The sequence below is a fragment of the Hydractinia symbiolongicarpus genome, chromosome 4 (assembly GCF_029227915.1).
Source record: "Hydractinia symbiolongicarpus strain clone_291-10 chromosome 4, HSymV2.1, whole genome shotgun sequence".
Classification (NCBI taxonomy): domain Eukaryota; kingdom Metazoa; phylum Cnidaria; class Hydrozoa; order Anthoathecata; family Hydractiniidae; genus Hydractinia; species Hydractinia symbiolongicarpus.
In genome coordinates this window covers 4,538,926-4,608,294 of record NC_079878.1, presented here as the reverse complement: position 1 = coordinate 4,608,294, position 69,369 = coordinate 4,538,926, and the positions used below count along the sequence as shown (strand labels likewise).

Genomic DNA, 69,369 nt, shown 5'->3' with positions numbered 1-69,369 from the left:
TAGAATCTTCTATGTGTAAGTTTTCAGAAATAGTTATCAGTGGTTTAAACGCCATTAAAACGTTTGACAATGTACATACCACTTTGAAGTGGGCTTCCTCGAACACGTCAGTGCCTGTGATCACAAAGTGTGACAGCGTACCAAGGAATGGTGTGATGATAATAATGTGCGTCAAGAGAAGTATCCAACTGGTAGTTCCCATACACTTACGTCCTCGTGTTTCACGGTCATCTATCTGCACATGGATATCAAAAGACCGGTACGGATTTCGGAAGAACGTTCTCATTCGTCCAATGATGGTAGAGAAAACCTTGCTCTGAAAGCCCATATCTGTTCGCCACGACAAAAACTCCATAACGTTTACCACGACCACAAATATAACATGCACCACAACAACCGCGATAAGAAATTTTCTGCTCAACCAAGCTGCAAAAAACATAAGAAAGATACCGCGTGATGGCGGCAACCATGAGGTACTGAACAGATACGATAAAACAGCAAAAGTAGAAGTTGATATCCAAAGTAATATAACCAACCCAATCAATGTGGAACGCCGAAGTATCGATTCGTAGTGAAGTGAATACGTGATTACAATGTATCTGTTAATTGCAATGAGCGAACGGTTTGCCCATGACATCAAAGAAAGAAATACATACATGTTTGTAAATATTTTATCGCCCTTTGCGTCAGCAAACAAAAGTATTGTGCATAAAGAGAACAGAGCGTCAATAACAAAGGCATCATATAACAAAATCCCATCGCGTTCTCGCCAATATTGTCGGTTAACAAACCACGCAAGAAGTGTGAAGAGCAATAGCGATATACTAATCGATACGACAAAAGTTCCTTCGATAAGCATCCTTCAAAATATCTAAAGAAAAAAACTGTGTATAGTTATTGAAATATAATGTTATAAGAATACGAAATTAAATGTTAACTAAAATCATTATCAAGACACAAATATTATACTGTGTCTTGATAATGATGCAGTAATAAATTGAAATATTGACTTTGATAAAAGCGATTTTTCAGGAAAGGTGCCCCTAGAGGAGATGTTTTGTAAATAAAACAGACCAGGTTTAATATTTACTGGCTCCATCTAGGTGCAAGGTTAGCGTTTTAAGAAGTCTGCAAAGTGCAACATATGGAAATAAATAACGATGCGAGAAAAGCAAGGGAATACTTATTAGCACCCAGTGGTTTCCGGATAGGCTACACGATTTTTTATAAGGAACCTAGCAAGAGTGTGGTAGTACGTAGTAGCACAATTTTATTTTGTTTCAAGAAACAATAAAATCTATATTGTTATTTACTGAAACTGCTATATAAAAAAGTGTATATATGAAATAGACACAAACTAGGTTTTACGTCGCTTGCGACACCCTCTTGTTTATATATATCTGCGTGAATCTAATTGATCCTAATGCACAACAGGCCGTAGGAACACTTTTGCTTCGTGGGTGCTCCGATCCATTCCCCATCCTAGCTCACTATATTTCTTAACAATCAACTGTGAAAAAAAGTTTAAAGAAATAAATACAAATGCGAAAGTTATATCTAATCATAGACCTGAACAAAATTCTAACAAAAGAGCCGCATAATATAGCTAAAGACTCAACAAAATTGTATAACCGTGAAAATTGAATAAACATATAAGCCTGCCAAACATGTTTTTATAAGAAAAACATGCAGCATTAACAGGTGGTAGCATTAACAGTAGCCAGGGGTGGATTTGTGACTTTTGAAAATTTGTAAACCATTTCTCTAATATATTAAAGTTGTGACTTTCCTAAAGAAATTAGAGGCTTCAACATGGCAAACGAAAATATTTCTTTAATATACACTTGATTTATCTCGCAAAATATATGCATACTCCTTTGTATTGTATAAATGTAAAAAAAGGTAATCTTGCTTATTCTAAAAAGAATGTGATCCCATAGTGAATTAACAATATACTTATAAAGTTTTAGTAACGAAGTTTGCTACATGAAAGTTACTGGGAGGCGTAAAAAATCAACTCCTGTTCATCGCTGCCAAAACCAACAGCGATCCAAAACTTTAACATAAAAAGCATTTACAAAATAAATATTCATAAAAAGAACTTTTCTCAAAATGAAAAATCTTCTACAGATCTCAAATATGCCTAAAGAACTGTTTCCATAAATACAGGGCATTCCGAATGATTGGATGACATCAGACGTTTCTTTCGAAACTCCAGACACTCCCGTCTCAACTGAAGAATCTCTTCCCTATGTTCAGTAGTCATCATTCCGAACTCCGGACTAAACCCAAGAAGACTAGGATCTTGCAACTGTGACGTTACTTCAGTTAACTGAAAAGGCGCATCCACTTGTTGATTCTTTCTACAGCAAACGTCGATCAGCGAGTGTTTCAGCGCCTTAGAATCTTCTATGTGTAAGTTTTCAGAAATAGTTATCAGTGGTTTAAACGCCATTAAAACGTTTGACAATGTACATACCACTTTGAAGTGGGCTTCCTCGAACACGTCAGTGCCTGTGATCACAAAGTGTGACAGCGTACCAAGGAATGGTGTGATGATAATAATGTGCGTCAAGAGAAGTATCCAACTGGTAGTTCCCATACACTTACGTCCTCGTGTTTCACGGTCATCTATCTGCACATGGATATCAAAAGACCGGTACGGATTTCGGAAGAACGTTCTCATTCGTCCAATGATGGTAGAGAAAACCTTGCTCTGAAAGCCCATATCTGTTCGCCACGACAAAAACTCCATAACGTTTACCACGACCACAAATATAACATGCACCACAACAACCGCGATAAGAAATTTTCTGCTCAACCAAGCTGCAAAAAACATAAGAAAGATACCGCGTGATGGCGGCAACCATGAGGTACTGAACAGATACGATAAAACAGCAAAAGTAGAAGTTGATATCCAAAGTAATATAACCAACCCAATCAATGTGGAACGCCGAAGTATCGATTCGTAGTGAAGTGAATACGTGATTACAATGTATCTGTTAATTGCAATGAGCGAACGGTTTGCCCATGACATCAAAGAAAGAAATACATACATGTTTGTAAATATTTTATCGCCCTTTGCGTCAGCAAACAAAAGTATTGTGCATAAAGAGAACAGAGCGTCAATAACAAAGGCATCATATAACAAAATCCCATCGCGTTCTCGCCAATATTGTCGGTTAACAAACCACGCAAGAAGTGTGAAGAGCAATAGCGATATACTAATCGATACGACAAAAGTTCCTTCGATAAGCATCCTTCAAAATATCTAAAGAAAAAAACTGTGTATAGTTATTGAAATATAATGTTATAAGAATACGAAATTAAATGTTAACTAAAATCATTATCAAGACACAAATATTATACTGTGTCTTGATAATGATGCAGTAATAAATTGAAATATTGACTTTGATAAAAAGATTACATGTCATCTTCTCTTGACTTTAAGTTTAAGAAGACATGTATGTTCGGAATTGCATTTTATATATTTTGAATACATCGGCAGGAAAAGGATTAAAAGACTAACTAGTACGTTACTATTAGTTTTTGACATATTTTTACACCATTATGTATAAGAGGTACCAATCTCGTTCCAAAGGCTTTTTAAAAAAGACGAAAATCCTAAGTCAAAAACTTTTCATAAACAACAACAATAGAAAATCTTTTCAAAAACACAAATCTGGTACGATCGTGAACATCATAACTTTTTAAAACTATTTCACGAAATGGCTAAACTGTATCGCTTGGCGCTACAGCCGGTATGTTGCAAAAAGTATTACTTTGACAGTGGTGTAAGCCGATTATACATCGTCGAAGCGAATATTATTTTTCTAAATGGTTGGAAGTGACTTTGATGGTTTGAGAAAACTCACCCAAAAAGTCACCTATTTATTTTATAATATTTCTAAAGATTTTATATTTAGAAGTAATTAAATTTAAAAAAAATTATAAACAAATATGGCTGACCACCAAAATGCGTCGTCTTGTTTAAATGTAATGAAGAATCAATTGAAGGGCGCTTAAAATACAAAAGAACTCTTAGAATCCCTTGAAGAAATTCTCCATGTTATTTCAGGCGCAGTTAATGTAATAGAGCGTGATATAAAGTTCAAGATTCATACTGACTGTAACGTTGATGTGAAAGTAGAAAATTTTGTTAAATCGTACGTTGAGTACTAACACCAGGTCTATCCCAGTTAAAAAAATGAGTTTACGCCGAAAGAGCTTCCATGTCATATAGAATTGCTCTCCCAGGATTTGATATTCAAATCCTGAAAGATGGTGTGTAATAAACGGACCACTCACAGGTCAGGGTGCAAAAAATTATACACACTTTAGAACCACATAGACATCTAGAAAACTTGAATAAATAATTAATTTTTTTTCGATGAATTTGCTACTTTTTTACTTTTATGTAAAATAAGCTACGGTCTGTAAAAAATATTGAATATCAGTAAATAAGCTTGTTTGGACGAGAGATTAGAGACAACACAAAGAGCTGTATTTGTTAAAAAATGCTATGTTACTAGCTTTCGATGGATATAAAAGGTTTGAAGTTTATGTTATTAAATTTTTCAGTTAAAAGCAAGGTAGGTAATTATATCGTATAAATCATATCCAATATATGTATGGAACTTTTCTGTCATTTTCTGTTATATTTGGATGCCCAATATGATATTTAAGATGATTTAAGTTGTTGTGTTTATGATCATAAATAATTCTCTGCTATTATACTAAAGTCGAATCGCGCCAAAAGATCGGTCGTCAATTTCACGAAGCTGAAAACTAAAATTGACGAATTAAAAAAAAAAGGACCAAGAATTATACTAATGGGTTTTGTCCATTCGATGAAAAAGAAATCAATGCGTAGAAATGTTATATTACGTTAATATTATGCTCAAAATCAAAAATTACAGGAATAAGAAAAATGAACGAAAGTCCACAGTTAAAAGTTTATCACGGGTTAACTATGTTTCTGAGATTATAACCATTACTGCAACTCCGATTTAGCGGAAAAAAATTCCCAGGTATTCCGAACCCTTAAATGAGTTACTTTGAACCATCAAGGTTACTTCCAACAGTTCAAAGTTTATCTCCCACTTAAAAAAAGTAATCGAAAATCAACTCAAAATAGTAGCTAGGGAAGAAGCTTCGTGCAAGTCGCCATCTAGCGTCCTGAATGTAAATAAATTCCTTCGCGGGAGGGCTTGTGATGATATAATACTTTTGCTGACTTAGCCACGGGCTACGATTTTGTATATACAAAGTGTTTTTTATATACCAAGTGATTGTTGACCGTACGACTCGGCAATTGTTTTTGATTCAGAAGGTCAGTAAAAAATTTCTTCTTTGGCTAGATTATCGGCATCACGACCACGTGAACTACACACAAAGCTAAAACAGCTGGTCGAAGTTATAGAATGCGCTGAGCGCCACTGGACCCTAAAATTCAGGCAACCTTTCCCAGGAGCTAATGACATTCTTTGATACGAGGATGAAACGCGTACATGGCACGAAAAACAAAAAAAAACGTGAAGTAAGAACACAAAGAATGAAAGAAATAAGAAACAACAACAAGTGCGCATTTTATCCTCGATATCAAAAGAACGCTGTGATCGAGGTTAAACTTCACGCAAACTCCCAGAGGTTCAGCAGGAAATACGGCACAGAGAAAAATAGAAGCCCGCAAATTCCTGCATCGTACCAGTATACACGTTTTTCTTATATAAGAATATTAGGCTGGGGTTTAAAGTTAAAAACAATAAATCTATTGTTTAAAACTATGGAGAATAATAACCAAATAAGAAATAGGAATAATGACTAGCCTGGTTAAAATTTTTCTATTCTTATATAAGGAGTGTGTGCATACACAAGTGAACGTTGACAATTAAAAAATTTTTTTGCACCTTTTACGTTTTTTTGTTAAGCATAGTTCATTTAGCAAGCTGCATTGAATAAAGAACAGCAAACTAATTTCAAAAGCATATAATTAGTTTTAATGTACCTTTTATTTTTCGTACAACTTTATGAACGACGGAAACTTTAACTTCTTGTTTACCACAATGTATTTTGATTCACATTAAAGAATACAAAAGCATCTTCTGCACAAGTTCTGGTGATCTTTTTCTCTAAAAATAAAATTGAATACATTTTCATAAATATTAGATGCACCAGCAGGAATGATTAATTCAGAGCTTCATTTGCAAAACTCAAACCGGCATGTGACGTTTTTAACATCAGACAACCTCGTTCCAAGGAATTATGAGTTTTTTCATAGTTTCGGACAAAACAACAGCGACTATTAGAAGGACGAGGTTGGTTATCAGCATAAAACAAAGTCGAAGTTTAAGTTCATGCAAAGGAAAGTTATCATTAAAAAAAGTACAAAAATCTCCTGCAGTCCTGATCGAAAAAAACCAGCCACTTCAACTACATGTTTTTATAACATGGTTTAAATTTTAACTGAGCCTTAACGTGCTTTTTTTTTACACCTTAAATGTTTAGCTGCGTCATTTTTGGAAGCTACTGGAAGGTACTTGCACCCTGTTTTGTGAAGAATATCTCAGAGGCTTGCGACAAATAACTACTATTAGCCATGACATTCTGCATAAATTTTCTTACCACCGGAAAATCAGAATAGTTTAAGCATAGTCACAAGAAAAAAAGATAGTCTAGTTGCGTGGACCGTCGGCATTGTTTACGCGAACTATCCTCAATCAGCCGGGGACGGCCCGCTCATCCTGCACAGAAGTTCAAAATGGCGGCGCATGCAGGAGGAGACTACCTTGCAGGCGAAGATCTTGAGAATTTATTTGAGTTACTTGAAGGCGGTTTTCTTGATGAAGATGTGGATTTTAATGTGGAATTAGATGCTGTGATAACGGAAGTGGAAGCTTACGAAGAAGTTGGGTATCCTTGTCAGGATTGTGATAAAATTTGTAAATCACAACGTGGCCTGACTAGACATCGCAATGTCAAACACACTACTGAAGTTACTCCTGAAATATCGACGAATGCTGGTCCTTCATTACCAAAACTTACTAAAGAAGAACAAATTTTGAAAAAGCTACACCCTTTGAAGTTGAAAGTACTTATCACGAAGAGTGCTGAGATATGCCTTGGTGATCAATGTTTACCCAAATCAACCAGGGAAGTGTTTCGTGATTTCAAAGTTTCTAATGATGATGCGGTCAAACTTTGGGAAAAACTGAAGCCAATCATTGGAAAGTATAACGGTGATGCAGAAGATTTTTATGCAAACTTTTATGGTCTATTGAAAGATAACTTGCTTCCATCAAAATTTGAGGACACTACTTTGAGCAATATTATTCTAACAGAACTTGCAAATCATGTTTTAATTCATCTTTCGGGTAATGATAAAGTTGTCGATTCTGTAACTGAAGCTGTAACACCTATCTCGGAGAATGAACAAAAAAGCCTGCAATATGTGGCTGGATTTATCGTTCACAAGCTTTATACAAAATTCCGTTTTTCGAAAAAGTCTCAACAAAGTGAATTCAACAAACAGGCTGTATCAATCCTACAAGCATGCAAAGTTGACTGTGATGATTCACAGACATTGATCAATATACGCGACCGTGGTGGCTTGTGGAGAGTGAACAAACAAATACAAGAACTTTTTCGAGAATGTGAAAAAATGTTTCGGTTGAAAACTTCAAATTTCAGCACAACACTAAATTGTCAAGACCTTGTTAAAAATATGCTCAAAAACTGTTCTGTATTTTCCAATTTCAAAAGTGTCTGTTATACCATTGATCCACAAGACAGAAAAGAAGTCAGTATGAATCTTCTGGAACACATGCTTACTATGTTTACAAGAGTTCGCAGCTTTTCCTATGCTAGAGACATACGTGAAAAACATAAGGCTGCTAAAAAACTTGCAAAGAAAAGATCATTGAGAACTGAAATTAAAAAAGCCAGTAGCAGCAAAGACATGGGTCACTGATTCATCTAGTTCCGGGCATGAACTATAAAATCTGCCACAATGGCTATTTTTATAGCCACACATGTGATAAAAAAACATTACACATGGCTAAAAATCACAATAAAAATTCATTCCTTTTTTTTTTTTTTTCTGGTTGAACTTCAGACAAAAATCAGGATCCCTCACAGTACGATTTAAAGGTGCCGTGTGAGAAATCCTGTTACTTCATTTACGGTCAATTTAAGATATCAGGATTCCTCTGATTTTCCTGTAAATATATGCGTGAGTAATTCTGACGCGTTTTGAAAAAGTGACAACATTGCAATTTTTCCATAGCTAATAGCTTTCACAAAATAATAGATAGATGGGACATAAACATACATACTCATCCAATAACCATCTCCTAAAGTGATCCAATGATAGAACAAAGCATCTCCAGTCCCACAATATAAAGAGAACTAGATAAAATTGCCAATTAATAACATTTTTTCAAATGTGTGGCTATAAAAATAGCCGTTTTGTTGTGTGCTTCATTCAAAGTGTAGACTTTTGTCTCTCTACTATTATACCAATACATAATTCATAACTATTGAGTTCTTTTATGAAATTGGAGAGTGTTGTATTAAGAAAGGATTTTTTGTATAAGATATGCAAATCATGGTCATCTGGTAACATCCATCCAAATATTCTTAAAGAAAATGAAAGGGATCGATCAATGAATATTTCAAATTTTGGGATGATGTGGTCTGGTGATAAACAAGTAACAACAACAAGTGAGTCTTGAGTGTCAATATGCCAACATCTACCCAACGAGAGCTTTGAAACACGTTGACTGACGTCAACAAAATTTCTATATATGGTGGTTGGAGAAGGTGGTGGTGAAAAATCTTGTAAAATTTGGAAATCTTCACGTTTTTGTATCGAAGTGTTCGATCGAGGTGGAGAGGCTAAGGTCGAAATATTGCCAGATTTTTGTGGAAGATTCAGATGTGGTAGTTCTCCTTCTTTCAAACTTTTTCGAGTTGGGTAAACCCATATTTGATCCTCCGAGAAATGACGTTCACAAATAAACAATTTGAACGTGGAAATGCGACGTCTCAGCTCGTCATCTACCTCCCTATATTTCGTGATGATATTGATGAGCTCCTTTCCCCATTTTTTGTTTACTTCATTATTTGACAACGGAACCTTGAAAATACTGATGTCTTTATTTCTCCTCGATACAGAGCATCCATATATAGCACAATTTTCACCAGGCATAGTAAAATCTTGTACGAAAAGCACCCAAAGTCGAAATAAAAACACCAAACTAAGTACACACAACACCCAAAAAATGCGCCATTTTGAACTTCTGTGCAGGATCGGAGGTTTGGGAGCCACTATAGTTCAGCCGTAAAAACATAGAACAATGGCCTATTGTTTGTTGCTAGACTATCTTTTTTTCTTGTGACTATGGTTTAAGTACGCAAAAATTACGCCGGGTTGCAGACGATATTATATTTTTGACCACCCTTGTATTTGTTACTTTTGGCCTCACTCACTCAAACAAATTTTAGCACTTCCTGTAATATTTAAAAGGGTAAGATGTGACAACTCTGGCTTTGTGTGGATTGATTGATTTTAAGTCAGGTTTTGTTCTGAAAAATTATTTATTTTAATTTGTGGGTTCGAATTAGTGATTTGCTCTGACAAATTCGTTCGCATCTAAACGAAACTAAATTTGATATCCTCACGGGTCATCTTTTTTGTGTTTCTTTGCCTAAGGGAATTTTTTGAGTACGTTTTCTGCAAAGGTCGTCGCTTTCAAGTCATTTTTATGGTCAAAGTCGATAAAGCCCGTGGAAAAACAGATTGATGAAGTCATCAAAAATCTTTGTTTTTATTATCTCCGGACAGGTTCGTCAAAAGCACATGATCCTTAAACACTCTCCACACAACAGAGGCAACAAATGAACAATTTGAAATCTTCTGCCTAAGCAGACTTCTCCACGGCTTATCGACTAGTTAAATATATTTGACTGTATCTCTTTTTATTTTACATTTTACTGAGGTTATGGAACTTTTACAAAAAGCACGTTTTTGAAAACCACTTACACTAAATATTCTTAGGGCCCAAAAGATTTGAAAGTTTTTTTGTTAAAAAGATGTTTAAAAATTGATTACAGTACTGCTGTTAAAAAAACGGTAATCTACTATGTAAACTATAATACAAAGCTTGCCTAGCAGCCTTGATTTGAGTGATGACCTTGAATCACAAAACCCGGACACATTTTTGTGGTTTGTAAGCTAGATAAGCTACTTTTACATTTAATTATAATATAAAACGACGTCAGGTAATGAATTGCGTTAGATATTTTTCATGAACGTATCTTATCGTTGCTTTAAACTCTAAAAAATAAAACAAATATATATTTTTGTCCCTAAGTAAAAACAGGCAGGTAGGAATGCAAAAGTACTGTGTTCCATGTGACTAGTGAGAAACCTAACTGCTTCTTGCCAAACTGTTTTCAGATTAGCTAGTAAGAGTTGACTCGCCATGTGTTAACTCCTACACTCGTTTACCATCCAATGTCTTAGAGTAAAAACTGAACAAGAAAGGCAAGAAAAAAATTCAAAAATACTGTGCTATGGTTAAGTATATTCACCGAACAGTGATAGAGGACCGGCTAGTACTACTACTTTTACGCTAACCACATGTCAGAAAACAAAAATGAAGTATTTTTAACTCCATCACGATATATTGGAGCATGCCCTTTATTTATTTCCGGTGGCAATATCAGGACAGCTAAACACTTGTGCAAACATTTCTTTTGGACAATGTTGATATATTAGTTAAATTTTAATCATCTATTGCTCAACCATAGTAAATTCTTCTGATGTGTTTTTTTTTGTGGGTGGGGTAGACATAGCAGTGCTCATTTCTTTGTTTTGAAAAATGAATCTAATTTTTTTTCCCCGTTTACTTTTTATTTTTTTATCCGGTTTTGCTGTCGTGCTGTAAAATATAAAGGTCCGATTGCGATTTATCATTACTAGGCCAGTGTACCATCAATATGGCGTACCAAATCTAAGTACTATTCCATAAAGTATTATATGTGTTAAACAAAAATAATATATTATGGCTGATGAAAATTTTTTTTGCGATACATAATTTTATGGACTTTTGTGTGGCGCCTGGCAGATACACCGACGGATATCGAGGTTTGTCCTTTGCGAGGCTGCAGCAGCTTTAGAAATCCGTCAAATAAAAAAGCGGAAAAAATGCATTCGATTTTAATAAGATTTCGGAGGTAACAATCCAAATCCTAAAATAGAATAAGGAACCTTTAGAAAGGCAAGTGCTCAATTAGATCGCCCACTAAAACACTTCTATCACTAAAACTTCAAATCGTACTCATCAAATGCACGGGTTATAAAGCGTACCAGAGTTTGTATTTGAAATATTAAAATATTGCAACTTCTATTTTAATGAAACCTGCACCCCAAAATTAGTGAAACTATCGCTGCTCTGGTAAAATTCCGCCGACAATCAGGCAGGCAAACGACGGAAATTATAATAGAGAATAGGGAAGGCTTCAGGAAAAATCAACGACAATCACACGCCAGCATTCGTAGATACTACCTTTGGTTCACATACGAAAGTTAGATATTGTAATCCACGGGTTTGCTCATCAGAATAAAAAAATTACTCTAATTTAAGACACAAACGACAGCTATTATTGTACAGGTTTTGAGAAAAATTGCAAAAAAAATATATTTAAAATTAAAAATTTATAACTTCTTTTACATTTACGTTGTCTTTGTGAAAAACTTATACGCAGTTATGCATACGAAACCCTATTTACCGGGTTGGTTAAATACGTGATAAGATTTTTTTAAGTACATCACAAAAAAATCCTTTTTTAATCGTTTGCATCCTCGTCCCAAGGTCTTTTGCCCATGTCAAAGCTGCTAGCACTTATTTGACAGCTAAGCAAAGTCCTGGTACAGGCTGCTTTTAAAACCAGTACATTTTTTGCAATGAATAATTAATGAGTTTGTCTCACTGTTACAGTTTCTGCAGCTAGTTAAAGCAATTTGATCGAGTCCTCGTTCTTCATACATGGCGGGGACGATGTCTTTTGGTTGTGTATGTGTTTCAACGCTTCACTGTAGAAAGTTTTATTTCACCCTGAAACTATAATTTATAGTGATTATTTCTTTTAAGAAGCATTATGTATCAACAAAATGGGGTAACGTGTGATTATTTAAAGCTGATGTTATTGGGATATATATACTGATACAGGACACCCTAGCTAGCTCGATTTTCCTGGCTAGCCAGCTTTTATTTTACAAATCTAGTATCTCTTTGGGAAAAAGTATAAGTTTGCATTGTCTATCTAGCTAGGTATATGCTTAATAAGGAAACAAAGCCAAAGCTAGCCTAGATAGCTAGCTGGCTAGCTATCTATAAAATATGTTTTCAATGTGAAAATAATGAATAATGAATAATTTTTTATAAGCAACCCAGGTTAAAAAATATATGTTAAAAATTGGATCGAAATTAACATATTGCTTAGCAACCTTCAGTTCTTTTATCTACGCCACGCTACAATACGATCCCTTCCCTTCCCTCAGCTCTACCAACTTTTTCATGTGAACTATGGTTAAAGTTTTCCCAGAAGCAATATATGCTGCTTTAAAATAGCAAATTCACTATTGGACATTTATTTAGCACGGAAGATGTCATTTTTAGTACTTTTATGAAGTCCAGAGGCAAGAAACAAATTCAAGATGTAGATCATTGGGTCGTACGTTTTCAGCTGTAAATCCTTTTTGTGGTGTTTTACACAAATTTTGTTTCGAAACGTGACATGCATGTCTTTTCTCATCCAGCTAAATTGCCAAATTCATGTTTTTTACAAAGCTTTAAAAAAGAATCTTTATTTTTATTTGAAATGTCAACAATGGAAATCTGCCAAAATAACATCTTTTATAAAGATATTTACTGTTTGGCTCGCCGTTTTTTTAGTCAATTTTTTTGTACATTTTTCATAGTCAGGCAACACCTATTTTTTAATGTTTTTGTAATAAAATCCGCCGTCTTCATAGTGAATCGTTACATATATATGACGTGCAAATAAATCATCTATGTCGATGTAAATCAACCGCATTACAGAACTCACCAGCCTGACTGAAAATGCAGAAATTTATGGAAACCAAGCTTATATTTGGATGGTTTAACAAGCGGCCCACAAAACAATTCTGTAAAAGAGTAATTTATTTTTTTTTATTTTTTTTTTTTATTATTTATTAACTGTCTTTCAGGCACTTCCATATTTTACAATGGCTATTCGTCCTATTAAAATAATAATAATATTTAAATCAGGTTCTTCCCTGATAGCTTTGGGAAGATCATTTAGAAGGCGACTTGCCTTACCAAGAAACAATTTCTCCGACACATTGATTTCATACTTAGAAATAACTTCGTCAACATTACGAGTTCCACGTCCAGCAATTCTCAACTTGAAACCTTTCAAATACGATGGAAACTCATCCTGGTGAATCGATTTGTGGGCAAGTTTTAAAATTTCAAAGTGTATTTGTTGCTGGATTGGTAGCCAACCAAGTTGTATTACATCCTCGAGCGTGGAATATCTCAGCGTTACAAAAGACGCAATTCTGCACAATAGTTTATCAAGTTTTTTCAGCTGGAATAGTGGCAGGTTCCAAAACAATGAACAGCAATAGTGAATTTTCGAAATTAGAGGGGCTTCTGCCAGTTGCTTCCGCAAACGAAATGTTGCTGTGCGACGAAGATAGCGAAGAACGTATAGTTTCGCATAAACTGATTGAGAGAGTTTATTGATATGGGTTTCCCAGGTTAGATTTTGATCGAACTGGATGCCAAGAAGTCTGTAAACGGTAACGCGTTCGATCAGTTGGTCCGAGTGGTGGATATGGAATGTTGAATGGTTGGGGTTCATGAGGTCGTGAAGTTTTGCCATTCTCGGTGTTGACAAAAGCATGATTTTCGTTTTTCTGTTATTGAACGCAAGATTATTTGTGGTCGACCATTGCTTCAGCTGGTCTAATCGTTGAGTCAAGTTGTTGATTGTAGGTTATATGTTTATAGTCTTACAATGTTCATAGATACTTGTATCGTCTGCATATTGGTTTGTGGTCCCACCATCGACGTTGTCTTGTAGGTCGACCGTATAAAGGTTAAATAGTACAGGACCAAGAATTGAACCTTGAGGTACCCCAAATAACACTGTTCCGTAGTCAGATTGTTTGTCGTCTATCTGAACGAATTGGTGGCGGTCACTGAGGTACGATAACATCAGCATAGCAGCATTGTTGGAAAAGCCTATCCTTCGTAATTTAATCAACAGGGTTTTGTAATCTACAGTGTCAAATGCTTTTGAATAGTCCAGAAATGCTGCTAGCGTGACCTCGCCTTTGTTCATCGCGCCAACGATGTCGTCTCGAATCTTCATTAAGAGTGTTTCGGTCGAGTGACGCTTGCGGAAACCGGACATCGTTTGGTGGTATATATGGTTCTGTTCGATATAATCAACGATCTGTCTTGCCATTAAACGTTCGAAAAGCTTTGATAAGATCGGTAAAACAGTGACAGGTCTGCATTGGTCTGGAGTAATGGACTGTTCTGTTTTTGGAATTGGTGTTACTTTGCCGATTTTCCACAGCTGATGAAAGGTGTTTTCAGCTATCCCTGAGTTGATGATGTGAGTAAGTGGGGATACGATGTGGTCAGCAATGGGTTTGATGAGTGCTACAGGTAGGTTGTCGTAGCCAGCGGAACAGTCGCTTCGAAGATTTTTAATTTCTCTGAGCACTTGATCGTATGTGATAGGACGAAATTGGAATTCTTGGTCAGCTTCAGTAACGAGGTCTTGAAGAAGGAGTTGAATTTCTTCTTTAGATGTCGGTTGCGATCCAAGGATTCTGGGTGCCGTAGATATGTAATGTGCGTTTAGTTCGGAGGGTTGGATGTTTATAACGTTTTTATTTGGATGGAGAAATCGGTGGATTAGTTTCCAAAGTAAAGGAGTAAAAGTAACAATTGTATCAATGTGCTGAAGGAAGCTGAAATTTTCTTAAAATTTGAATATCACGCTAAACAATTTCTTTGCAATTTTATATTTTACTTTTGACAACAGGGGACATTTTTATAAAGACTGAATAATATTTTGATACTTCCACCTTTAATCCTCTTGAGCGGGAATACAATCAACTTGTTCACTAAGAATTTTCTCAGCATGTTGTAACCGCATAAATGGGTCGCCACTGTTTGAAAATATTATATTTAGCGACACGATATAAATAATTCAATGTACCTCTATTGGGCACGTCTTTTTAGAACGATATATTTTTAATAAATAAACAATAACCGGTTCAAATAAATTTATATAGTTTTTATTGATTTTTGTTTGATTTTAAAACTGTTTAGATATATGGCATGCAATACATTTAACGTTTTAACCGAAGATCAGAAAGTGAAATACGTGTGTCTTATCTAAGATAGTTTTAACAGGTCAGTCTATATGTTGAGGTATGTTATATATGATTCTTTCATACTTTCTTTTTTTAATCAAGTTCTTTAATAATAATGTTCAATTTGTTCATCTTGGTTCCTGTTGAGAGGTCCTTTTACTTCTAAGTTATCAAACTTTAGTGAAATTTTTAAAATAACGGGCTAAGAGTCTGAAAGCAGTTGAAAACACATTAGATAGTTATTGGAGGTTATATTTCCTCTAAGTGGTGGGAACAAAATCCCGATTAAATTTTCTTACGTGAAAATCGTGATTTTTTTGTGTTGATTAAAATTTTTTGTTAATACAGATATGTTAAAAAAATTTGCTTTTAAATTGCATTTTTTCTATTTGTGTTTCCAATGAATTTGATTTTTCTTTCACGACCACAACTTATTTATTTCCTATCAACAAATATTATAGAGTAGATATTTTATTATTCATTCGGTAAAATATTGCTTGCTATCATAAAGATAATATATACATATCAACACACATCTCGATAACCCGAAGAAAAAATACACCGGTAGGTTTTTACTCTCGAAATATAGTGAAAATTTCTTCTTCTCGTAATCAAATTGAATCAACAGGGTCCCTTTGTGTGACTCGGAAGGGAGCTTTTATTTGCGAAATTATATTTAATTAATATTTTTAGTTTGATTAAACAAAGTGCTGTCTGAAATCTGGCAGGGTTATGGTGAAAAATAACGTAAATTCGTTACAGGAAAAAAAATATATTTTCTTGTTAAGGAATCAAAAAGGTCGGACTGATTTAATTATTCTGTTAAAAAAAACAGTAGCTACTTGATTGTTTTAGAGTATGTAAATGATTTGTAAATATTGTTTTCTTATAATTTTTCGTGTGGAAGGTGTAGAAAATATGATTCATGTTTTTATCATAAAAAAAAGAAAATGGTAAACAAGGAATCATTTCCAGCTTTAATGAATTCAAATCTAATATAACCTTCTAACATTTCGTGCATACAAATCAGTCTTGAGATTTATTTAATATTTCAAAGTAAATAGTAATTTTGTATTATGAAAAAAGTTTATTAAAACAACTTCTTTTCAATAGTGAAGATGATCATAACCAGCTGCGCACGCGTACTGAGCACGAAATGAAAAATTAACTTTATTGATTGAAATCACGGTTAAGATAGGAAAATTCGATATCTAAAGGCAACAACTGCTTTGTCATTGCAATGAATGAAGCTTACCTAAACACATTTAACAATACCACAAGCATCGTTACAAACGCAGGGGATGTTCGAGCACCAAACATGACTCTTTCTTCTACAGCAAAGATATTAATGTACATATGTTTTATTGTTATATTTCTACTCGGTACAGTTGGAAATGTAATTGTCATTTATGCAATTGGAGCTAAATATCGGGTAGTAAGAGGATATAATCTGCATATAATATCATTGTCGATAGCTGATTTGTACACTTCAATATTTTTACCCGTGGTCACTATTCATGACTTATTAACAAACTTGGAAGCGTGGCATCTTGGTGTTATAGGATGTAAGATTTTACCTGCTATGAACCATGTCACCATGCTCGTGTCATCTTTCATGCTTGTTATCATTTCTGTGTCAAGACTAAGGTATGCTCTATTTGTTTTTTCTAACTATTTTAGCAATTATAAAACTCTTAACAAAATAAAAGTTTACTGATTCTACCTCCCAGCAAAGTTAAGACGTATTAATAGAAAAATCGTATATTTGTTTTGAAACAATCCCATAAGCTTTCGTTGAAAGCATTTTTACTTATGCTTACCCTATCGAGATATGTGGTAGTGAAAAAGTCAAGATTTTTTTGACCAAGTAACGGAACAGTAAAAATTAAAACAAAGAGACCAGGTAACGCTATTTCAATCAAACATATTTTTGATCTGAATGAACTTTCCTAATCAATAGAAAAAATCTTTCTGAGATTCTTACAGCCTTAAGTATATCTTTGTTTTGAAACAACCCTTCAACTAATATCATTTTACAACATCGTAGGGTAATCAGAAGCGCAAGAGCAATACATATATCAAGAAAACGATGTTTGATAGAGATATCCTGTGCTTGGATCATCGCTTTTTTTATCGTATCACCATACATGTTTGTTCATAAATACAATCGCCAAAAGGAAACATGCTACGATGATTGGGATACAACTGACACACGTCAGGACAGCATACGCAGGCTGATCTATTTCAGTGTATACGAATGTTTCGCTTGCTTTATACCTGCCATAATAATGGTAGTTGTCTACCTGCAATCCATTTCAAAGTTAAGAAGTCATCACATACCTGGAAATCACGCATGTCTAGAAAGAAATCGCAAACACAAGAATATGCAGATAATAAAAATGTTCGGTTTAATTGTGTTCGTTTTCTTCACATTGACAACACCATATATGGTCAGTGTGTTCGTAGTCATATACTACATGGCATACGACAAAGACTTTTATACACAACACATTGAATTATTTTTCAATCTTAGTTATGCCCTATTTATACTAGCCGGGTTCAACTGTTGCGTGAATCCATTTATTTATGCAGGAATGCATCAAGATGTGAGAAAGTTTTTTCAGGGTCTTGCAACTAGAAAAGAACGCCACGGCACAGAGCTTTTAAAGGACAGCGAAGTGAATAGAAGATCGTTTACGGATTTCAGAACGCGATGCGTTTCACTGCAGTCTTCACAGGAAGAAAATTAATGTGTTTTTTTATACCGAGATCACAAGTTTTGACATGTTAGGCTGATTTAAATGAACGCAAGCTGCAAGAAATATTAGAAACAAGTCGATATGACCTTTTCACATGTACATAATTTTATATAACAAATACAATCATATTTGTGATAATTTGTTTTTTCACAGTGCAGTAGATGTTAACAACTAGGCAGACAGGAATAAAAACCTTAAATATACCAAAATTAAAGCAAATGTTATTGGAAAACATGACTGCTAAGGCAGAAAATGAATTTGGTCTAAACACGTTTTTTAATACCATTCTAGATCTTGGTGATAAAAAAGGGGCTATTAGTGTATTTCTTAATATACAAGTAAACTAGTCGGTGGCCGTAGAAAAATCCACGAGTTCGCCCGTCCTTTTTATATTGCATTTCGTGTTTCCGTGGCACGACTTTGTTTCTCGCGTACAGACAGATGGAAAACGTAAAAGAGATTTAAAGGAATACTAATATTGAATTCACGATAGCGACAGTTGAAGGTGAACTTCGTTTGAATTAGAAACTACTTCACTAAAATGGACCGGATATTGATTTGCTTATTGAACTTAAAGCGGAACACCGAAAATGGTTTTCCACATTTTTAAATATGTTTTCATGTGAAATACAAGTAACTGTACATCATATACTATCAAATAAACACACTACTTTCACTCGAGGGCTCGGTAATAATCACCGTCTGATTGTGATATCTTACGGTTAATTAAATTTTTTATGTGACTAGCTAGGATCAGGACCTTTTTCGGGTTCCGTCTAAATGTAAAAAAAGTAAATATCCTGGAATCAAGGTTGATAAAAGTTCCAATGGAATTGCGACGAACCATGAATTTTTATTAAAACTATTATGGTTGTGCCGCGAGAGTGTCACATAATCTAATAAGACCAGCTAATATTTGTGGTAAACAAGCTGATATCAGAAAATATCGCAAGGAGAAAGTACAACTGAAGAAGAAGATTTTAGAAATTTAAGATGAACTGTCTGTTGCAAGAAACTCCACAAATCTGTTGGCAAGATAATTGAAGGCCTGGAAACGTGATGCTCAGAATACTAGCAGTACAGTCGTCATAAGTGCTTGAAAGTATTGGGTATTCAGCAAAAACGGTAAACAATAAGGTCTAGAACAAAAAGTAAGGTCTATCTTACCTACAACAGATCTCTACGTTCCATCGAAAGACCGCCTGCCACAGAATTGGTATAAAAGAAACGACCAATGTTAAATTCTCTTAAGAAAGACGTCGGAAACATTTTTGCGGCAAAAATAGTCTGAAAGGCATGGACCCAAATACACGTTTACTCCAAGAAAATACACGTATCTACATTATCAGGATCTTATGTTTAACCTATCGAGATCTGTGGCAGTGAAAAAGTTCTTTGGCCAAGTAACAAAATAGTGAAAATTAAAAAAAAACAGACCGGTCACGCTGTACAGACCGGTCACGCTGTACAGACCGGTCACGCTGTACAGACCGGTCACGCTGTACAGACCGGTCACGCTGTTTTTATCAAACATATTTCTGATCTGGATGAACTAGTTTCTAATCAATTGAGAATATTCGATTAGAAAAATAACTTAATTATATTTTCAGCAACAAACAAATCACGAGACTGGTGTACATGACGAAGAAAGAAATGCTTGTGAAGATCTTTTTCAACCTTGATTTCTACAAATTGCAAAAAAACCATTTGACAATAACCCGCGAATACTTTCTTTTCTGATCATTTTTCACACTTACTTTCAAAGAAAATATTGTTCAACATGAAATTTTCTTTCTAACAATGTATAACTTGATGATATTTTGAAAAATCAAATTATTAACCAAAACGAAAATCCGCCTTTATAGATTTTACCCAATTTTGGGAGTTGCCTGAACTTAGAAAATAGATTTGTTTTCTGCGCTACCTCTGTGCAAGCGTCATATTAATTTTCGAGTTATTTTTATTATTCAATTTTTTATTATTGTAACAGTAGGATAGAATACTGTATGTCTGCGAGCAAATTTCACATTTTATTTTATTCAGCAAGATCAAAGAAAACCGACATCCGAAAGTGCATGTGGGTTCAAATTTAGCAACTTGTACAGAATTATCATGCAGCAAAGTTTCACTTTTGAATAGAATGAATGAGAATAAAGGATTCTTTGACGTAACAAACAAAACTTGTCAATTATGAATGGATTACATTGTACCTGTCAAGAAAGTCTTTGAAGAGCTTGATTATATGAGGCGAGTTGGCTCGCCACATGCTCAGCATGATAAAATTAAACAGCTCTGCATAATGGCAGATCACTACAAAAAAATATTTGACATTATATGAGGTGAGTCAACTCGCCTAGGCTAGCTGGCTCGTTTTTTCAACCCGGGATAGGTTGGTTAGGTCGGTTGGCTCGGTTCATATAATATCACTTTGTCGAGTCAGGGCCGGGTTGAAAAAAAAGAGCATGTGCGTTGTGATCCAAATCAGAAGAAAAACAATAATGGCGAACGAAGCAGCAGACAAGAAGTTAAAATGGACTTTAGAACTTGTGGAGCAGCTTACGTGGATTTCTCTGTTGGTGTTTCACACGTTTTGAAAGTTTCCTTCGTTTTATTAAAAAATATGTCAATATGTTCTGTATTAGGCGATTTGTTTGAAGAAATACCAAATACAGAACACCTTGGATTTGGAATAACAAACTATTGGGGACTAAATTACTTAATGATAATTTTGATTTAATTTCGCTTATTTGTTTACATCTTGCTGCCCCCATTTTCAAAAAAATATGCGCATATTTTTTCAACCCAGCACCAGTGTAGGTTTGATCCGGCCTGACTTTTCCCATATAATATGTATTTTTTTCAAACGGGTTGACCCGCCAGCCGGGCTAACAGGCTCTAAATCTATTCAAATGTATCACCATTTCCCTATCTTGCCAAAAGATTTATAGGTGTTTTTGTTTATCTGTTTGACTAAAGGTTCGTAAAAATGGTAATATAAAAAAATAAATAGGAATCACGACGCCAAAACTAAACGAAATATTTTATAGTGCAATAACAAAATTAATTAAAAGTTAAAAGAATAATGGTTTTAACTGAGATAAAGAATCGTACATTATGACGATGCAATATGTGACATGATATGTAACATACAGCTTATGTTTTAGTTAAATAATACCAAAGAATTACTTTTCAACAGTTAATTTTTGACAATAGCGTAAGACGAATATAAAAAGTTAAAAAACATGGGATGTGATTGAAACTTATTGGCACTTATAAATTTGAGGGAAAAAAATGAAAATGGGTGGTGATATGAGTTACTTTATACCTAGTGGGTAGCTAGGGTCATCTGAGACCAAAATTGGACCAATTCTTCAAAGCTGGGCAAAATTACCACTTTCAATGGGTTGTTGACGTCTCAAAAAACCCTTAAAGTTGATATATCTTTGTTCCTAAAAAAAGTATAATACTATACATTTTATCGCTCAGCGTTTCAAGGTTAAAAAAAAGTAACAATAGGTTAAAAACTTGCTCTCTAATGACGCGGCCTAAGTCAGCAAAATCATCTGGCGCTACAACTAGTCTACTCGTGGGTTTGAATTCTGTACAATGGATTTTACATTTACAATTTTGTGTAACGATTTAGATTTAGGTCATATCACATATAAAATTGTTCTGTTATTTACACAGCTTTAACGGTTATTACAATAATTTAAAGTCAATAACTGAAGATTTCGAGCATGGATAAACAGTGTGGACGGGATGACGATATCTGTCACCATTCATGAAAAGTACACGATTTTCTTAATCAGCTAATATTTACAGGCATTAGAGGCACGGTGGTATCAAATTTTTAAAAACACTTTTTTACATGGAAGGCTAAGGCATGAATTTGAGTAAACATTTTAGAGCCTTTACAGCAAGAAAATATGTGTTGTTACACAAACAGATTATAACGCATGAATTAAGAAACATATATGTAATAAATAATAACACTTAGCACATAAAAACACGCATGCAATTTTGTTTAATATAAGCAGTAAGATGCCAACTAAAGAACTACAGCAGCATAGTTCTAATTAAAAATATATTAGAAGTATGTGAGAACAATCTAAAACGGCGGTGTGACAAAGTAACTTCAAATAACTGAAAAATAAATCCACTTAAGTCGTTCGCAGTTGTAAGAGGGCTAAAATAATTGATGTTTATGTCGAATTTATTAGTTATAAGTAGCTTACACAAAAAATGAAAAGAAATATATATTGCAGGTAGCTAGGGATGGACACTTTACAATAAAATAACAAAGGTTCAAATTGAAATCAAAAAACAATTTCTATAAATTCTATTTACAAATTAATTATTAATAAGCTTAAAGAATAAGGTCATAAAAAATTCTTTATGCGAAATAAACTTTTCAAATACAGTCTAAATAACCAGCTATAAATAAGATTTAGGCTGTCTTTATTTTTTATTAAAGATTCTTTACTATTTAATTAAAAAATTAAACTAAATTTCCTTTTTACTTCTCAAAAACAAAAATAACCGTATTATGTATCTTAAAAATTTTTAAAATAAAGTCTCGTTGTCCAGACCTCTATTCATGACACGGGGGTTCGGTTTTTTTTGCTACAAGTATGTATTTCCGCCATTAATACTTCTATGGTTGAGATAACCAGCAACTATTATTTTAACAAATTATAACAAATAATCTATGTAAAAAAATGTAATAAAACGAGCAATAAAAGAGACAAAATCATTTCAAAAACGAATCCATAGATGCCCGTCTTTAATACTTTTAAAAAAATAATTATATTAACTTAAACGGAATAACAAATATATCAAACCATGGAAACATAAAAGGCAAAATTAAACCAGCAGGTGGTCATAAAGTAAGATTAGCAAAAACAAATATGCATGTATATACATATATAAATGAAAACAATTACATCAAACGCACTGAAGCCAACTGTTGCAACATGTGCAACATGTCTTAGATTTACTGACTGTAAACAACTCACAAGGGACAAACAAAAAGAAGAAATCCGAAGTAAACCAACCTGTTAAAGATGGACACATCGACAAACCATTCGCTTTTATGCAACTACACAAGTTTGATAAACAGTACAGTAACGAATTGTACAAATGAAACGGAAAGTGGACGTAAACTGAATGCGAATATGCAACTTTCTGTTGGTGCCAAAGTTTCCATGTACATATGTTTTGGATTGATATTTCTGCTTGGTACAACTGGAAATACAATCGTCATTTACATTGTTGGAATAAAACACAAAATTGTGAGAAACTTTGACTTACATATTATATCATTGTCATTGGCCGATTTACTCGCTTCAATATCTTTACCTATTCTTACAATCCATGACCTATTGACAAACTTGGAAGCGTGGCATCTTGGTATTATGGGATGTAAGATTCTACCTCCTATGAATCATGTCACGATTCTTGTGTCAGCATTTATGTTGGTTATTATATCGATATCAAGACTACGGTAGGTTTTTTTTATCTTATCTTTTAGTTTGTTCCTAAGCGTATACGGTAACCTCTCCCTTTTTTCCTCCTTTAATCTAATATGAATCCCTATCCTAAACTTAAGCTCGCAAGGCAACGAAAAATTAGCATAAAAATCAAATAATATATCTTAAATATATCTCTATCTTAAATATACCATGCAAGACTGATTGACTTTTTAATTGATTTTGAGAAGACATTTTCGATTTATTAGATCAAAATTTTTTTTTGTTATTTTTCCATTCGACCGAGGTAGCAAAAACAACATGACAAAACATGCAAGAAAATTATTTCTATAAGAAGAAATCTTTTTCGGGCATAAAAAGAGAACAATTAACTGCTTTCATAAAAAAATATCCATTTTTCGAAATGAACAGAAAACATCAACTCGCCAATACTCTACAGGCAAGAGGCTGCGAAAATGCAACTTCTGTACATACGTAGGTAGGCTAAACAACGATAAAAATTCGCTGTTCGCACTTTCTAACATGCTGGGATTTCCAAAAATTCCACGTCACTTTCCACTTAGTGCCAAAATAACGAAAAATAGGACATGTTAATGCCACAACAATTAGCGTAGTTTAAGAGTTTGGATTTAGCTAAATAACCGTGATGAGTCTGCTGTAAGCATTGACAAATAAACTTTGAAAAATTTCAAATCGTGTAAATCTAATATAGAAGCAGTCGAAACTACTGCGTGCGGCAACAGCCTCCGTAAAGTGTGCCCTCATGCACCAACACTTTCTCTTATTGCTTGTAACCAAAATTTCGAGATAAAAATTATGCAATGATTGCCCACTAACAAAACAAACAATTAAAATGTCTCACAATTTAGTATATTTTGAATTGATCTGAATAATTTGCTCAAAAGAAAAGTTTTATTTTTTTATTGTCTGATAAATTTGATAATAAAAATTTTTAAAATGAATTTCTGAAGAAGAAATCGAGAGATAGATGGCAAACAATTTCAAGCATAAAAATTTTTAGGTTCAACACCGGTGGGTTAAGAACATGTTTTGTAAAATATTGATATGGGTTATTATCAGCCGTATTGAAATATAATGGACTAGCAAACATTTCAGGCTTAAAATGATTTTTTATAGGTTCGTGGTTTTTAAGCCTAGTTTTTATCAAAGATACAGTTGTGAGAGAGGAGCTGTGTAAATTAAAAAGAAAAAATTTTCAATCAATTTTTTTATTTTATTCACATGGAAGGGAGTATACAGCTTGATTTAATAAAAATGCACAATAACTGCAGCAATGTTTGCTAGAATTCAATAAAATATAAGCATGACAAAAAAGAAGTCCAATTTTTGTGATAAATGAAATATAATGAAACAAAAGAAGTTTGATAACATGAAATGTTTGTACCTTATTGTGTTTTAAATTATAACGCATCATCTATGGAGCACACTAACATAGATGAATCCCACGCTGTTGTCCTAATTGTGTTAAATATTTATTTATAAAAAGAAAATCGTTTGACATTGCAGTCGAACCATTAAAAATTCAACGTGGGTTGCATTCCTTCTCTTTTTACTTTAACACAATTCCGTCTGCTTTATTTTAAGATGGATAGCTTGAATAACTGTCTAAATGTTTTATTGCGTATGCTAATACTGAACCTTATTTTTCATATCTCGTGAGGAAAATAACTTGATTTACCTTGCAAATGAAACAACTTTGAAAAAGTAGTGTTTCCAATATTGTTTTCTTTTATATAATAAAATTTGTAAACAATTTAAAACTTGTTTTGATGTCTTATTTGACAAAATATTTTTCGTGCAGACAAAATTCATTTATTCATTTATTCCAGATAATTTCTCTTAAAATCTTATTTAAACTTTAAGACCGCCAAATTAAACCTATTTATTATTTTTTCCGGTATCATATAATCCGCATGAAAAAGAACGCCAAAAATTGTCAAAAAATCTGATTTTTCTTGATTGCTGGGTCATATCCACAAAAATCGGGAAACCGGTTAATCACGGGTCCAAAGTTTGCAGATGAAATGAAACTGGGCTGCAAAGGTAAAATCTTAAGCATAGTTTCGAATAACTGCCAATGTCTGAGGCTGGGAGACGTAGCTACGGGACTTAAACATTTGGTATGCAGATGCCTAAAGGATAAACATAAAAGCTCAGTAGATATCATAACCATGCCGCATAGTGAAATCCACTCTCCCCCAACCCTCCTGGACCAATACAGTCAATTTCAAAACATTGCGAAGTATCGTTAATATGTTGTATGTTTATAAAAAGTATTATATGAAATGACTTCTTTCTTAAGGGTGATTGCAAGCACAAAAACCATCCGTCAATCAAAAACAAGATCACTCATCGAGATTGGAGGTGCATGGCTGTTGGCCCTCTGCATTGTTTCCCCGTTTGCATACAAACACACATACGTTCTTAAATATGATATATGCTACGATGCGTGGCACACAACGGACGGATTTTTGGATCGCCTCAGAAGGCTAATTTATTACAGTGTGTACGAAGGCTTTGGGTGCTTCATACCAATGATTATTATGGGTATTGTTTACACCAAATCTGTCATCATACTAAACAATCGACAAGTACCAGGAAACAACAAAACACTAGAAGTGAAACGAAAGAAACAAAACAAACGGATCATAAAAATGTTTGGAACTATTGTTTTTGTATTTTTAGCCTTGACGACACCATACATGATCAATGTTATCATTGTGGTGTACTACCAAGCATACAGAATGAAAAAGTATTTAGAAAACACCGAATTTTTCTTTAATCTTAACTATGGACTGTTCACGTTATCTGCATTCAATAGTTGCATAAATCCATTCATCTATGCCAGAATGCACCATAGCATGAAGAAGTCATTCAATAAACATGTTAGCACCATTTGGAAGACAACCAAAAAGAGTGTATCAGAGATTTCAGTCACAAGTAAAAGTCAGATGAGGGGGAGGACATTCACAAACATAACAGTCACTGATGATGAATAAGCATAAATCAAAGAAGTTGTAATAAAAAGGCAACATGTAGAAAACTGATATCAAAAATACTTGATCACCAAAAGAGAGAACATATGTTTAAAATCACAAGTTAACATAAAAAAAGTAAATAATTTAATATTTTGAACTATTGCTGTAAAAGCGGCATAATTCAGCGACTCTCTTAAAAAGAAAACAAAGATATAACAACTTTGTTGCATGCACAGAAGTTTTCTGGCTTTGTGGGTACTGATCCGTCTCTATGATGTAAACAAAACTGGTATTTCATAGCGATAAAAACTTGAATACGAATTTCTTTTACGGAGTAGCACAGGCCAAATTTCGGGTCTTCAAAATCAACTCTTACATTGTAAACTCTCAATTAGGAGCTCTGCCTTTAAACCAAAGGCAACCAACTATCTACAGCAGCAGAGTATGGACTGCAAGCTTCTTGCTTCAAGAGAAATTGTAGTGTTCTTTCTTGAGATCCATTATGCTCAGTTACTGTTGAAATATGTTTGTGTTGGAAGGTGACTTGTGGAACAAGTTGAAAGTCGCTTTCAGAATATTGATTTTTTATAAGTTCTTTTTTTTGTGTTCAATGATGTATATGTATGTGTAACTTGTTATGAAATATATATTAAAGAAATAAATATTTTTTTTTTCAGAATTACACTCCCAGCACCATTTACCTTTAAAATGTTCTTACAGTGTACGTCCACCAAAAATAGTTCATTGTTGACTTAACGAATTCAAGAATTTTTTTAACTATTTTGCAGTTATAGGATGTAAAATTACAAATATTTGGTAGCACATTTCTCGTTTCCAAGCAACACTTTTTACAATGTTACATTCTTGATCTATTTCACATGTTACACTATTGCAATAGGAAGATCCCTTCCTTTCTTCATTCTGGGACAAAATTAGTCCACTCGAGTCCCAACTTAAAAGTACTTTGAAATTTTTTTAACCTTTACATTGACCAGAATTTCATGCACTAAAGTACAATTTCGTTCCCTGCAGGATATCCAACTAAAACTGAGAAATAAATTTTCTAATAATTCCCTGCTTCTCCTGATGTATCATCAATATTCTTTATATCGACATTTTAATATTTAATCACTTTCCAAACAGACTTACGTATGTAATATAAGGATCTAGCAAACTACGCAATGATAGATGGAATCAAAGTCGCTTCATTTTTACTTTATTTTTACTTTAGTTTTACTGATTCTCTTCTAAGAAGCCATGCTTTCTTTTTCTAAATGTGAAACGCAAGGGTTCCACAGGTAATGTAGACCTGCTTCAGTCAGCTACTTGTTTATAATTATCAAAGAAATTTTTAAGTATTTATTGGAATTCTTTGATTAAAAGGTACGTTTGATGTTTAAACCTTGTACCCTATGTTTAATGCTATAAATCAGTGGTATTTTCTCATGGATTAATGAAACAGTCTGTTAAAAACAATTGCAATTCGTAATAACATGCAACATAATTGGAATTGGATTATGAAGGCCATTTAAACCCATAGCTAAGCAGCTAGTCGACGGTTATTAAAAAATCGTCACACAAATACGAACTGCAATGCTTATGTCAACATTGTAAAGGTTATTATTACAGCGATTACTGTTTTGCTTTATGAAATAAAAGAAAGGGATTTTTTAAAAATCGTGAAATACTTAAAAATTTAGAGTTCAGAAATAAATCAACAGGGCATTTTTGTAAAAAAAAATATTGGCCTCTGTGTCGTTCATATTAACCGTCTGATTAAGAAATCTAAATAATTCTTACACAATCGGTGATGATAGATATTGGCTTTCATAAAAATTCTGCAGATGAAAAGAAAATAGAAGCAAGAAAGAGTGATGTCTCCAGAGACTTACTAAACACGAAATATGCGTTCTTTTATTGTTGCAGCTGTTTGTGTTTCGGTAGGTGAACGTCAATTTGAATGAGTTTTAGTGGTTTAACATACTTGTTAGTATTTCTAATCGTTCTAAAGTATATATCCATTCACCTTCACCAAACGAAAGAGGAAATTAAAAAGAAAAAACAGAACTTATTATGAACTACGAATTATGTAGTTATAACCCACTTGCCATCTACGGATGTTATATCGTGGATTTTACATAAAGAGTATTTATTGCTGCATAAAAATGTGGACGAAATCATCCAGGGAGGTTTGACAACATATTAACCAATAACCTTTACCATAGTTAAGTTTGAGAGTTAAACTTGAATTACAAAAGGTTTTTTATTTAGCACAAAATTTAGGTACATAATCAAATAGAAGTTTTGATTGTATATTTTACAAAGCCATGCCTTTGTCGCTGAATTCGTGCAATTTTTTTATTTACGATTGGAAAACATTACGATTACAATTTTAAATAAAACAATGTTGAAAAAGCAGCTGTTTAAATGTTGTTGTTGATTCAAAACATTTTTTTTTGACCATTTATGTGTGAGGTTACTTTTCTTATAAATTTTCACAGATTAGGGGAAATTTTATTTCGCAGATTACATTTTGCTACAGTAAACTCAATTTACGACATGCTACGATAAAACAACAACAAATATAAAATCCATTAAAGTTCTTTTCTTATGTAATAAACGTTAACGTGGTGAAAATTTGGCATTAAACATCTTGCGTATGATGTTGAATATATCAAAATCGATCGTTCTGATGTCCAAATTTTGTATGACTTTAATCAGACTCTTCAACGTATTCGTAGAAAAGTTTGCTCATAGAAACCTTATTGTAGAGGGGGAAAGGAGTTTCACAACTCATTTAAAATTGTAAATCAGATTTTAGTGGTGTAATTCATTCATCTGTAACAACCTACTTACTTATTTCATCTGTATGTTCATCTGTGAAATCAAGTACATGTGAATGTTAGTAAGGTTAAGTGAGTTGTGTGAGCCTTACTTATTACTATTCTGTGTGCTTTTTATCCTGGCCAACATTTATTTTCATGTTGGGGGTGTGGCTATTTAGCTACCTCCTTAGCTATATCTTTGACTAAAAAGTAAAAGCATAAAAATGCAGTTTGGCTACAACAATATTCTTAAGCAATAATTTTTAAAGCTAGGTAGCTACATCTTTTAATAATTTCCTAAAGATTTTTTCCGCCAATAAAATGACTGAGCGATTGTTTGGATGGGTCACTACAAGCTGTTCCCTGTGTTTTTATTTATTGAAACCGAAGTTGCAATGAAGTATTTTAGAAAAGAGTATTACGCCTATACGCCTGTTTAACTCTGGTTAACTGTACTAATCGCTTAGCGCAGTGGCAACATCAGACTGTTTTTTTGGAAAAGGCTGTTACGCCTATGCGCATGTGCTATTGGTTTACCTGTACGAAGGGGTCAGCCCACTGTGACAATATACAATATTTAAACTTTCTTGGGAATCACGCCTGCAACACTGTTTACCTGGACTAAGCACTCGACACTGTGTTAACAATGGGCTGTTTCTTGTGTTTTTATTTGAGTCTGCGAGAAAGTTTTTTTTCATAAGGGTATTGTCCATGCACGCCTGTGCAACACCGTTTAACGGTACTAAGCGCTCAGCCAGGTGTCACGATTAATTTTTTTTACTTTCACAAAAACTTATTCCGCGAAATAAAATTATATTGACCGATTGTTTTTGCTATGACGGAGTAACAACGGCTGGTTTGTAAGCTCTGTTCTTATTTCAGCTATTGTTGCGAAAAAGTTATTTTATAGTAGTATAAAGTTATTTTATACTATAATGATTTATGCACTTTACTTGGTTTACGACATACTGTATACCTGTACAGCGCTCCACCTGATCGTGTGGCACAGTTACAGCTCTTATTAAGCGCTCCACAGAGTGTTCAACGCCGGTTCACACATTCACTTGTGGTTTAACGCCGAGTCTCCCGGCTAGCTTTAAAATATTTCTCGTGGTCACATCTACTTATAACGTTAGGTCACAACTGAGTTAAGCATACTAACATTCACCTGTGCTTGATTTAACAAGATATAAAAAACTCACTTCGCGAGCATATTCGCTAAATAGAAGTTTTTAAATATTTCAAGTATTAAGTACGATGTGCACCGAATTATATCATCGGATAATAAACAGACATCGGATATAGAAAATTAATCAGTCGGGCCTGTGATATTTGACGAGACCTTAGCCTCCACTTTAAGATAGAATGCTTCAGCAACAAATATTCGACACAGCAATTTACTTACGAATGTATGATAATACGAAAAGATTTGATAATGACGCACTGAAAGATTTGCTGGGAAAGGCCAATGAACTTACTATGTGAAAATGACAAAAAAAAAAGATTTTATCATGAATACGAACATAAAAAACATTTTATTCAAAATTTTATCCTTTTAAACAATAAGGTGTATTGATATTTTGTTGCATACACAACAGTTACAGACCTCTTTTACCGTATGCTTAAAATTAGTGTTCGTTAATTATATTCCGAAGATTATTATGAATCAAATGAAAGAAATTAGATTGGATTTCTGATTTATGCCACAATAATTTTGAATCTATGAGACAAGAAAAATATTTTCATGTCAATAAATAGCTCTATAATACCCTGCTACCACGGAATTTGGTAGCTCAGGATAATTAATTTTTTAATTTAACAAAAACCTAGGAAAAACTACATTCATAAGAATAAATCGCTACCCTATTTAAATATAGTTTAGCAAAAGTAAAAATATCCCTATCACTCATAGAAACAAATAAATCACATATTTACAAAAAGTAAAAAACACAAATCTTTTTCCAAAACACATTGAACGGTCTACATTATTTTAGAAGCGTAAAAAAACTTCACAAAAACATGTTTTTTTTCAATCATTTTTTCCAAAACAATCTCTTTTACCATTTTTAGATCTAAAATTTTCAGAGAGTCACAAAAAGTTATAGCAAACATTTTCAAAAATATTCAAAGCATAAAAATTCTAACTAATTTCCAGTTCAAGTCTTCAGCCTCTGAAAAAGAAGAAAGGCGTATCCAAAATGACCGGGTAACAAAATAAGACTACCATTAACAAGTATTCCTCTCTGATACTTGAGAAAAAAATTCCTTTAACTTTAAAAGATATGAATATTCTAAACTTTTCCTCCAAAACGCCTTTCCGGAATTAGAGCAGCCATATTTAATTTTAGTTAAACTTTAAACCCTCCGTTCTTGACACGTTTTTGTTTACATTTGGAAACCAGTGTTAAATCCTAAACTCCCGGACCTCGTATCGTGATTCGCAAATTTTGAAAACAAATTAGATTTGGCATACTTAGGAACTTTCTATAATTTTGCTACAAAACAAGACCTTAAAAGCCTTAAAATAAGATACTGAGATATAAAAATGAGCAAAAACATTTGAAGTAAACTGTAAATCTCTAAAAAAACATTTTTAATTTTAGCACTTCCTGTGGACTTCTCCACCCAAAAACAGGAGTTTAAGTCAAATTTCTCCATTTGCGGAAAATGAATTATGGACGCGCTAATGTCAAAAATGCCATATACAAGTCAAAATGTTACCTTTGCTATGACGTCATTTTTACAGTCTTCAATTTTACGTTTTAATGCACTAACGTCCATGTTCACACTGCAAAAGACCAAACTTAAAAATAATTCTTACTGTCACATGTAACACAGAATGACCACGAAAACAAACATGAAAAAACATTGAATTTTACGAAAAATATGCCAAGATTACAAATGAATTTTGCAACATTGATTTTAGCTTATTATCTCTCACTTTATGATTTCATTTTGCGACAAAAAAAAGTTATGTTCTTTTTGTTTAGAAATTCGACGAAAATTTGGAACTTTAATCTATCTGGGGAAGTACTATATTTGTCCAAGCCTTCGTAATTTTTGATTCGTATGAAGCCTCGGTTTCAAACAAATGTAATACTTGATACAAATAAAGGAATATATATTCAGTTTTCGTCGAAAATTTTTGAGAAACATATCTTTAATAGGGAATTTTTTTAGTTTTAATGCAGACAGTTAAAATTTGGTATGAGATTTATTGGCGATTTTTCTTTATTTTACCTAAAATGCGTCAAATATGAAGGCAGACTAGAAACTTCAAAAAGACGAAATAATTCGATCTAAAGTAAAATAGATTTTTAAGGAACAATGTATTTTGGATAAACATCAGGCTGTCCACGATGTTCGAGAAAAGAGTTGACATTTTTGTTCTTGTGAATACTTTTATTGTATTTTAAAAAAAGCTAGAAGTTAGTCAGGGCTGGATTTATATATTTCAATGTTAACTCACTTACCCACTAGTCAATGAGCCATTTACACCGTTTGACGAATGAAACGACATGTTAGGGACTAACTTTGTCTGCATGTTGTTAATTCTATTAGTAAGACATGAATATTCCCAAGGTTGCATACTGCTTCTTTTGTTTGTATGTTTACATTAATTACAGGTCTAAAATATGAAATTATAAATTATATAAATTATATAAAAAAGTAGTAATCCATTCAAAAATACTAAATCAGATACAGGTAGCTAATCATTACTGAAATTAAGAAGATAATATATATTCGTTTAAGAGAGAAAATAAGTGGAATTTTGTGTGGACATACATTTGTCCATTTTTGCACGTAAAAAGACAATTTGAATGAACTGATAATTACAAGATTATCCAACTTTTCATATATACGTATATTTGCTATTTAAATTGAACGCTAAAGCGGCATCAATTAAAAGTTTTCACGGACAAATTATATTTTCGCTATGCTAAAATCCTCAAAAAATTATTTTTTCCCCATTTATAGCAAAACAAAATGTTAGAAGTAAGAGAAAGAAAAACACAAGAAATGACATATTATAATTCTTATTTTTATTCTTTGATTCTGAACGCAATAAAAATGCTACTGAACCAAGCACAGCTATTTGATTTACAAAGTTAAATCTATCTTCTCTTTAATAAAATAATAATTAAAAATTCCTTGGTGGAAGAGCGCCTGTGAATAACTCAGCCATATCAAAACAATGAGAATAGATCAAACATACCGACTGCGCGGAAAATTTATTTGAAAAGAGCAGAAAAACTGGCAACATTGATTAAAATCTTAGGGTTAATTCTTAAAATGCAGACAATAAAAATCGTTTTAGGCTCCCTTTGTAAATGTCGATTTCCATACCATAATCTTTCCGGTGTAGCGCCATTTTAACTTTATTGAAGTTAACTGCCTAAAGTTTAAATGAATCAGAATTGACTGTTGTAGACAGAAAACATTTTTTAGAAAAATTTAAGATAATTAGCTCTTTCCATTTCGCGCTGGCAATTAAAAAAAAAGTTAGAAGAATATCAGAAACAAAAAGCTAGTGCGAATTAAACGGCTGTTTCTGAAATGCAGAACAAATTCATTTTATACCATGCTGATAAACACTTGATATTTCACCACAAGTATTTCTTAAAATCAAGCAAAAATCAAGCTAAAAGCTGCTGTATAGTCTCGCTTGATTTGATAATGTAGTTGCCAGCTATGGCTCCCTCTGTCTCTCTAGCATAGTCAGCGGTAAGTTGTACCTTTTGCGCATACCTTACGATTTTTGCGCTATAGTGAAAGAATTGAGGCATGACAATCGGCCTTAACAACAGTTCTATCAGACAAAAACTTTATTTAAGTATATATTAGCTACCATAAAAAGGATCTGAAGTATAAAAATTTGTATAACTGCACGAATCAGACTAATATGACATCAAATCTCAATTCTTGCCATAAAAAATAATTCAGCTAATGCCACAGCAGTTGCCAAAACAATGGAAAAAATTAGTCTTAAACCCAAATCTTCTGAGAATGCATACTGCGATGCGACAAAAGCGAACGCAAAAGTCGCAACCACGGACAACACAAAGTTGACAACGGACATGACTTGCTGTCCTGTTGTTCTGACAGCTTGTCCAACTTCCTGCCCTAATGTCATTTTATTCGTCTTGACATTCTTCACCATTTTGTCATATTCTCTTTGTTCTTGTTCAGCTTTGAGTTTGGTTAAACGTTTCACTAATTCTGGCGACCTAACAGGTTCTGGGATAGTTTCGTTAAATACTTTTGAAGTCTTCACTAAGTTACGAATCTCAACATAATCACTGTTTCCCGTTGTTAACGTGAATTCAGTATAAAAATCATGCGCATCTGTGAGAACTTCATACGGTATGGAGTGTTCAGTTTCGCTGTCGTTAGTTAATGCTATGCGTATTTTCGTTTTTAAAGTTCGACTAATGCTGCCATGTTTTAGAAGGTTGGACAGAAATTTCTTGATTTCCGGTGATAAAATGATTCTTGTTTCAACACCTTGAGCCATTATATGTTATTGTTCATCTAAAGATGAGAATAATAAAGATAACTTGCCAATGTTTACAAAAAAGTTAATTAAAAGTTAATCTGCGGGTTTTTTGTAACTGTGCCACAATCTTGTACGTAAAAAGACAGCACCATATTGGGAATAATAGTTATTGAAAACCATACAGATTTTTTAAAAAGCACAATATCCAAAAAAACCTGAAATTATTTTTTTAACTATATTTCTAACACATAAGAAAAATTTACTGATTGGAAGCAATAGTGCGCTTCCACATTCACAACGCTTTTATATTTCAGCTCCATGGCAACAAAAAAGTACCAACAAATCGTAAAAAATGGCTGCAAAACTTGATTACGTATTTAACCTAAGAAGAATTCCAAAATTCCTACTAATTAAAACACCGATTAGTGGAATTTAGAAAAAATAGGTTATATACTTTCGGATTATATAAATTAATTAAATTGGATTTATTTACTGAACATTCTAAATTTAAAAAAAAAAACGATTTTCTGAAAACAATTGAGATTGGAGGAGATTTTTTGAGAAGATGATAGCATTTTCATTCAAACAATTGAGATTGGAGATTTTTTCACATTTTTTTTTAAAGGAATTGAAAAAGGAGATTTCAAAGGTGATGCCACAAGCAAAGAATAAATTATTACTGTAATCACACAGCACCTCTATGCATATTTTGAAAAAAAAACACGGAAAAACATTATGGCTTTGCAAAAGGGAGAAAATGTTGCTAACAGGTATACTTCTGGAGGAGATGTTAATTTATGTTTTTCGATAGTGCAGATTATCAAACAATGTCACGGCAGCTTAAATTCTGAATAAAGCGTCCAGTTTAATTTACTAAAAAAATATTTAATTAAGAACACCGAATAAAATTTTCTTTTGAAAATTTAATGTTAGGAAGTGATTTGTTTAATCGCTATGTATTTAAAAAATAAGTATTGTAACTCTCGCTTAATTTGCTAAATTAAAAAAAAAAACTTCTGAAGATGCGCGAAAAAAAAAACATATTAAAAAACCTTGCAAAACTTCTATAAAAATTAATACTTTCAAGGCATCGGAGTACTATACCTATTTAAGGGCTAACGAAAGAATTACGGTAAGAAATACTAAAAATAAACAAATATATTCTCAAAAAAATCCAAAAAAACAATAAATCCAGTCTTGGACTAAATTCACTCAAAATAAATGTAAAAACAATCCGAGTAGAGGAAATGGAGAAATAAATGTGACGATATATAAATATAAAATTTCTTAAGCACTGGATATTTGTAAAAGAAAAACTATAATAAAAATTATAACTCCATAAAAATAACTAATTTATGGCAAAAGGGTAAGAAACAGTGCTTCCTGGGTCGCGTTAGATCCAAAACACATCTACTTTCAGGTCGACGACGAGTTACAGCTGTTAGCTATCAACATTATTTCCTTTCAGTTTCTATTACATCACAAACACAAAATCAACAAGATACTTCTTTTTCTTCATTCCTTGCTGAAGCCATGGTGACGGAGCTTATGATCGTGCATCGCTTGGTCACCACCTTTCCAGTGATAACACAAACATCCTTTACACGTAAAACAAGTATATTTTTTTTGATGACGCCTCAACAAAGATTTCGGTAGTATCACGTGACAATATTCACAAAAACATTCACCTTCCGCCGGCTTACTTTTCTTAGGTACGAGATTGACGTTATGTTTTGCTATTTGTGCAGGTCGAATTTTTGTTACTTCACCATTGCCAGCTGCTGCGTACACCTGACACACAAAACAAAACAAATTCAAGCAAATATACATAGTGCTGTGGCGAAAGAAATTGTTCAATGAAATCGGACAAATAGATTATTTGCGTAGGTTTTTCCAATCAATTTTAAACTAATTGTCGGTCTAATATGATCATTTATTGAGAAAATAGACTATTTTTCAAAGATCTTTTCAGGTTAAGGCAACCCATATATGATTGGGTAGCCGCGACACCATGCAACAAATGTCAGATTAGGGTCACTTGTATATGATTAGGCTGTAAGTAGTGAAAATCATTAAAATGACACATACCACAGTCTCCTTGTCTTCTTCACTTGCACAAAGACTTTTTAATCCTGCACCGTGCTCACTCTGGTACATTTGGATGCATTTTCCCGTCTAAAGAATTAAAAAAATAACAAAATTTTGAACCAGCCTTCTATAGAGATGAAATAACGTAATCCACAATATGTCCACCATGAATTTAATAAATTTAATGTCATTTTGCAAACACGCTTTCTTACCTGGAACACGCAGTAGTATTTTCTCAAGTTAGCAATATATACTTTTCAAAAAAAATTGGTCAAAACTGGTTTGAAAAATATATAAGGCTACTGGAATAAAACCGAAGATAGAAAACTATTTCTAGCACTGGTTGTACATTTCATCATTTTTTAAATGAGAACGTAGATTGATTCTAATTTTCAACAATAGAATTGGCTGCTTTTTCCATTGGAACCTCGCTTTCATACTCCCCATATATATAATAAAACATAACGTCATATAAAATATGACGCCAGCATTTATTTTGATAAATAACCTTAACACCATGTAAACTCACCATATACACAACTAGAATTCTGAACCCCTTATTAATCTTTTGTGTGTACTTCACAGAACATAAATAGGTAAAGAAAGGATTTATTAATGCACTATTTTATAACAGGTAGTTGTTACAAACCAAAAGGATGCAAATACAGCTATTCTGTAGAATAACATTTGGCGTACAACACTAGGTCTTGGCTACGAATAAAAATAGTTAAGAAAACAGAATAAAGGGTATGAGTTTAAATAATTTATTTTTTCGTTTACGACATTGGAAAGTTTATCTAAATGTTATAGTAATTTATATTTAATGGAAAGAATATTTTATAATAGTTTCATGCAATATCCATTATATTGCCATCCAGCAGATGCCAAGTGTTAAATTCGTTAGAAGATGTAGTACTGGGTTTTACTATTGGTCATAGAAAACTAAACTAAATCAGAAAAACCTACCCTAAGATCTGTTTCAACGATGGTATATTTAGTAGGATGGATAGTGTAAAGCATTGTTGAAACAGAGCAAGGTGATACTGGCAGGTACATAGTGGGGCAGTCAATCACCTTTTTTTCGCTGTAGTGCTGAAAAACAAAAAGATATATCCAAAATCTACTCTCCGCAACTTTCTTACGAAGACGGCGTGCAGAAAGTGGAAAGAGCCGCATACCGTGCATTCATATATATGGATTGTTTTATTAGCACTGACAGCATACAGAGTATCGTCCATCACCTAAATCATGAAGAAAGTAAATCACGTGAGATAAGAAGTTGTATAAATTAGTAAAGTCTTAATGTACACACAAAAGCGGGAATAAATTATATCAATTTGTTAATTTCTCGCCTACGCCTTCTTACTTGAGAATGAGAAAGAACGCATTTTTTGTGTGGAATTTACTATTTCAATTTTCTAGCAGAATTTTTTTGATCAAAATATTATTCATGAAATTAGTCCTTAAATTCGTAAATCATTGATAAAGTTTCTTCCTTTAAAGCACTTGACGTTAGAGAGGTTAGTTTGCAAAATCATGAAAAATACTTTGGTCTGCATTTAAAGGGGAATACCTACACTAATCAGAATATGTGTAGATGGTACAAATCACATTGCAGTGTTGGTGCACTGGAAAAGGGCTTTTTGTTATTTTAGTTACTTCGTTTGTTTAAGTAAAAATCCAAATTTGTTTCGCAGTGATACTTGATTTTTCTCACCTGCATATGAGCAACAGCAGCGTTCTTTCCAGCCATGTATATGGTACTAACCACCAAACCACTCTGCGAAAAAATATTTTAAAGCCTCACACACACTAAACATTTTAAAGATTCGCATATAGTAAACATTTCGAAGCCCCGCATATACTAAATATTTTAAAGGCTTACACATACTAAACATTCTAAAACCTCATATATACTAAAAATTACAGTTGCAAAAATGTTAATCTATTCTTAGTTAGATTTCCATTTAAGTGATACAAAATTAATATCAAAATTAAAGGACACATGAAATGGTGATTTTAGAAAAACATCACAGTAAATCAGCAAATGATCATCTCTACCTGACAAGAAATAGTAATATAAACCGAACAAAAATAAAACAGCAAAATCATTTACCATACTTATCACATAAATACAACCATGTTTTGTGCCCAGAAGCAATTCTGTATTTTCTTTTTTGACAGGTTGCATACATGTAATGCCAGGTCTTTTAGTACTGAATGGACCATACATATGACTGCATGTGTTTGCCTAGAATAAAGGTTATTTTTGTCATAATTAAAACTAAAACAAAAAGCTTTGTTATCTTTAAAATACAAGTTACCGATCAACTAAAAATAAGATACTGACCAACTAATAATATGGTTACTGACCAGCTAAAAGAGGTGGTTTGTAAAGAAATTGTGGAATCTGTTTTTATGGCATTTTGCTATTTAAAAAAAGAGCCTAGTTTGTACAAAAAAAGGGAAATATAAATCATACAAATAAACATTCCAATTGTTCTGGATTGACAAATGTAAAAATAAGTCCCAGATAGTTACTAACTACATTAAATCAAGTTCTCACTGTTTATTATTCGATAATAACGAAAAAAAGGGATACAAACAACTTGACTGATTCGTGTCATTGTATGCAGGAGAACAGCCTAAAAACTTGTTGTGTAAACTGGGGACATTGTGTATCTTAATCTTACAATTATATTTCTTCACTGAAAATTTAATACAGAATAAAAATATCAAAGTAATTTTAAACACTTTTTATGTTTTGATAGAAACGCAGGTATCACAAAAATAAAAAAGTCAAAGCTAAAAAGATTTGTAGCCATTCTTTCCTCTTAAAAATTAAATATTAAAATGTAAGTATAATAACCCCCTAAAAACACAATTTGAAAATAAAAAATAAAAAATAAAATGACGCTCTAAATGTTATTATTATTCCCAAATATGTTTAAAGGGGATGTTATGTTAATCTAACACAATTTACAGTTAGGATTAACTTTTAAACTACTTTTTCTTTCGTGAAACTTTGCATAAAACATTGCTACCAACCCACTCAAGTATATTTTTCTAAGCCAGGTTGTGACAACACCACAAATTGTAAAAAATGGTATTACCTCAGGTTTTACATAACAATAGTTCCCGGTTGTAAATCCAGCAAATAATTTGTCAGCAATAAAACTCATACACGTAACCATAAAGTGTGACTTAAAGGAAAACCTTTGCACAACATTCCAGGACTAAAAATAAAAAAACAAAAATCCCTTATTATTATCACCAGCACACTAAATATCGAGTCTTACAAAAAAGACTTACATGAAAGCACAAGCCAACAATCGAAGATGATTTACATCCAATGTATAATATTTTTCTATCACGATTCATACCAACCTACAAATAGAAACTTTGCTAATAAATTGTAAGGCGTACCGAGTACAAGCATAACAAACTACAACCCTTCCTTTTAGAAAAAGATACTATCATTCTGAATAGCATTTAATTACCTGTTTAAAATTCTATTGTTTTATATTATACCCCTGATTTGAATTGCCACTTAATAGACAGTTTAGTACAAATTGCAATGTACCCATTCAAAATATGATTCGACTTCCCTCGAATGCTTGCTTACACTCAAAATATCTGCATTGTTTAGACTTTAAAAGAAAGCTTTACGAAGTCTCATAACAAAAACCGTAATGTTTAGACTTTTTGAAAAACTCTTTTGTGAGTTTGCAAAGTACAACAATTTTTAGGCATAGTTTGAAAGCTATTTTGACAGTGTGTACAGTCAACAAAACTGGTAAAAGCTATCTTGACCTTTTGTGATTCTTTTAGAAATCTTACATGAGACAGATAGTTATCATGAAAATCACATAACTATTGCTGTAAAACAAATATATGGACAATAAAAGCAAAATAAAAACAACGAACAATACAAACACGTACTATACATAAAAAAATAACTAATCAAACATCACCTCAAAACATGTCAGCTTTTTAAGCCCTTCTAATGGTATCTTTTGCATATTGTTTTGTGACTGGAAAAATAAAACAAAAGCTATCTTGCTAAGTACATGTCAAGAAATTTGCGGTTACAAGACAACAATTTATATTCACCTTCATATCATACACAAATAACGTGAGTGAGTTTGTTGCTATAAACAGATATTCGTAGGCCACCTAAAAACAATGTATGTATCCTTCCATCAGTATTAATTGCTAACACCATGAAATAGTTTGTTCATTACTAAGAAGCTTCTATATTGCATAAGTGGGTTACTTAGTCAAACTGATAGCTAGCTACCTGTGAGAAGGGTTTTTTAAAGACGTTTTGATAAGAAAATTGTAAGTTAAAATTCTTTATTTCAAGCCTAATTAACTAGTTAGAACTTAGAAAAAGAATTGGGAACAGAAAACCTAAAACAATAAACATGATAGCCTAATTAGTTTGAAACTATAAAGGATTTAAAGAAACAAACTTTGTTGATGAGTAGTTATCAGCAACAAAAGATAAAACATGGTAGCCATTATTTGACAACATGATGTTCTACAGAAGAACACAATATAAAAAACAACTCAATTAACGCACTATGATGTAGTAAAATGAAATTCCACTAATCATAAATCCTGATGCAGATGCTTATTATGGAGTATTGGAACAAATAAAATTAGAAAAATTTGCTAACGTCTTCTATTGGATAGAAGTAATCATACACAAATTAATACCAGATCTTACTTTTATATGAGTAACACTAACAAGTCTTTTGTCAACTTTTACAACCTCGGTTATTGCTTTTTCTATAAGATGAAAATGTGGAACATTACTTAATTGGAGAATTCGCAATTTTTCGCCATTTTTGCGAAAGTTTATCTCGCGAAAATGTGCGAGTTTCTTCATTTATCTCCTGAAAGTTTTCGAATTTCTTCATTCGGGAAAGTTTATCCAGTAAGCTATTTTATCATTTTTCACCAAAAAACGCACAAAACACTTAAAAATCTTATTTTAAGAAAGAAAATTTATAACATTTTCAATTATGCTAAAATTTTAAAGCTTTTTTCTAACTGAAAAATTCTTGTTCGCGAAAGTTTATCTTGCAAAAATTTGCGGGTTTCTTCATTTGTAAAAGTTAATCTCACGAAATTTCCGAATTTCTTTATTCGCGAATGTTTATCCAAAAAATTTCGTGAATTTTTTTGTTCTCGCGAAAGTTTCTCCAATTAAAGTATTTAAAAAAATTAACGTTGTCCTGCAAGTTCAACAATGTTACTTTATGATTAAGAAAGCAATTTATTCGATGTTTGGGACGTGAGGAGCGAGTATAAGAAGTATATCTTAAGATAAAACCGAAGTTTACAGTTATGTCGTAATTCTTCAGGTAGGTATTTTTGTTTTTTGTTTTTATCATTAGTATGAAATCGTTTCAGTCATCAAGACTCTAACCTGAAAATTTATATTTTTAGAAAGGATACGAAGGGGAAAAAATAACCAAAAAGAATTGTTTACTTTGCTTCGTATTCTGTCCAATAGGATTTTTAAAATGCTTGTGCGTAATAGATTTTTCAGTCGCATCGCATTTTCGCTTCTTCGTTGTTTCACAAGTTGAATCAGCAGGTCTCACTTCAGCATTTTTATAACCGTTTTTTGTTTGACTTTTTTTCTCTCCTTTTGACGGCTCCGTACTACGATTTCTTCCCCCTGCATTATTTCTGGAACCATACGTCTTCTGAACATAACCAGTTGTCAAAATAGTATTTTTCTTTTCTACATAACTGTTACTCGAATCCTTATTCAAATTAATTTCTGGTGATGCTACTGTTTTTACACACTTACTCTTTTCAGAAAGATTTTCTTGCAGACCCATATCGATTTTGGAAGAATCACAATTTTTCCTTTTTTTATCTGATTTACTTCTATATTTTTGTTTCACTGGTGTCTCTTTGGAAGGACGTTTATCTTCCATTTGTTTATCTGTTATGCTTGTACCACTGACAGCTTTTAAGCAAGGCAAATCGTTTTGCTTGCTATTATTTAAATTATTCGTATTATTTGAGATCTCTCCACTGTAGCTGTTAGAAACGCTATCCCAAGGATTTGAGGTATTCTTAATCTGGCTTTTTTGTAAAATACTCTGAAGAGAAGGAAGAGATGAATCACTGATAGTATCATCATGGTTCAAAGCACTACTTGATAATGAGTTTAACGTATTGTCACAGTCGTTCAAAGTTGCAGGAGGTGTTTTATATTTACTGCTCTGGCAGGTTGCTGATGATTCATTTATGGATTGTTTCACAGAATTTGTTGACTGCTCTGTAGTTTTACCTTGAACAGGTTCAGAAAATAATAATGGTGACCCATCACCACTGTTGTCTAAACTAGTCAATTGCTGTTCCTTTAATCGACGTTTGCGTATTTTTTTATATTTTCTAAAATCTTCTAATCTCCTTTCCATCCCCTCATACTTTGATACTAGTTTTCTCAGTTTTCTAAGATTAGATCTTATGTCTTCCAATTCTTCTTCGATCATTTCATCTTCTTTAACATTAAACAAACTGTCTTCATCCTCTGAAACAAAACAGGATTGCGTTACATCAGAAAATTAGTGCATAAATAACATAAGTACTGTGCAAATGTTATTATTTTAGTTCTGGCAATATCTGCTTGAGTCGGGATATACATACTTAGGAATAAATTTTAATAACATCATAATGACACCAGCAAACTGCCCATATGCAAAATAATATTTTAAGTGAGATTCCCTTCTTTTGCTTATAACACTGAAAAGTGCTTTTTATAAACGGTTGAGGCCATCCACAAATGAAAAACTCCTCAGGAGGGTATAAATTTATTGGTGAAGATACCTTTTCATTTTTCAAGTGAGCTACTGATTCTTCCACTGAAAGCGAAGATTTAGATATATTTTAAAAATTTTTTGTTAGTTTAAAAAGTGAGGAAAAAATTAATATTAAGATTTTAATACATCGTTTGGTGCAGAAAAAGGAAAACCACCTCAAATTTTAATTTGTTACGAAGAATCTGCATCTTAAGTTATTTAAGATCTTGAAAAGTCGACTCTAAGGAAAAAAAGTCAAAGTTGTCAATAAATAGAAAGAGTAACACGTCTGCGAAAGATCTTAGTTGACATAAAGTTTAACCAGAGTAAAGGAGAACATAACGTACTGATCCCTGAAGTGCCTCTAAATCAACTTTGTCGACCTCATTTTTATTGTGGGTTACCAAAACATTGCTGCCGAATGTCGGCACTAACATACTCACTTTCAGTAGTTTAAATTCACAAGCCTGTGAATAATAGTTAATTATAAAAGAAGGCAATTTTTTTTAAAAAAAGCACTTTTTATTTTTAAGAGACGCTATTGTTATATCAGTCAACATTACAGCTGCGTCTGTACAAAATGCATGTCTGTACAAAAGATGTCTATGTCGTACAGACATCGAAGTCTGCACGACTTTTGACGTTCTGAAGTTGAGTGGTAGCGAGATTGTTTAACCCATTGTCGCTACAATGTCCCTGCAATGTTGGTGTTCGTATATTAGAGTCAAATCTTTCGTTCACACTCATGCAATACAATACCAAGATATAGAACATAGAAAAAATAAGAAATACACACCTCTATTATCACTCCTTATGATATCAAAATCTGCTGTTAAGTCAGGACTAGAAACTGGTGATCTTGAATCAGCTTGTGATGTCCAGTTGTTGCTCATTGCTGACATATTATCCTCACTTTGTTTACTCAACAGTGACTCCAAATACGATCCAGATTCACTCTTTGCATTTAAATCTTTATAAGGGCAATATGTTCTTTTACTTAATTGACCAGTGTCCTTCTTATCTAATATTTCTAGATTATTACACGGCTCTAAAACAGGTGATATTCCAGAAAGGTTTCGAACATATGCCATTTGACTAAATGACACAGCTGTGTTTGTTACTGGTGTGGAAGAGCACGTTGTTACCAAACCTGAATTAATACAATTGTGAGTGCCAGCACTAGAAGTCGAAAAATTATTCATACTGTCAGAGATATTTGAGCTACCTGGTGTACTATTTGAGCAAACTGGTGCACTGGTACTTATAGCAGTTACATTTGATATGTTACAACATGGAACAGTTTTATCCAATGAAGTACACAAAGATAAAATAGTAGAAGCTTCCGATGTATGACTACAAGGTAGACATGAAGTAGTTGTAGTACCAGCAGTGTTGCTACAGATGCTCGTTGATACACCAGTTGTTGAATCTGATAACTTAGTCTGAGCAGCTTTTGTGATGTTTAAATTCGTAGCCTCAGGAACTTTCACAGGACTTAGAAAATTAAATCCTCTGTCAATTTTTTTTAATTTTTTGTTTGTGCTTGTCGCTGGAAGACTGAACAATGTGTTTATCATCACCACATCATTTACTGCGTCCTGAAGACTGGCTGTAATATTTTCGTTATATTGATTTAGGCTTATCACATCAAGACTTTTAGTGCTGTTGTTAGGAGTATTTGTATCAATATTTGATGTTGTTTCTGCTATGGGTGTAGTAATTGCAGTCTCATCAATCACAGTCACTGTTGTTGAGCTAACATTTGCAGTAGGTTGGTCTTTCTGTGGTGACTTGAGTGAGCTTTCAGCAACTGAGACATCACAAGAATCAGCTGAATTATGCACTTTTTTATCTAAGAACTTTCGTACAGTTGGTGGTAATTTATTTTTGTCTATTTCTGAAGATTTGCCAGTTAAGAATTTTAAATATTTGAATCTACCAACTTTAACATTATTTTTCTGTCCAGTTATCATCAGTGAAGAACCACCATCACTATTATCAGAAGACTTGCAAGTGGAATTTGATCTCTGGCGACTTGTATTGATGGAGTCTTTAAGCATTGCAAAATCAACAGATACACTTGTATTTTTTTCGGAACCCTGCGACAAGGAGCGTTTTCTTGTAGAATGTGACATATTTTCCAATATAGAGCTGTCATCAGAATTATTGACTTTTACTGAAACATTTGCATCTAATTTATCAGGACTTTCTATAAGCGAAACAGCATCTGCAACATTAGATTTATTCACCTCAATTTTTTGTTTGATATACAACTCCACTGCATCCACAACTCGGTTATGGTAGTCACAAAATCTAAAACAACAACAACATATTTCTGTTCCTTTCCTTCTTATGTTACATATAATTTTTGCATAACATGTGACATCTCCTAGGTATACCAGACTCATAAAAAACCATAATAGGTAAAAAAGAATCAAATATCATTCAATTAGCTGCATAAGCTAAAGTTCATTTGTTAAAAAGCAAAATAAAAATGGTAGTAAACAAGTTTGGCAATTACTGTTAAAAAACCTTGTGCCATTGCTTGACCAAGGTGACAAACAGTTTAGAAACAAATTTTCTTTGCATATTAACCATAGAAAATGTAAAATTTAGCTCTTTACATCAAAAAATTTACATCTATTATTAATGAGAAGGTAGAAATTAATCCTTAGAACTGTCAAATTGGGTACCTAACATTAGCGCTACTAATTACTACTAATCAGGTAAGTAGAGACTTTCACATCTACTTTATTAACTTGATGTGTATAAGAGTATGTAAGTCTTGTTATCTTCAACTAAACTTTGATTACTCTTTTTTATATTACCACTTACTGGATGTATGATGCATTTCTTAACTTATTGTACACATAATGACTCCTGATTACAATGCCAGATATTTCTGGTTGGTTAACAACTCATGAGAAATAAAACTTGCAGAGGATCGAAATTTATAAAAATTAACCAATCAGAAACGAGCTGATAATTACAGTTAATTACGGTAATTAACATTTTCGGACCTAGATGTAGGTAACTACTTCTTCTGTAGGGCTGGTAACCAAATCTCAGGAAGTTGATACGAGATGCTGTTTATGTGTTTGTTACGTGCTACACTGTTGATGGTTTCTTTAATCTTCCTGGCCGTTGTTCTGGATCAAGAAAATCAATGACAGATTCAATGATGATTCACAAACGGGTATAGACAAGAGCAAATGGATTGTCAATCTCTCCAACAGACACCTCACGACAGAAGAAACAAACCTTCTATCAAAAGGAATGAATTTCTGTATGACACCAGCTTCAATTCCAAAGAAGGAAATAGTTGCGAAAGTGAAAGAGGCAATTAAAGATCTACCAAAAGAAGAGGCAGACACAGTAAGAGCTAAAGTAAGCCTCACGCTACAGAAAAGCAAAACACCAAAGGACAATTTGCAAAAATCTGAAAGACTGTCATTGAAGAATCTAAAGAAGGACAAAGATATCATAATCCTACCGGCAGACAAGGGGAGAACAACGGTTATCATGAGTACACCTGACTACATCGACAAGTGCAACGAACACATCAACAACGGGCCTTACAAACTTCTCAAGAAGGATCCTACAGAAGTCATCAAACGAGAAGCGCAAATGAATACAGTCATAAAGTCATCACGCAAGTGGAAAATAAAATGAAGAGAAGATGCAACGGAGACAACAAGGAAACATCAGAGGATTTCATCGCATCAACATTCCTACCCTTTGTACCAGGTACTAGCGAGAGAGCCTTCGTCGAGTTTTAAGGCAACACAAGATCAAATGCATTCTTAACTCTAAAAACACCCTAAGAAGCACTTTGTCTAAACCAAAAGACAAAATAAACCTGAAAGAGCAATGCAATGTTGTTTACGAAATCCCGTGTAAAGATTGTGATCCAGTGTACATAGGCGAAACAAAAAGAAAGTTTAAGCAAAGAGTACAAGAACATATGTGCGCAGTGAGAAACGGAGATGTGAAGAAAAACGAAATTGTGGACCACAGCTGGAGCAGAAGTCATAAGTTTAATTGGGATGAGAAGAAAATCATTGACAGAGAATCCAGAACAACGGCCAGGAAGATTAAAGAAACCATCAACAGTGTAGCACGTAACACATAAACAGCATCTCTTATCAACTTCCTGAGATTTGGTTACCAGCCCTACAGAAGAAGTAGTTACCCACATCTAGGTCCGAAAATGTTAATTACCGTAATTAACTGTAATTATCAGCTCGTTTCTGATTGGTTAATTTTTATGAATTTCGATCCTCTGCAATTATATAAATACATGCTCAACATAATTTTACTTTGCCTGATGATGGGAGAAGGATCTCCCGAAACGTCGCCTACTAAACTATCATATTAAACATGTCCATAAAAAAAATTCAGATAAAGAATCATAAACAAAACATGACCTAGCCCAATCGAAATACGAACTGTCCGTAAATGAAATAGTTTTATTGAGAAAAATAATATAAGAATTAAACAAAGGTAGCTACAAAGTTGCTGTGATTTATCGATGCAACTCTATCAATTTTAAATATTGTGAAACCACTGTTTGCTTAAAGTTGGATTTCTTTATCTACTAGAACAGTTAAAGCAACCAATAGTGCAAGAACTATTTTGAAGACATAAGCAAAATAAAGGTTGAATATAAAACAAACAACCTTTGCATGAGCATTTTGCCATGAAAGGAAGTACGATGGAGAATGTTTTGCCCATTAGTGACGTAATATCATTCGTCAGCTAGATTTACGTTTTATTTTAAAGGTGTCAGGGGTAACGTTAAAACAAACAGTACATAACAATATATCTGCATGGTATGATATATTTATTTCTAATGCGTGGGTAATAATATTTGTGGTTTTTAAAATTATTGATTGTTTGGGTTGTTCTTATTAAAGAAAAAAAAGAATATAAAAAAAAAGAAAAAATGTCTCACTTTTGTAAAGACTTCATATTGCAAAATTTACCGTCTCTCTTTTTAAATTTGCAAAGCTTTGTTGCATTGTCTTCTGTTGATTGTACCGAGCTTGCGACATTTGATTGTACTGGGCTTGTGACAGTGGATTGCATTGAGCTTATGACAGTAGATTGTATTGGGTTAGTGACAATTGCATGTGAAGTGTTTATCGGTGAGTCAAGAGATGGTGTTCCAGGTGTTGGCGGTGTTCCAATTTCAAACAATGGTAAGGTGTCCTGAAACTTCTAAAGAGTTAAAAAATGGATTATGTGTTGACATTTCTGAGCTTATGTGCATCAAATTATTAACAAAGATCGTTATGCTACTGCTCAGAAAGTCTTGGCTTCAAACATCATAAGCTTTTCATGCTATCGCCAATTTGAACAATGACATTTTTAATAATGACAACGTTTAAAGGAAAGCTTCTTGTGCAGGTTGCCCTCATAGCTGATATTTTTGCTGATCCTAATACAACAGCCAAAAATAGGACAGTACCTCTGGTGACACTTTAACTGCATCTGTTGAAGTAATAAAAGCCAGTTGTTTATTAACTTCATTACTAATTGGATCATTTGGTTTTGAAAATATGTCTTTATCAGATAGGGGTATCATTCCTCTTTCTAAAGCGGTGTTGTTTTTCCTCTTTTCTGTACATTTTTTTGGTTGTTCAGGAAGAAACTAAAAGTAAAAATATGTAACATAAATTTGTTATGATAATCTAGTACTGATTTAAAAAATAGGTCTGTCCTTGTGTTAAAATATTTGCTTCCAGTGTGGCAGCAGTTTCAACATAAACCTAGCAAAGTCATGCCTGAGACTTTATGGTCTGTTTACATTAGTAGTATCAAAAGAAGCTGAAGGGGGAAATACAATACAATTGTTACCTTTTCCACTGTTTTTTTCTGTTTCTTCTTCTTTGTCTTAGTCTCATTGTCATCGTGTTGTGCACTATTGCTTTGGGTTTTGTTCAACTTTTTTGCATTATCTCTGCTTGTCCCCTATAAAAAAATATGTGGCTGATGTTCTGTGATAAAATATAAATAATATAAGGCACCCTTAGTTTACCTCTTGTATTATAGAAATTAAAAAAACAAACATTAGAGTGATCAACATCATATATGTGGTTGTTCTTCATTTCTTTTGAGGGTGGTCTGATATCTTACTGGCATTTTGATATAATATCCTCATGAATAAGCAATAATATTTATCAAAATTTGTAGCTAAATAAAGTCAGAAAGCAGAAAATATAATAAGAATTTAGAAGTTAGTTACAAACTCAATGACTATAATCAATTTTTTTTATTTAAAATTTCATCACGTTTAAGTGCTCGTTACTGTCTGTAACTTATTTAACATTGCATAACTTTTGTTGTGTAAGCGATTTGGTGCTAAATAGGGGATGTTTATTGAAAAAACTTCTGTATAAATAACTGTAAGAAATAGTTAATTCATTGTTATGGCCATTTCTTTTTCACACAGCAACAAAACAATGGTTCCCACTGATTTTTCCAGGCCTTCATAGTAAATGTGACAAATAAAAGGAAGAATAAAGTCAGAATAAAAAACAAGATAATAGACAAAAAACTTAGTGATTGATTTTGAGCTACAGCTCATAAAAATTAAATACGAAAAATAAGAGCTAAGTAATACGGAGGAATTAATGTTGTTGTTATACTTTACATCCACCTAAAGTGTAAATGTAGCTTTAAAGAATGCATCGTTTATTAGACGACAGCATTTTTTGATAATAAGGTACACTGGAACTTTTTAAAAAAAAAAGAAATAGTGCTTTAATAAACGTGGAAGCCTTCAAACATGTAGTGTTTATTAATGAAATGAATTTATATTAATAATGGCTTCGAAATGTAGTGAGTATTAAAGGGCTGTGTTTTTAGTGAGTTTAAAAAAATGAAAAATAAATAAAAAATTTTTACCTGATTTGGGTCGCTATTGTTTGCTGTGTTATATAATGAACATGCATGAATGTCTGAAACAGGTATTGTAACTTCTTTTGTTTGCTGTAAAAGTTCGAGTGTCTTCCCGGATAAATGTCGAAATCGGTCCTTCGTTATTAAGTTAGCCTTTGCAACCGGCTGTTTTTTAATATCAACAGTTGACTGAAAATCGATGCTAGAAGGTTCACTAAGATTAGCATTGCCGTCTGAATGGTCTTCTGAATCACCTGAAAGGTTTCCATGTTTGCTTTGATTGCCTGCTATTGTCCTTTTCATTCGTTCGTCTCTTTTTGTTTTACTTAAGTTTCTATGTTTGCTGTATCTGTCCACGACTGCTTGACTTTTCCTTAAAAGTCCTTGCAGGCGTTCATTTAAGTTAGAGATATTCTTCTCTGACTGTACCTGCTTATTAGAATCAGGTGTCCAGTCATCATCACTTGACATTGATTGACACATCAACTGCAACGAACTCAGAGCAGACTTTCCATCTTTTTGTTTTTTATTTTCTATTTTTCTTTTTTTAACAGGGCTCTCTTCGCCTGAAAAGTACTTTTTGTAGGTTAAAGAATTCTGATTGGTATTACTGGCTCGTTTCACTCTTTGTACCCGAGGTTCTTGATGAAAGTTTAATGCCACAGCCTTTGCTGAACAAAGCATGGAGTTCTGTCGTGGCAAAGCTCTTAAAGCATCATAGTTTATAGCATTGATTCCCTTATTGTGTTGTAATTGAAGTGTCTTCCCATAAAAATTAAATGGAATAGCATTTCCTGAAGGAAACCTGGAATTCAGTTGTAGCAGATTCCTAACAAAAAAATTTAAATAATTTATTGACCAAATTTTATCACAATTATCTTATAAACATGTTTGCATGTTCATTAATATGAATTCTGTGTAGCAAATTAACACCTGCAATAAATCTTAACAGTAAACCTAGTGGAAATGGTTTGTTTTACCTAAATATCAACTGCAATGTTGAGTTAATGCAAGATTATACATTATAGAGGTTTTATTTAAAAAATATTTGTTAAAATCTGATGTATTTACAGGAATTTTAAACATGTAAGGTCGACAAACTGTTGTATTAGGAATTTATTATATGTCTACAGCAAGAAATACATAATCTGAGGAGAACAACTACCACAAGCCCAAACTTGACAATGGACTGTAAGGATAGAAACCAACAAATTGGCCGGCAATTAATTGTGACTTTAACGAGCAAAGCAACATTGTTTATCAAGATCATAGCTAAATGGTAAAGCACAAAGCGTATAACTATCACAAACTCTTAGCAAATAACCAATTAACATTTACACTAGCTGCAACTGGATCGTTTAAAACACTTTCATATCACAAAGTTGGTAAATTTAATTATGGTAAAGAAAACACCAATTTTTTAAATTAATATACCGTTTTTCTCGCCAGTGGTTAAATTAAGCATTTCTTTTTTTATTATTGAAAACATTACGTCCTAAAATAACTTACTTTTTATTTTTTACAGATCATTGATACAAGTTAATATTAGCAAACAAAACTTTACAAAAAACTATCCTAAACTTTAAATACGCTTAATTGGATTTATCTCGAATTCAGTAGAAAAGGGGAAATAAAGCAGTTAGCCACTATAGTCAAAATCGTGGAAAATTATATAATCCTTGTAACTACATATTTTACACATCACAAAAAATGTAGATGCAATTTTTAATAAAGTATTCACGTCTTTTTCAAATTAAATTTCATACTTTTTTAAAGTTTACAAAGTTTAAAGTCTTCTGTTTACTATGTGTTTATCTTGTGTTTAAAAGTAGACATTTTGTTGCAATAATTCTGATTCTTCTGACTGCCAAGTTGACTTGAGCAGTTATCTTAAATTGATGTCAGTTACTGTTACCTCCTGGGATAAAATATTTATTAAAAGTGCTGTGTCATTCTATACAAGGTTTACACAAATATACTTGGTATTGTTTGTGCAAGAAATTTAATTTGATTTGTTTATTATCCATCAAAAAGTCTTTAAGAGTCTTTAAGTGTTTTAAGTCAATAAATAGACATGGTTTTTTTCCTGTTAACTACTAAATTGCTCCATTGCTAAAGGGACAATAGAAACTTAAAAAACCCTTTTCTGACATACCTGTTTTGATGTGGTGGTAATTCATTTAAAAATCTGAAAGGTGTACACATTTGCTGGTGATTTTGTGGCGGCATCAAATTTATATTCATAAGGGATGGTGGGCCAGTTCCTTGTAGAACATTTGACACACTTTTTCTGCTGTGGCCTTTCCAGTCAGATAGCTTATCTTGATGCTTTTCACTGTGGATATGCTTTGTAAATGCTAACAGACCAAAGTTGGAATCATTGCATAGTTCACATTCATGAACAATGTCTCTAAAGAATAAATTATCGTAGTTGTCAATGCTAGTTATGGAGAAAAGTTCACTTATAGTCAATGGAGTAAAAAAAAAATAATTACAAATTAAGCATTATTTTATTTAATCATACAAAAGGAATAAGATAAGCAACAAACAAATAACAAAACTTCATTTCCAGAAACACTTACATAATAAATTTAGTTATGTCTGTTACAAAAATTCCAAAAGGAAGAACACACAAACAGGTTAATTTTTATAAAATTATTCTTTCAATAGATTGGAATGTGTGCTGATGGAGGGCCTCTGGTAACATTATTTACTATGTGTAGCTGATAAAATCGAGCTAGCTATTATTCACACTTTTAGACAATTGCAATGCAATATTAAGTCTTCAAAAAAGTTAACTTAAGATGGTACTTATTTAAGCGCCAACCTATTTTTCAAGGAATAGAGTCTGTACATTATAAAAGGCAAAGTGTTAGTTGAGCACCAAACTGTGCACCTTTAAAATCCCACTTACACAATCTCCCAATTTGTATTGGTTTTGCAACAGCCAAATAATTGCTACTCGCAACCATTCAAAGAAAAAGATTCAAGCTAACATTAAGAGTTACAAAGAAGTATAAAAGGTATAAAACTTGATTTGTTCTGCATTTTTAAGCCAGTTTGCAAGACTCTACAAGAAGCCTCTCTCTTAACACCAAAATGAAAATCCATATGTATAAAAGTCACAAAAAGTCGTGATAAGCTGCTAATTTTTTTGAAATGAGACGAGGAAGATGCTTTATAATGCAAGATATTTCGAACAGAAACCAACATTATGGAACAACTCGCTGGAAATGACAATGAGATAGTGCCTGAGCAACAAACAAGAGCGCGACATGGAGAAAATGACAGAACCTTGTTTCATGAATACATGTTAAAAGGAAGACAAGAAGCTGTAGAGTCTTGTAAAAATGAATTTGGTACAATTGTTTGAGAGTTAAAGGAACGCTGTATCTACTTGTTTAGATCTACTTCTAAATAACGAACTGTTTAAATTCATTAGTGTAACACTCAATTCTGAGTCCTAACAATTCATTGAGCCTGATGTAATTTATGAGGAAGTAAAGGTTGTGTAATTGCTCACTTTGAGTAAATATACTTCTTTATAATTATTGCATATAAATAATTTAAAAGATGAATTTGAATTGCTTCATGACCATTTAAAATAAATTCTATATACATCAACTTTTTTTGCTGCTATCCATTATTCCTCATCGAGAGGGTTGACATCAGAAAATTTATCAAATAAGCATACTACTTTGATTACAATAAAGGAAAGTGAACTGAGAAATTTAACTAAATTTTTAGCCCTTTTACGGTTACGACCTAAATATGGAATTTATTATCAGTTTTGTTAGTACATGTTTGAAACCAATACTAGCAATTAAATAGTAGAAAAGAATGTGAAATAGTTGAGAGAACAACTATGCAACAGTAGGATATGGAAATACCTCATCAGGTAAAATACAGATTTTGCTCTAGTTTTTAAAGGAACAGATCAATATCAGTGGATCACTGATCAATAATGTAGAGGATCGTATGTCATACCTTGGAGGAAAGATTACGGAAGGAGAAACAACTCTTTTAAATCTAGTAAAACACTGCGTGAGGTTCTAGCAGGTATCTGTATAGAAACTTAATTTGACATTTTGGCGCTTGTGTGACTAAATTATTCGTGAATAACAATTCGCAACTATGATTGGTTATAAAAACAATTAGATAATTTGATGATGAATTTGATGATATTATCAAAACAAGAAGCCATATGGAAATCGGTAAAATTTCTTTTGTTCTTATGTTAACATAATTAGCGAAGAAGCACATGCTCGACACTTGTGTAAACAAAAAGTAAAAGTTTATATCTCGTTTTAAAACGACGTTCTGTTATTAGAAGTTATTTCTTTAGTTCGAATAAACATTAATCCAGCACACATTTTGTCGGCACTCGTCCGGCGCATATCTATCTATATTCTTTTTCATGATCAAAGTGGTATACTCAAGCCTGCAAAAATAGGTTAATATCATGGTTAAACGCTTATTTCCAAACGCATTATTGAAGTTTTTAACAGCAATGTTTACCGTCTTATATTAGGCACACTTTCCATACAAATATCACGTGCCTGCAGCGTGTTACAGTCAGATTTCAATAGAAAAAAGTTAGCCCCTATTAAAGGAGAATATGGAATTTGATCAATTTTTTGCGAAAAAGAAAATTCAATACATTTAAAGCGTACAGAAATGAAGTTGTTTCTCCTTCCGTATTCTTTCCTCCAAGGTCATACTCAACCTTTTACTGTTTAGTGTTTATATGTCAAAATTGTTTTCAGAACTTGTTAATCTGTTGCACCCATTGTGTAGATATCATGATTCATTATGCTATAAAACTGTGAAGTCTGAAACAGCTCCAGCTTTGGGTAATTTGTCCAATTTTGACCTCAGCTGGCGTCCTCATGTAAGATACAATGCCAATTATTTTCATTCATTTCCTAATTCTTCAGCCTTAATAATGAAGTGAAATGCAATGGCTTAACCTACGTCCACGTAAATTTATTACCTTCCTTTCTCTTGGTCAAGCTTTCTGTGATGTAACATGGACCAGCCATGTTCTTTAAATTCCTAAAAATAAAAAGCATTACATAAAAGTTGTTGCTAAGAATGTTACATGATACTCAAAATGTTTTTTGACCCTAATGGCAAAAACAAAACATACATTTAAAACCTAATAAATAAAATATATGAAACTGTTTCTTGTCGCACAGTCATTATACTACATTTTCATCCCTGACTTAATACATAAATTTTTACCTTATTCTTTTAGATATGTCATTATCATATAATTTGGGAAATTCTTGCAGGTTTTGATTTCAAATGTTGCAAAATAACGAGTCAGGAAAAGTCTATGTATTAGACAAACACTAATATACTTATAAGAGCAATTATCATTATTTTACCACAGCATTAAAAATTTCAATGATTTAAACATTGAGCATTATTCATTGAAGCTTGGTTTGTGTCTTCTTGTGGTTTTATTATTTTTAAGTATAATTCTAATATTATTTTGTTTACATGTATAAAAGTATATTATTTTCAAATCCCTAACTGCATAAAAATTGTTGTTGTGGGAATTATTTCAAATCTTTTTTTGTTTTAGCATTGCTCATTTACAATTTAATTTTTGTCACAAGCTCTTGAAGGACCTGTTAATTTTTAATACAATGTAAACACATGCTACTATAAATAAATCTTCTGCACATTCTCATAAGTTGTCTGAAAAAGAATGGTTAAAGTCTTTCAGTACAACTCTTTCAGTAAAAAAACTTTCTTTGATAAAAACATGTGAGAAAAATGCCTTTGACGACAAAAGGAAATAAATGATTCCTGGTTTTACAATCGATATGGATATAAGATAGCACTAGTGAAAAGATAGTTTGAAGCCAGGTTGAGGGGCGGATTGACACCGCGAACAAATTAGTAAACCATCGCAGTGAATACAACGCAGTACAACCCAGCCTCTCTGTTCGTTCAGTGTTTTAATGTTATGCTGCAGTATAGATTTGATAATTATTGAAAAATCATCAACCAAACGTCAAAATGTAAAATGATATGAGTGTCATAATACATGATCACAGGTCACACAAAAGTTGAATTTTGAGTACCAAGTCAAATTTTTCGGTAACCACATACTTCACCCTTATATTTCCGTTCCAGGAATGAAGTAACAAAAAATTACCTTGTCATGGACAGAAATACATAGAAAAAGGCTAGGGTTTTATATTTACCACTTCATGACCTTGTATTACATGACATGTATTTTGCTCAATTAAAAGAGTGGCAATGGTGCCTACAGTCCAAATTCAGCAATATGTGAATATTTTTCCTTCCAAGATATTTTTAATGGTAATTTTTTCCGCATGGTCTGCACAGTTTGGAATTTTCTGAAGATTTTAAACTAATCTATAATATACAGTGCTAGCTATTAGTCTGTATGCTTATTTGCCCTCCATTACATTTAATAGTTGAATAAGAGCACTCCAATGTTTTTCCCGTCCATGACTTTTACCGTAATTCCATCCAGACACATTATTGATAGAACACAGATTCATATTTTGGAAGATATGTGTGGATCAGAGAGGCACTACTTAGGAACAATTTGCATAAAGACTTACAATGTTCACCAAAGTGATAATTTTGTACTTTGTTTCCTCAAATAATTATTTTTTTGTTTCGTATTGGAAAGCTTTAAGTTTATATTTGCACCACAAGTAGTTTTTAACAGTTAGCATATAATAAGTTAAACAATTGTGGTGTCACAGTGTAAGTAATTCTACATATTCACATGTGAAGTTTTTTTCTTTTTAGAAATATCTCTTTAATAATAGCCGTATTTTGTCTGTCTCTGCGCGGACCCCCAGCTGAGTTAGAAAATCGTGCTACGGAAACACGAATATCAAATGTGATATATTTTTATCCACTTTGTTGCAACAGGTAAATATAAAGGACGGGCGAACTCATGGATTTTTCCACGGGCTAACGACTAGTCTCTATAATAATAGCCGTATTCCGTCTGTCTGTCTCTGCGCGGACCCCCCGCTGAGTTAGAAAATTATGTTACGGAAACACGAATATCAAATGCGATATATTTTTATCCACTTTGTTGCGACGGGTAAATATAAAGCACGGGCAAACCTGTGGATTTTTCCACGGGCTAACGGCTAGTCTATATAATAATACGCCAGTTCTGTCTGTCTGTCTGTGAGTTTTGCAAAGTGGATTATATTCTTTAATATTTTCTTAATAATGTCTGTAAAACATCGCCCATAAAATTGTTCTGTAATTTACCAAAGTTTAATGCTAAATTATCATTAATGTCAAAGGAAAGTATGTTAAATTAATGTAGCCATTATCTTGCACTTAAAAAATTGACGCTGAATAACTTGGAAACGTGGTGGTGCCGTCAATGTTTTTTCACTGCGTGGGTAACTAGGGATTACCATCAAAAAACATTTAAACCTTAATATTTCTCCAACCGTTTGTCAAAGATACATGATCCTATAGGTTTTCTAGATCAGCGTTTTAAGATCTATACTATGAAGGCAACGGGTATACAAATTTGTAGGTTTTTTACGGACCATTGCTGATGTCAACATAATTTTTAAACCTTTATATCTTCTTAACTGTTGGTCAATAGCATATGATACTATACATTTTTCTTATCAGCGTTTCAAGCTCTGCAAATTACAGGAAACAGATAAACAAATTTCGCAAACTTTTTTTGTTCATGCACTGGCTGATGTCGGCAAAAAACCTAAAACAACCTATTTCATATATTTTTCTTCTGCCTAAGTGGATTTTTTTCATGGGCCTTATCGACTAGTATTAGTATTAAAGCTTACCTCCGACTTCAAAAAAAGTTCATCTTATTCTGTTTGTTGAGAATTTGTAATTTAACATTTATTAAGTAAAATTTGAAATAATAAAGCTAATATAAAGCCACATTTTCTTGTGTTTACAGCATGCTTCCTTCTCGAAAGCTGCCATTTTTTGATAATTTTTTTTTTCGGATTAAACCCAGTTTGACGTCATCTCCCAGTTGGCAAAAAAAGGCCGCCTGAACATGTTGCCGCAAAACAATAACTCAGAGAAAAAGAAGAAAAGTAAATTGTTGCAACTAAGATTAATTTTGTTAATAATTATAAAATGTGTTTTTGTGCTATGGCTTTTTGTAATAAGAATAATAGAAATAGCGCTGGAAAGCATTCCTTTGCCAGTCTTCCAACAGGCAACAAAAAACGAGCTGCGTGTGCTCATTAACACAGTCGATACTTTTAAGTCGAGTTTTAATCACTTGAATGTTTTGATCAACGTTGGCAAAAAAGACTTTGGCAATTCTAAACGTCTGTCTACTTGTCTGTGCATTAGGCCATATGAAAATTCTGGTATAGGTGCTCGCTCTTCTACGTTGCATGTAAGACTTTTCTATTATACTGTGGTACACTAGGCAGGGGATTTACTGGATTTTATTTTGTTCTGCACGCGTTTTTAATTCTTCTTTCTTTTTTTTTCTTTTTTCCTTTCTTATATTAATCTATTTTAATTTATTTTTCGTGTCGCGTTTCATTCTCATATCAAAGAACCCTAAATTAAAGGCTTTCAGAGTCTAACTCTTCTAACCAACACAAACTCTTAGGGATCACAGCGCAATATTTTTCAAAAGAGTAAAATAAAATGTTGCCCGTCATGGTTTGCTCTGATAGCCCTAAATAGCTTCTTTCTCACTTTAAAATATACTTTCCGGCACCGCGACCCGTCTCCTGTGGGCATCGAAGTCTCTACACAAGTTAGAAAGAGCCAATCTCGTTCTGAGAGCATCGGAAAAGCTAAAAAGGCCACGGTTCACTACTAAGCTATTGCTTCAACTTCCATTCTCATCCTCATATCAGCTTTCCAAGCTAGAGTCTAATTTACTGTCAGGTTTTGTAGACTTTTTACTGGCCAAAACTTCAAAACTAAGAAAGCCCACAACTTTTTCACGGGAACTCAGTTTTAAAAAGGGAAGTAAAAAACAAATGTTTACTTATCTTCAGTATATACCTGTTACAAACTCATCTTCAGTACCTGTTACAAATGTTGAAAAAACAACAACCGCTTTGTCATATATAAAACCGCTTTGTATATAAAAACATGGGCCAACGGCAGAGTCAGCGAAATTATCATCCGGGAGTTGCCGTCAAAAGTCCTCCCGCGAAGGAATTTATTTACAATCGGGACACAAGATGGCGACTGGCATGAAGCTTTTTCTTCAGCTAATATTTTACAACTTCAACAACGAATATCTTGTGAACAAATCAAAATAAGTACAAAAGAATTTTTTTTTTCGTTATTAGTACAATATTTTGAGTTGATTTTCGAATACTTTTTTTAAAGTGGGAGGTAAGCTTTAATATTAGTAATATACTTGCAATGGGAAAGCCACAAAAACAGAGACAATGTGATTATGAAAATCGTTTGCAGTTCTATGAGTCCAAAGTTGTCAACTGAAAGTCCAAGTTAAACAAATTTTTATTTCATAGTAATGGAATTTTATTATATGAAATTTTTGTATTTGCACGTCTATTTTGGTTTACAAGGGTTCGGCTTGCGTAAATTTGAAAAGAGCCATTTTTACGTCCATAGCAGGGCACTGTCTCAATACAAAGCCATCTAATGACCAGGAAAGTGTAAAATTGCATGTTTGAATGTCTATTTCATAACTTGACATTCCAGCCTACAAGAAAAACAGTTGTTTGTGAATAAGCTCTCAAGTAATTCAGAGAAATACTCATCCAATGTAAAGAAATAAAAATGTGTTTTCTATGATTCCGTCCATGACAGGGTTTGTTCTGCAAATTACACAACCTGAGTAGCAGTTCCAACAACTTTGTTGAGGTCAATTTATATGTCGTGGTGGCCTTTTCTTGTGTACACGCTTTTTTTATAAGAATAACTTCTATAAGAATATCAGGGTGAAAATTGCCTAAATTAAAGAATATCTTAAAAATATTTCCAGGGTGAGTTTGCTTAAAATAAAATTGTTAGTTAACCAAAAAATTAGGGTATTCAAAATGAGACAAATCTTTAACAAAATCCATGTTTTGGCTAAGTATGTACAGTAATATAATAAAAACTCTTAAACTAGCAAATGGAAAATTCAGCTGTCGCGAAATAGTTATTCTTGTGCATACATGTGACAGAAACTTTACTCTGAAAAATAAGAATACATTAAGAATACTTCACCCTCATATTTCGCCAAATCATAAGAATACTTTACCCTCAACGAAAAAACACTATTCTTATAAAAAAAGCGTGTATATGGTTTGATTAGAAAAAACATAATAGATCCTGAGATATTGTTTGAAAACCTCTCCAATTTTCTGTCCATGACAAAAGGTACTTTTTAATAATCATTTGTAGGCTACTTCCTACGACGAAACATTGTTTTATTAATATATTTCACACTTCCATACACAACTTAGGGGCTCTATAAAGTGAATTAAAAAATAAAAAAAAATAAGCAAATACGTTAATATGGATTCATGCGTGCCATTTTTAGCACGATTTTGTTTTCTTCGTGGGAAAAACCTTCTAGTTACACTATATACATACACTATACGTGCAACACAAATATAGCAACTTCTGCAATAAAACAAAGAAAATTTTATAGTGACATACCTGCTCTGAGGTGAAATTCAACTTGCACAAATCACAATAATTCTTATCCTTGTCCATTATAACTTTTCTTTATTTTCTATCAAGAAATTTATTGCTTTAGTATCATAAATACACAAAAACATTTAGAATCTAAAATTGTTGTTTATTAAGGAGGGGATAAATAATTTATTTGTAAAAAGTGGATGCTTATTAGAAAAGGTTGCCTGAGTATGTTTAATTTTCAATATCACAATAGTAATTGAGGTCCCAAATACTTAGCATCTCAACACATCGGCACCATCTAAATTTACATGAACCTGTCCTGACTTATCTTGTAACACATCCTGTGTTGTAAACAGTGGCCCATTTTCAAAATTTGACAACATCCCATCCCACCTATCAACTGTTGTGCTCAAATTAGTTCACTTAATTTAAACCCCACATTTTCTCATCCCATCTTCCATCTTGTGGAAATTTAATGAAGATTATTTTTTGTTGGTTGAATATCAATCTACAATTATATACTTATAAACAAGGTAAATCAATAACATTATTTTAGAACCACTGTTGACAGTTGATTATTTGTTTATAGTAATTTGTTACGATGAAACTAAAATGCACAATGCGCTAATTTTGTAATCACAAAAATAATTACGGGGTAAAAAAAAAGTTTATATTTTTATGTGCTTTATAACAAAAATTAGCTGCTTTCGCTAAAACAGTTAAAATATATACAAGTGAAAAACAAGACATATTGTTGTAACACCCAACTTTGTTATGATTATTATATATGCTTAAAACTATGCTGACTAAAACTTGATAGTTCCTGGGGCAAAGCCCAGAGGCAGACCGAGAAAGACTTGGCAGGATGTTATAAGGACAGACTTGATGCAGAGGAAGTTGAGTTTAGTTCTAACACAGTCTAAATAAGATTGGAAGAGGGTCATTAATATACCCGTCCAACCCATGCTAGCATGGAAAACGGACGTTAAGCCGAAAATGATGATGATGATGATGATGATGATGATGATGATGATGATATAAATTGATTTCCTGATTGTTTGCTAAATTATTTTTTATTTTTAAAGTTTAAATAACTTAAATTCTTTTTTGCAGTAAGAAAAAGTTGGTAAACAAATCTTTTTAAATTTTTTTTAAAAAGCTCTTTCCTTTTTAAAGTAATTTAATTACGCTGTATAAATATTATGATGTCATATTTAAGTAATATCAAATTTTCATATTTTAATTTTAGACCTTTAAGAGATGTATATTTATATACATTCCAACTTTGTCAATGCTACTATAAATGCGAATTAATTAACATAACTTTTTTTCTTAAAATGACACTCGTTTGCTCATAGCAGGCCTCTTAATTTTTTGCTGACGACCCAATAACTCAATTTGCAACTTGGTTTGGAATAAAGTTTTCTGGGTAGGCTTGTACAGGTCTTATATTTTATTATACATACTGTGATTGCTAAGATAAAAAGTGATAAAAAAATGTTATTGTTTTATAAGATTTTAGTATTGTAACAATGTTGACAACTCTGAATAAACATGACTAAATCTTGCCTACTTTGTAATCATTCATATCATAAAATATAAAGAGTAGCTACTTTCTTATTTTAGTTTTAAAAAAATGATGTAGACCAGGACTAAACGAGCAACATCCAGATTTGTTACCATGTATTAGATTGTACATTACTTTAAGCATTATTGAGTATATTAAAAAAGAACAGGTGCTGAAATGTGCAGAAATAAAGTAAAAAAACAAATGAGTGGTAAGAGACTAAAAAAAAAATGCCATTTGTTACCTGAAATTTGATTATTTGATTAGCAACAAATAGATTTTTTGTATTTTTCTTATTTGAACAACTACAGTTAAATGAATAACTTTAGTAGCGAAAATTAACGACATTTTTGATTTCCCGTACAAAAATAGCAAGTCAAATTTTTAGAAAATCAGAAATACAAAACATAAACTATATTGATTTCAATGATTAGTTAAAATACAATATATCTTTATTTGTTTAATTAATTTTTGAAATGCAGACTGCACAAAAATCCAGAGATGAAACAAAATGATTCGGAGACAAATTTATTTCTAAAATTATGATATCATAGACAATTTAAGACAAAAAATCATCTGAAATTAAGAGATAAGACGAATGCAAACAATTTATGAGAGCATTTTAAAGGAGACAAATTTAGACGAAACTTGTGGACAATCCCTTATTTTCTTTCACAATTTACCTCAACAACAGCATCTAATCACACCATCATAGTTCAGTTTCTTGTTAGGTCATCTATCTTTATTCAAACAAAGTTTTGTGTACTTTGCTTTAGGAACTAAACTATAGCTACTAGCAGTTAATTCTTCATTCACGGTATATTGTTGCATTTGTATCATTGGCAGAATAATAGTGCATTTTGATTTATTATTACAAAAAAAAATTATAACATAAAAATAGCGGAAATTTCAGCAGCAAAATATTTATTACAATGGCCACAAAACCATTTACTCATGCATATAGTTACTCACTGCTGTTTTTAGTCTGGCCTTGTTTCTATGGAGGAGGAGGGTGTTACGACAATATTTTACCTTGTTTTTATTTTTTTCTTAAATAGTATTGAGTAATAGACAAGATTTACAAGACTATTTTATTGGCAAGAACAAAAAATACTTCACAATTTAAAAATATATATATTAATATGCAATAGTGTAATACTCTGTACTACTATTTTAGAATAACCAGAAGACCACACTAGAAGAATGTGAGGCAACCTTTAACACACCGAACTATGACCAGTGAAAATTTAGAGATGCAAGTAAAAAACAAAAAAAACTAGAAATAAATGAAAAGACAAGACACAACATTAATAACACAACCAAACAGTAATACAGATCAAACAGTAACACAGATCAAACAGTATATAACACAGATCAAACAGTATATAACACAGATCAAACAGTAACACAGATCAAACAGTAACACAGATCAAACAGTAATACAGATCAAACAGTATTGTATACAGATGCATACAAAAGTACCAATAAAATACAACAAAGTTTTAGAAAAAAGTGGAGGGGCAAAATAATGAATAATAAAAATTTCCTGCATGGTACACCTGAGATACAGACGACGGTAAACTAAGGTACAAATTCCTTAGGCCTAACTATCTCAGAGATTATGCGCCATTATGGATTTGCAGAACTCGGTGGTGCAAGTTGAACTTTAGACTTCACATTTTATTCAGTCTTTTGCCTAACGGACAGTTTTGATTTTTGTTATCTGTTTTTATGTTTGTGATACTAATTTTCTGATATATATGTTGATCTTCTATCTAGGCGATCACTAATAAGAATCACTTGGTGGTGGGGTTTTAATTGTGTTGAACCAGTATCATTGGTAATTCGTTGTGTTTAGTCAGAGTGGTGTTCATTAGTGTTGAGTTGAATCAATCACACTAATTTAGCGTTGCGTTATACACAGGAAGAACTATTGCAAAGATAACCTACAGGTTAGTCTTATATATATATTCCTATTTAACAAATGGTAGCAGAGGGTGGTTATGAAATAGTTAAATAGTTATGAAAATTTGAATATTGTGTTCAAAAATTAAGTTTTTTTGAGTTTTTATCTTTTAGAATTTTTATGTTTAAATTCCACACAAGTAATCACACGAAGAAAGAGAGATACATGTAGTGATGACTTAACCAAGACTAGTACAGTAGAGGGTTTTGGTGAAAAGCCAGTTTTGCCCCTAGACCACTGTACTAAGCGAGTAGGAGTCGCTATAAATTCCTCTCAACATTCGAATAACCAACTGAACGCCAAACAGAAAGAAAATAGAGGGAGATTGTTGATCTTCTATCTAGGCGATTACTAATAAGAATCACTTGGTGGTGGGGTTTTAATTGTGTTGAACCAGTATCACTGGTAATTCGTTGTGTTTAGTCAGAGTGGTGTTCATTAGTGTTGAGTTGAATCAATCACACTAATTTAGCGTTGCGTTATACACAGGAAGAACTATTGCAAAGATAACCTACAGGTTAGTCTTATGTATATATTCCTATTTAACAATATATTTTGAAAAATACTTTTATTATGCACTTATTTGTACTTTTAATTTCTTTTTGTACAATAAAGGCAACTTAATATATTCTAAAAACTTTTAAACTAGCTAGCTAGCTAGAGGTCTCCCAAAAATGCTTTTAGGACACTGTACTGTAGCTAGCTATAAGGCTGTGATTAGTAATTAATGATTGGTTAAAGGTAATTTCATTTTATATTTAGATGTTTAAAATTGTGTAGCTGCTTTGTGCATTATAAAGATATTGGCATTGGATTTTAACCTTGGATTTTTAGAGAGAAATTTTTTTTTTTGGAAATACTTACTGGATTTGGACTTAAACTTGTGAAGATCTAGAGAGTTTTAATCCATTGTCAAAATACTTGTGAAATCTCTACAATGTTATCTATTCCTGAAGTGAAACTTAAGCTCACAAAATAATCTGGCTTCTTTTCTATAATGGGTGTAAAAATTTTCAATACACTGCCAATAGAGATACAGTGAACAGGTTCGGTCGCAAAATTTTAGGAATAGAGTCAGTAGTCATTTTAATTGCAAATAATTTTTATTATTTTGATATCTTTATAATTTTGTTTTTCGATGATAATTACACAAATTTGTATGTTTGTTCCTTGATTCGTCTACTTAAACACTCCATGTTTAAGTATTTCAAGAGTGGTATTAGAAAGAATACCTGTTTCTCTTCCCTGCTTTTGCTATTGCACTATAATTTTTTTGTACGCTTCCCTTATTGAAAAATATCAAAAAGGGAAAAATGATGCAGGCCATCCCTTGAGACGAGCACACTGATAAAAAAATTTACGAGTGCTTTTTATCGCACTCGTGAATTTTTTCTTTTTCTAAAATATTATAGAACGATGAAAAGGGCTATTAAACCTAATGTAAAATCTCAACAGCATAATAATTATCACGGATTGTCTGTAACAGCAATGTACGGAACAATCTTTTCTAATGTTTATATAATTTTGTTATCCATTTATATCTTAGCAATCACAGTGCGCATGATAAAATGAATGGTGGCAATGGAGAGGAGATAGTTGCGTGTGTCTTATTAAATGTATTTTATATTTATTTTTGATATTCTCAGTGGCCACCTGTTGCTTGAAGGTAGTGAAGATAAAAAAAGAAAATTATCATCTATACTATTTATCTATTTATTTTAACATTTATCAATATTTTCAACAGGAATTAATAATTTAGTCCTGGGCACTAGGTTGTAAAATACATGTCAATTAAACCTAAAAATGATACCTGCTATATTGCTCTATTACCAGAAGCAAATCATTTCAAGGTGCTCAATGTGATTGCAAAGATATAAATAGATTAGAATTACATTCAACACAAATGAAAAATGATCTCCAGCATTGTGTTTCAGAGAGAGCTTATGACATTAGCAAGCAATTGAAAGAAAAATTCACAACATTTTTTTGAATAGCAGAAAAAAGATGTTGCACAATAATTGAAATGTATTTTTACATTTTCACCACCAGGTGGCTGAAGATTAAAATACATTCTGGTGGCCCACAAATATAATTGTTCTTACACAAGGAGAGTATGACGTGAATATTCATCTTTATGCCCTTCAAAAATAAATACTAAAAAAAATTGTTTTATTCATACACAATGAGAGTGCACAACTCAAAATCTTCCTTTTATATTTCTTCTAATCATATTTTTCTTGCAAGACGTATTCAAGCATCATTTATATACAGCTTAAATAACATAATAACGTTGTGGTAAACAAAAAATAGTTAAGTGTGAATCACACTTGCAAATATTTCCATCACACTTGTAAATTTTGCTTACGAGTGCGACCATAGCACTCGTAATTTTTTTAGCGGGTGCTTTTTGTAGCTCTGGCTTAGTTTTATTCAAGAAATGGCCTGATGATGAGTTTAGTTTAGTAGACTAAAGCTGGATTCAATCTTTTGTTTTTCTATGTTATTTGTTTCAGTCACAATGTATATTTTACATGATTTTTTGTTATAATTTGTTATATATGTCTTTATCGGTTTCTTTATCAGGACACCAAATATAGCAGTAATTTATTACTAAGGTGTAAATCTTTATGATAAATAAATAAATTATTCTGTGAAGCTTGTTTGAATTATTGGCATAATAAGTTCCATTGCAGAAAAAGCTCTGGGGATTACCTCAACCATTACTCAGTCCACAAGAAATCAGTCAGCTGCCTAACACTAAGTTCTAAAAAATCCTTATACGTTGTAAGAGCTGTCAAGAAGTCAGTCAGCTGCTTCACACTAAGTTCTAAAAAATCCTCATCATTGTAAGCGGCATAATTCGATTGTAAAAATATGTTTAAAGTTGTTTAAATATATCCACTTCAGTGTTGAAATAATAATAAAAGACACTCAGTATCCCTACGTCCTACACATGTATTTAATTGCTATTTCTAATTCATTAATAGATCAAAAGCAATACACTTAAATAAATGTTGTCTGGTGCTACTATCCCTGTTACTTAGATAAAAACATTACAAAGACCTAAACACGCTAAGAGTGTATACAAATTTTTTTTTTTGTGTGTGTTTTAAGAGAGTTTTCTACTACAGCATTTAGGGTTCAAAGTTCAACTTGCACCACTGGGCTTCGAAAATCCATAAAGGCGCATACTCTCCGAAATGGTCTATTGACTGAAAAACTCTTGCAGTAGTAAAAAATATATGCCTATAGGGTTATAAGGTGACATGAATCTGTATCAGGTGACAATTTGTTTCCATATTGAGTGACATATCCATATACGGTAGCTAGCTAGCTATAGCTACATTTTCTGTATTTTGTTAGCTAGTTAGAGTGTGTCGTATCGTCTACTTCAAGCAGATACCTTACGAAAGGTTAAACAGTGGCATACAGTTCTGAAGAAGAAAAAAGAAAGCTAAGCATACTACGTACCTGACTATTAGTGTAAGGGAGAGAAGCTGTAACTTCTTATAACAAAATAACCAATATGTTTAACAAAACAAGCGCGCGTGGATAAAAAACAAAATACGCTCTACCATTTTGACATCCAGTTTACCGGACAAGGGAAAACTTTCCCGATAAGTTCGGGCACTTAAGTTTGACACGCAAAATTTGTCACGGATTCTCCTCCGGGGGGACTTGTAGCCTCGCGCAGGTTGGTCAAAAACAATCCGTGTCACTTCGAATCCGTCGCAAAACTGTTGACACAAACTCAGAGTTTTGGTCGCATAGATTAGCACTGTAATTGCGATATTCCTCTACAGAGATGGGTACATCAATTCTTTTTCCGTCTTTTGTAAGGAGAAGAGGGCTGAAAATATTTGCAACCATGGATTACTTTCCTTTGATGTTGAAAAATATTTGCGATCATGAATTCGTTATTTAAGGCAGGCTTAATTGTATTCTTTTTAAATATTTGACAAAACCGATGCTACAAATTCGTATTTGGTAGCCACGAATCCCCCCTTTCTTGAGACCGGCACTGTAATTCAAGCCCGGTGTCTAGAGTCCTCGCTACGGTATTTTCGACTATACTTTCGTCTCCACGGTTTGATGCCTAACGGAACCACAATGTCACAAAGGCAAGAACCCCTGGGGACGAAGTTGTATGTTTACAAAAACATTTACAAAAGTTTGCTAATTTTGGTACATGCGTGCATTAAGGTAGGCTATCCATTGTTAATGTTGTATTTGCTCGCCTAATTAATGTCAATGCGAAAGACCTATTCTTTAGCTTTCCAACGAGGGGTGATTTAACTTTTTATAATTTTTCGCATGTCAGGTCTCTTGTAACCCAATACAAAAGAGCTAACAAAACCTGGGGACGAAGTTGTCA

The 69,369-nt window shown here is 32.7% G+C and overlaps 5 protein-coding genes across 8 annotated transcripts; 2 read left to right on the top strand and 3 right to left on the bottom strand.

The window, feature by feature from the left end:
* Positions 1-1,220: 1,220 nt before the first annotated feature.
* Positions 1,221-6,136, bottom strand: LOC130640850 (uncharacterized). Its single transcript, XM_057447421.1, has 2 exons — positions 6,008-6,136; positions 1,221-3,271 (listed from the first exon to the last, which is right to left on the bottom strand). Exon 2 carries the CDS (start codon positions 3,257-3,259, stop codon positions 2,144-2,146), a length of 1,116 nt encoding a protein of 371 aa, XP_057303404.1. The 5' UTR covers positions 3,260-3,271; positions 6,008-6,136; the 3' UTR covers positions 1,221-2,143.
* Positions 6,137-15,379: 9,243 nt separating this feature from the next.
* On the top strand, positions 15,380-18,354 carry LOC130640848 (C-C chemokine receptor type 1-like). Of its 3 annotated transcripts, none has more exons than XM_057447417.1 (3): positions 15,380-15,503; positions 16,559-17,092; positions 17,493-18,354. In XM_057447417.1, the coding sequence occupies exons 2-3, from the start codon at positions 16,686-16,688 to the stop codon at positions 18,193-18,195; spliced, it is 1,110 nt and encodes a 369-aa protein (XP_057303400.1). In that variant the 5' UTR covers positions 15,380-15,503; positions 16,559-16,685; the 3' UTR covers positions 18,196-18,354. The 3 variants fall into 3 exon arrangements, with proteins under 3 accessions (XP_057303400.1, XP_057303401.1, XP_057303402.1); XM_057447418.1 differs by having other exon boundaries at positions 15,398-15,485; XM_057447419.1 differs by lacking the exon at positions 15,380-15,503 and adding an exon at positions 15,876-16,009.
* A 4,650-nt stretch (positions 18,355-23,004) lies between these two features.
* LOC130640847 (neuropeptides B/W receptor type 1-like) lies at positions 23,005-27,354 on the top strand. The gene is made up of 2 exons (XM_057447416.1): positions 23,005-23,707; positions 26,017-27,354. The coding sequence occupies exons 1-2, from the start codon at positions 23,268-23,270 to the stop codon at positions 26,711-26,713; spliced, it is 1,137 nt and encodes a 378-aa protein (XP_057303399.1). The 5' UTR covers positions 23,005-23,267; the 3' UTR covers positions 26,714-27,354.
* A 3,918-nt stretch (positions 27,355-31,272) lies between these two features.
* LOC130640849 (transmembrane protein 199-like) lies at positions 31,273-35,079 on the bottom strand. The gene is made up of 3 exons (XM_057447420.1): positions 32,991-35,079; positions 32,239-32,305; positions 31,273-31,688 (listed from the first exon to the last, which is right to left on the bottom strand). Exon 1 carries the CDS (start codon positions 35,030-35,032, stop codon positions 34,427-34,429), a length of 606 nt encoding a protein of 201 aa, XP_057303403.1. The 5' UTR covers positions 35,033-35,079; the 3' UTR covers positions 31,273-31,688; positions 32,239-32,305; positions 32,991-34,426.
* Positions 35,080-35,235: 156 nt separating this feature from the next.
* LOC130640846 (putative uncharacterized protein DDB_G0282133) lies at positions 35,236-68,657 on the bottom strand. Of its 2 annotated transcripts, XM_057447414.1 has the most exons (21): positions 68,466-68,657; positions 61,480-61,555; positions 55,826-55,887; positions 52,988-53,242; positions 50,839-51,661; positions 49,789-49,902; positions 49,400-49,582; positions 48,884-49,149; positions 44,726-46,242; positions 42,603-43,661; positions 41,835-41,896; positions 41,216-41,278; positions 41,077-41,136; positions 40,415-40,489; positions 40,216-40,338; positions 39,219-39,353; positions 38,820-38,882; positions 38,281-38,343; positions 38,069-38,194; positions 37,103-37,189; positions 35,236-36,805 (listed from the first exon to the last, which is right to left on the bottom strand). In XM_057447414.1, exons 2-21 carry the CDS (start codon positions 61,534-61,536, stop codon positions 36,530-36,532), a joined length of 5,469 nt encoding a protein of 1,822 aa, XP_057303397.1. In that variant the 5' UTR covers positions 61,537-61,555; positions 68,466-68,657; the 3' UTR covers positions 35,236-36,529. The 2 variants fall into 2 exon arrangements, with proteins under 2 accessions (XP_057303397.1, XP_057303398.1); XM_057447415.1 differs by lacking the exon at positions 52,988-53,242.
* Between the last annotated feature and the right edge of the window lie 712 nt (positions 68,658-69,369).

What these genes read in the sequence shown, in the direction of transcription:
- LOC130640850 (XM_057447421.1), bottom strand. Translation starts at nt 3,259, where the DNA reads ATGCTTATCGAAGGAACTTTTGTCGTATCGATTAGTATATCGCTATTG.
- LOC130640848 (XM_057447417.1), top strand. Translation starts at nt 16,686, where the DNA reads ATGAATGAAGCTTACCTAAACACATTTAACAATACCACAAGCATCGTT. An exon ending in ATTTCTGTGTCAAGACTAAG is followed by an intron (nt 17,093 to 17,492) that starts GTATGCTCTATT and finishes ACAACATCGTAG; the next exon opens with GGTAATCAGAAGCGCAAGAG.
- LOC130640847 (XM_057447416.1), top strand. Translation starts at nt 23,268, where the DNA reads ATGGACACATCGACAAACCATTCGCTTTTATGCAACTACACAAGTTTG. An exon ending in ATATCGATATCAAGACTACG is followed by an intron (nt 23,708 to 26,016) that starts GTAGGTTTTTTT and finishes TTCTTTCTTAAG; the next exon opens with GGTGATTGCAAGCACAAAAA.
- LOC130640849 (XM_057447420.1), bottom strand. Translation starts at nt 35,032, where the DNA reads ATGGCTCAAGGTGTTGAAACAAGAATCATTTTATCACCGGAAATCAAG.
- LOC130640846 (XM_057447414.1), bottom strand. Translation starts at nt 61,536, where the DNA reads ATGGACAAGGATAAGAATTATTGTGATTTGTGCAAGTTGAATTTCACC. An exon ending in TGAATTTCACCTCAGAGCAG is followed by an intron (nt 55,888 to 61,479) that starts GTATGTCACTAT and finishes TTTTATTTTTAG; the next exon opens with GAATTTAAAGAACATGGCTG. An exon ending in CTTGACCAAGAGAAAGGAAG is followed by an intron (nt 53,243 to 55,825) that starts GTAATAAATTTA and finishes TTTATTCTTTAG; the next exon opens with AGACATTGTTCATGAATGTG.